Here is a 72,089-nt window from a genome sequence, read left to right on the forward strand (position 1 = left end):
ACACTATTGTGGTGAGTAACTAATGGATGATGGAAACAATTACAACAACAACAACAACAACAAAGCCTTTTCCCACTAAGTGGGGTCGGGGATGATGGAAACAATTAATTGGATTAATTATGTGTTGTGATTAATTTAGAAAAGTCTAAAGAAATCATAAAAGCGATAAAGATCGTTTTGGGCTTAAAGAAACGTTCGGGTTTAATTGGGCCCATTGGGCCTAAACCCTTTGGGCTTTTATTCAAGCATTGGATGACTTGAAATAAATGAAAGCCCAAAGCCCAAACAACACAAAGAGGGCCGGCCATATTTAGTGGGGAAGGAGAGAAAATTAGTCAAGTGTTGACTAGGTTTCTTTTGTCTATATAAGCAACTTTATAGAGATAAAGTTCATTAGGGTTTTTGTGTGTTAAAACAACAAAGAGGCAAAAGAAAAAGAGCTCTCTAAACTACACAAAGGCCGGCCACCAAAGGGGGTTTTTACTAACCTCTCTTACACCCTTTTGGTTATTCCTTCATCCTTCTCACTACACTAGTGGGTGAGGATCTTTAGAGGTTTCCTACTTTGGAAACTTGAAGAGAACCTAGGAGCACTCATTGTAACAAAGTGGAGGAGGCAAGGAGGGAAGCTAGGCTCAAGGATTTCAAGGAGCAAAGGGCTTGGAGGTGGTCCATCCTTGGTCTCAAGTCTAGATCAAGAGGTATAAGACTAACCTTCACCTTGTTCTTGATTCTTTAAAATGTTTTGATGCATTATATATAAACCTATGAACCTTGAAGGGGATTTGCATGACTATAGCTTTGATAATATGTTATAAATGCTTCCGCTGCTTTCGTATATTAAATTTGATTTGAATATGCATGATAGTCATTATGAAATCCCATTCTAGAAATCTCATAAATTTCCCTTCAAGTGGTATCAGAGCCAATGGTTTATATATAATGTGTCCTTTTGGATTTTATGCATATGGGTATTAATGTTATGCATGACATATTTATTGTTTCATTCAAAGTATGTTTGTCTTTTGTTTTTCAATGGTTGAAAAATGTTAGTCAAAAGTTGAGAAAGATATGTTTGCAAAAGTGTTTTGTATGCATGAATGAAAAATGAGTTTAAGACTAGTTTGACATATTATTTCTTCATTTAAAAGTATGTTTGTCTTTTGTTTTTCAATGGTTGAAAAATGTATATCAAGAGTTGAAAAAGATATGCATGTAAAAGTTGTTTTGTATGCATAAATGAAGAATAAGTCATGAACAAAATTTGGGGTTTTGTTCAAAAGGGTAGGCACGGTTTTGGGGGTGGTTTTGGGTTGTGTTTGTGTTTTATTGTAAACCACTCACACATCCTATTAAAGCTTAAAAGAAGTGTTCTTGTCACTTTTGTTTTTGGGTTTGAAAAATCACCAAGAATACACAAATCTTGAAAAAAGTGTTCATGGTTTTGTTCTTGGTGTTCATAATTGGGTTTTGGGTGAAAATGGTTTTATATGGTTTTCATGCATGGTTTTATGGTTTTGGGTGATGTTCTTACCATCCATAACTATATTAAAACTTATTAAAACCCTAGACTTGACTAGGAGGATTTCCATCACCCATCTCACCTAAGTTTTAATGGCAAAACCAAGTGACAAGCAAAATTTAATTTTTCTTACATAATGTGGCTTTTAATGCATGTTGTGTAAGATTGTGTAAGAGACCTCCCATCTCCATTTAGTGGCCGGCCTCCCTAGTGGATTTATCCACTTGTGGGGCTATTTTGTAATCTTTGAAAAGTTGATATTTACTTTGAAATATTTACGGTTTTACCCCTAACTTTTCATATTTACATTTAGGCCCCTACTAACTAGAAAGTTAAAATATTTGATTTTAATTTTGTTAGTTGTTTAAACTCATAATACTATTATGCCCATATGCACTAAATCTAAATGTTTATGTTGCATTCCCTAATGATTATTTAAATGTGTTTAAGTAGTTATGAAATGGATGACTTTGGACTTATGCCTTAAACGATAATTGAGCTATATGATAAGGCGCTAAAATCAAATTGTTTGAACCTTGGGAATGTGTTTTAATTACTGTTTAATTGGACCTTGTCACGTTTGACGTTAATCTTTCTCTCCCCTTTTAGTATATGTAATTTATAGGAATTTGTACAAATCGGTTTGTAATTCTTATTACTTCTTAATCTCTATTCGTTAGTGAATTCCCTCTAGTGCTAGACTAGAGTTTCTTTAACTATTGGTAAAGGAGACATAACTAAAAGAGGGTTTTGACATGAGATTAAAGATTAAAAGGGTCCAATGCCCTAATTAGCAATGAATGATTGTCTTTCATTTCTACTGGCTCGATGAAAATGGTTTTAATTGGATTGATAAGCACGTAATTAAATTGACACAACCTCCCCGAGTTTATATTCAACAATGATGGCTCGTTGTTGCAATAACCTAATAAGTCCATGGTCATCCAAGAGCCTAAGATAACTATAAAGTCCAATTTCAAAGGAATGCAAAAACCGAAGTAGTAGTAGTTACTTCCAATATTTGAAAAATTCGTTTTTGATATTGATTTGTTTTTCCTCAAAACAAATAGTGGGAGTATCATACGCTACTAAACTATAATGAATACAATTAGTAGTTATATATATCTCCAATATTTTGAAAAATGTTTTGATATTGATTTGTTTTATGAAAACGAATAGTGGGGATATTATATGCTACTAATTTCATTAACTTTGGACTAGTAGTTATAATAGGACAATTATTTGATTGTGATTAAATAAATAAAATTGATGAGACCTTAAAATCCCTCAACCAAACATATATTAAGTTGAAAGCGTAAGAGTGCTTAGAACACTTTTTCGTGGCCTTCCACCGTGGTAGGCTCCAAGCGTTTATGACTTGTACACCGCCTTCACCCTATCATGGGGAAGTGACAAAGTGCATGCTTATATTCAGGAGGAGTTTATTTAAAACATTTGATGAGGTTAAGGTAGGCAACGAGTATGGCCAACATCGTATCATCGTGAGGTCATGCTTGAACCCCTAGCTAAACCGGCATGGTGGGAAAGAACTTAACTAAGAAGCATAATGCCAACATCGTATCATCGTGAGGTATTATTTTCTAGAGGCCAAAAAGATGGGTAATCACAAGAGGTTGTTGTGAATGGGTACTTGTACCCTCTCATTATTATTGTTGCTAGCCGACATCGTATCATCGTGAGGTGGGCTTGGTAATAGTGAGCCTCCCATAACCCGCTAGGAGCTTTCTTTGAAATCTCTCGGATTCCATTATGGGGGATATGGAATTTGCCAAAAATGGTGGGTGGTGTCATTCGGTTTAAAGACCCGAATCGTTTGACTTAATCAACAATCAATCTAATTATTTTATTTGTTTATGTATATAGATATGGTTGGAAGCACACTCGCGAAAATACTCGACAAACATTGCCTAGAGGGGCACAATTTCCCATCATGGTATCGTAATGTCAAGATTCTCCTAACCTTGGAGAAGATTGTTTACGTACTAGACAAGGCTCCACCTCACATACCTCTTGGCCCTGACGCCACTGAGGATGAACGTGCTAAGTATGACAAGCACGTTGAGGATGATACACAAGCCAAGTGCTATCTGTTGGCTTCCATGAATGAGGAGCTACAGAGACAGCACGAGAGCATGGACAGTGCATCTTCCATAATACTCCATCTTACGGAGTTATATGGTGAAGGGACGCGCAACCGTCGCTTTAGCACTGTCTGTGAACTTGTGAAGACCAAGATGGTCAAGGGGGCTCCAGTGCATCAACATGTACTGAAGATGATAGGATTCATTGAACAATTGGAGAACCTTGGTACTCCACTTGACGGGGAATTGGCCCAGGACTTCATATTGGCTTCTCTTTCTGATTCATTCTCGCAGTTCGTAATGAACTACAACATGAATAAAATGGATAGCACTCTCTCCGAGTTACTAAACATGTTAGTAACCGCCGAGAAGACTATGAAGAAAGAGAACGTTGTAGGGACTGCTGCAGTAGCCTACAACAAGCCATCCTCTTCCAAGGCCAAGCCGCAAGGCAAAGGCAAAGGGAAGGAGAAGAAGTCCCCCACTCCTAAGCCGAAAGGAGGAGTGAGGAAAAAGAAGGCAATGGAGCCCAAAGGGACTTGCCACCACTGTGGAAAGGAGGGGCATTGGAAGAGGAATTGCAGGTTATACCTTGCAACTCTTAAGGACAAGCCACAAGGTATGGTTTATGTTCTTATCTTCAATTCTAAATGTTAGATCTTCTAAATATTTATATTTGATATAAAGGGCTAATCACTTGTATAATTGTATATAGGTGGAGGAGCCAAGTAGAAGAAGAACAAGCAAAGAAAATGTGGTGAAGGGTTCGGCCACTATGTTTTTGCTCACTACTTAGGAATTTTGTTAGGCATTTAAAGATTGTCTTTAAAACTTTCTTATTTTGTTAAGAACTAATTATATGGCTTCATTTGATGGAAGGCCACTATTAGTGCCTAAATGTATAAAGGCATTTATATTAGTCTCTAAATGTATAGAGCTAATACCTTTTGTATTAAACATTATGAATGTTTGAACTATCATATTAATGTAATGTGAAGTATGCCTTTTTGATATACTATTTCCTTAAAGTAGTGTTATGAATTGAAAATTGTCTTGTTGTATCCTAGATGAGATACAAGAGTTATATCACTTAATTGTAATGTGATAAACCAAACTTTAGATTTATCAATTATGGATAGATCTCACATGTAGGACATAAAAGGATACAATGAATCTTTAGATTTGGTTCCATTTGTCTACTTATGAGTTCTATATGAATTGACAAAAGTCTAGAGAATCCTTTCTTGAAGAAAAGGAAGATCACATTACAATGATATAAGTAATAAGAAAAACGTTTCTTATGTGGTTATCACTTGAAACACAATGATCAAGATCACTCTTGATTCAATTAGTAGTTTTTGAACAATTAATTGGGCATTCTTAAAATTGTTTTAAAATGTCAATGGTGTTAGTGATTAAACCAAGAAAGAAGTGTCTAAATCTATAAAAGGTTTAAAGACTTTAGTCACTTAAATAACAAGACATTAAACTTAGTGAAGAATGAAACAAATAAGCTTGAAATGTTTCAAAGCTACTACACAATGTCTTCTACCAATATAATCCACTTTTATACATTTTGAATGTATGAAATGATTTCTCATTAAAGTCATGAGAAATAGTGGGAGGTGTGAAAATGGAAATAAACTTGAATGTGATTGGTTTATAGTTGTCTAAAGAATAATAGTACTTGACTATTACTAAGAGTTTGTAATTTTAATTGTTAAAAGGACTCAAGCTCTTCAATCGTTAAAATTCTATGTTGTGTAACATTTAAAGAATAGTCTTTGAATGTTGGTTTCGTCAACCTAGCATAAAATGGTTATATGTTAGGAGTTGTCCATCATTCTCTTTTATAAGAACATGCTAATAACAAAGCATATGGACAAGTTGATGAAACAAAAGGGAATAAGTTTCAAAATGAGTCACAACATATGGTTTAACAACTAGACAATCCAAATTCAACATCTCATGTAACGATATTGCTCTATGTAGTTTTGATAGAGAATTATATTAACCACCTAGAAGGAATGGTTGAGTATCTATATCCTTAGTAGGAGCCATGCTTCCACTAAGGAATTAGATAATTCTTATATGACTACATTAAAGGTCTTAGTATGACTAAAACTTGAAGTATGGTGTATGACATCGTATAATTAAATGAATAGACTTGATAAAACAAGTCACATATTCAAAAGGAATTACTTTAGAAGGAATTCTTTTGTATGTGATTCGTTTAAATAACTTGTGTTAGCTAGGGTTGTTGATGGTCTCAAAATTGTTGAGACATCATCAATAAGCTAATGGATCTCAATGATTCACAATGGATCCAAGACAAGTTAGTGGGAGCAATATGCATTCAAATCAAGAAAATCTAATTGTTATTTTGAATGAATGCTAAGTTACAACAAGGCCAGTGGGAGTGATGTCATAATTTGAGCAACATGATGTGAATAAAGTCTATTTGATAGACTTGATGAAACATAGATGTTACTCGAAAATGACAAAACATGACACGGTCAATTTTGAAGTATAGACTTGAAATTAGACTTACTGATATAGCAAGGCTATCTCAATAATGTTATATGGGAATTAAATCTCAAATGTTGAAGATTTAAGAAAGCATTTTCCTATGTGATAAGAAATCACTTTCATAACCCTTATAATGAATGTGTCATAAAATCACAAAAGGGACACATGTGTTGACTTGTGAAGTAGATATCCAAAGGTGAAGAAACCACCGTGTTTATCACTTTAAGATATTACTATATCCCAGGATCAGAACCAATGCAACTGATAGAGTATTATTGCCTTTAAGAAAGAAACATCAGAGTGGGACTCTGGAAGCGTGCATTCACTTAGGTTGTTAACCAAAGTGAAAATAAGCCATTTTAACAAATGGAACTTCATAATGGATGAAGTACTAATCATATGAATGAATTGTTTAGTATTGTACTACAATGGTCTCAAGCTTGGAGCAAAGTTTGTATAAAGTATACAAACGAAATATATATAGATATATAGTTTTAGAAACTGCTTCAAAAGGTGTTTTGAATGAAAGGGGTTCTAGTGTGCTGATTTCTAACCCTAATCTGGTTTACCCTAGGGTTTTGTTGAGCCTATATATACATATTTTCAGCACAAATTCATCACCACCCTTCATACCACTCAGAAACACCTTTGTCGTAACCCTTACCACCATTCTACAACACAAAACACAATTCTACATCATCATACATCTGAGCCGCACCTTTTGGAGAAGAAGGATAGCCTTGCCGTGCATTCCATTGATGAAAGAGGGCCTTTTGCGCAAGCCATCTGCATCCTTGGGAGTTCTAAGAGTTCTTTCTTCCTTCGTTTCAGTTTCGATGTTTATTTCAATTTGCTTTTCAATTGCTATGAACATGTGTAACTAAATTCTTATTAGTTAGTGGTGAATTCGAAGCCATGGACATATGTTAATAAAAATTAATTCCTTTCAGTTATTGTTTCGTAAAACATGAATGCGATTTACTTATCTATTTGATTGATAACTTATTCTTATGTATTGATTAAGAAGGCCTACTTAGTTTGCATGCTTGAATCTGATGCTAAATTATAAGGGACTTTCACCTAATCGTTAGGAACTTATAATTACAAGTAGTGAAGATTGTTAGTCACAATCGTGTTAAGTAGATTCTTGGCAAGAGTATCATACAGTTCATAGTTATAATTGCCTTGTTAATGCTTATGATTTCCATGGAATTTAATGATCTTTGAATGTATCTCTATCATGTTGTTCATATAGGGAACTTGAGAAGAATAATTTGGGTTGTCGCATGCATTCATCCAATTCAATGAATTTAGGGAAATTTGAGAGTTAATTTGTGCATTCACAATTAATTTGGGGCATTGTCGTTCATGGTTTAAAGAAACAATACTGGAAATTGATTTATGTTGCATATGTTCATGTGTGGAGAAGGATCCTCTAACTAGCTTTTCACCCTTGAATTCATCTCAATTTCGTTTTAGTTTACTTTGTTTTACAATTTTTTTAGTTTTAATTCAATTTCGTCAGAAATCAAACCCCATTTTCTGTTTTGTGTTATTACGTCAGAATCTGTCCTAATTAGGTTCTTTAGAGTGTTTTGAGTCAATATAGGTTAGAATTAGTCCATAAACATTGTTTGGGTCTTAGTTTAGTCTTAAATTCGTCCAATTTAATCCCTAGAATCTGTTTTGAGTCTAATTGTTAGTATTTTGCTGTTTTGAGTCTTTTAAGTGTACTCTGAGTTAGTTAAGTTACAATATGTTTTCTTTTAATCTTTTGAGTCAAAGTAAGTTTTAATTTCATCCAAATCACTTGTTAGGTCTAGAATTGAGTCTTTTTAACTTAGTTTTGCAGATTTGAGTGTCTTAGGTCAGTTTAGAGTTGATTATTGTGTTTTTAAGTTTAGTTTAGTGTTTTAGAGTTTAATTTAAGTAGATTAGCAGCCCTAGTTAATCCCTGGTTTAGAACGATCCCTACTTATATCTTTGCTACAATTGTCATCAATAGGGTTTAATTTATGTGTCAAGTAATTTTCACATCAAATTTTGGCGCCGTTGCCGGGGATTAGCAAACTTGCTAATCCCTTGTTTGATTTCGTATATGTGTGTTTTAATTAGTGTTTTAATTTGTGTCCGTGTGTTTGTGTGTGTTTATATATTTGTGTCGTGCCTTCCATCTAATTGATGATTGTGTTTGTTTCCTTGTTTCAGGTATTAGTTTATGACTCATAGTTCTCAACACATTAGTGCAAACATCTTGGAGTTCGATAACGATTTTGAAAGAACTTTGAGACGAAAGAGAAGCAACCAGAACCTAATTCACCTAATTCAAGTTCAGAGGCCGAATCTGAATTTGAAGAAGAAGAAGAAGTCATGGCAGTGGATAATCGTACTATAAAAGAACTCTCGGCCTCAGGGTTGGCCAATACCGCATCCCTTTGCATTCAATACCCCTTAGCTGCTCAAGGCAAGACCAATGAGTTCGAATTGAAGTCAAGCTTGTTGCATCACATTCCTAAATACCATGGGCTGTCCATGGAAGATCCAAACAAGCATCTTAAGGAGTTCGAAGTTGTTGTTCGAGCATGACACCCATCAATGTCGATGGGAACATTTTGATGATGAAGGCCTTTCCCTTTTCTCTTGTGGAAAAGGCTAAAGATTGGCTTTATGAATTAGCACCTGGAACGGTCACTTCTTGGGAAAGCATGAAGAGGGCGTTTTTAGTTGCATTCAACAAAGCCAATAAGAGTCATTTCCAGCATACTATGAGCGTTTTAAGGCTCTTGTCGCCTCATGTCCTCAACACCAAATGAAAGAAGAACTTATACTTCAATACTTTTACGAATGACTTCTTCCAATTGAGCGACAAATGCTAGATGCTTCAGCGGAAAGTGCATTGGTTGACAAAACACCAATGGCTGCAAAAACCTTAATTGCCAACCGAGCGCTAAATGCACAACAATACGAAGGACTTGGACAAAGAAACCCCCCACGGCCTCAAGTTAATGAGGTAAGTTATATGTCCGACATTCAATCACAATTAACTAACCTCACTTCTATTATATCTCAGATGGCCGAAGGGATGAAGATACAAGGACCAAGTGTTTGTGGCGTGTGTTCTATGCAAGGACATCTTAATGACCAATGCCCTCAATTGATTGAGAATGGAGGGTGGGAATCTGCCAATGCCGTGGGTTTTGGGAGCCAAAATCAGCCACGAAACGATCCATACTCCAACACTTAAAATTCGGGGTGGAGATATCATCTAAATTTCAAATGGAGAAAGCCACAACAACCTACTCAACAAGGGGGATTTCAGCAAACACCACCTGGAGTGTTTCAAATGCCATATGCACCACCACAAGTCCCACCACAATCTGCCCAACAAAATTTAGGTTCGAAATTAGATAATGATAAACTTCTTCAATTACTAAGTTCACTTACACAAGGTCAACAAAATCAAGCTAAGGAGATGAGTGAAGTGAAGAAACAAATAGGGCAGATTTCTGAGTTTATGGGGCAGTTTTGTGAAAAAGGAAAACTCCCTAGTTCAACCATTGTGAATCTGAAGGGAGGCTTCGAATCCACTAAAGCTATTACATTGAGAAGCGGAAAAGAGGTGGGAATCAAGCCAAATACGTCCAAACCAAGTCAAAACAAGCATGACAAGTTGCTTATTGCATAGGAGAAATTGGACAAAGCCACGGTAAGGAAAGAAGTGAAGGAATATTTTGTGAAAACATGTTCATTTAAGCAACATCAATAAGCATGCAATTAACAATTAAAGGCGGAATCATGCTAGCATGCACTTAAAAACAAAACATTAACCATGAAATTCAAAGCCTAGTAGATTGGTGAACCATTAATCAACTCAAAACAAAGGGAGTTGAAATTTATACCTTTGTAGATTCCTCTTTGCATAAGCAAAGGCTAATCACCCAAAGAGAGGGCCTTCATTCCTTGCATATTAAATCTATGGATTTGGATGGAAGAATAGGATTCTCCAAGTTCCCAAAATAGAGAACCTCTAAGTATCTTCACCAAGGTTAGATTGGAGAAGAAATGAGTGACCTTGGAGTAGTGGGATTGCTAGATGCACCCTCCAAGGGGCCGGCCTCTTTAGAGAGAAATGGAGAGACATGTTCTCTCCAATTTTCTCCAAAACAAACCCTAAATGAATTTTGGCTATAAAGTCATATTTATACCTTTATTCATTTGAGTGGCAAACTTGTAAATAAGTCCAAGTTCACTACCCTTAACCATATGGCCGGCCTAAGGGTGTTGTTTGAGCTTTTGGGCTTTTGTGAATTAAGTTGTCATACAACTTAAGTCAATGGGCTTGACGTTCGAAGCCCATTGGGCCTAAACGTCCAAAACTATCCCGAGGTCTTTAACGAACTTATTCGTTTGATTAATTAACATATTAATTAATCCTTGCCATAAATAATTAAACCATTTAATTATTCTTACTCATCTCCATTGTTTCTTCAATCTCCACCTTACACGGTGTACGATCCATTAGGTTCCTTTTAGCGAGGCAGTGGGCGATTCAAACTCTTTCAAATCGATTGTGAATTGAAACTTACTTTCAATTCTCCCTTTAGTGATTATACACGTTTAGGGCTTCCACAAACCAAGAGTGACACCTAGCAGCATATCATGGTTACCCAAGCTAATCAGAAGAGGTGGAGAACCTATTCAGTTTAGGATTACAAATGCAATACGGTCTTTCTCTAATACAATACTCTTGACCACATTGTTTGGTTTGATAGTTTATTTATTCATGTCTACTATCCAATGTGATTCGTGTGCTTATATGATTACCTTGAATGTGATTTGGAACGCATTCCTAAATCTCATTCATACTCTGGCCAGAGATTCTAAATCATATCATAGAGTATTCTCCCTCAAACAGTTTGAAGGTTAGAGATCCCTTGTTGCGCATTCACTTGCCTCCATGGCTAAGTGGCTTAACCCCAACGATGCCGTGGACACTCCAATGGAATGACGTTTGACATAATCAAAGATCAAGGACTTAACCACAAGACAATGACGATGCCTCAGGTCAAAGGACTACTTTGCATTATCCCAACCATGAGTTCTCATGTGACATGAATATGAGAACTCTTCGTTGATCGTGTTCAGTGAACTCATTCTCTATTGAGCACCTACGTACTTGTCTTGATGTCACACACACCAATGACTCGAGACTAGTCACTCTCTCTGAGAGAAGACACAGGACGTACTGATCTTAACGGACTGTCAATGCCCAATTGGCAATCTTATGATCAGGAACGTTTAGGATGTGTCTACGAAAGAATGGTCTCATGAATCTAACTTCTTTAGATTGCATTCTCCCAATCACATATTCCTTGGACTTATCGTTTAAGCATATAACATTTATATGAGACGGCTCAAACAATAATTTTTGCCCTTGATATTAAACTAGATTAGTTTAACATGTGAAATGTCCGTAAAGTATCCTCATATGATTGGTTTTAGGGCACATTTCCAACAAGAAGTTCCATTGCCGCAGCCACCTAATGCGCCTAAACCGCCCAATTCAGGTAAGGGTGATGTAATTTTGAACCATTCTAACCCTATTCCACCCAATGCACCTTTCCCTAGCAGATTTATGCAATCAAAGAAGGAGGAGAATGAGAAGGACATTCTTGAGACGTTTAGAAAGGTGCAAGTGAATATCCCACTCCTTGATGCAATTAAACAAGTTCCAAGGTATGCGAAGTTTTTGAAGGAACTTTGTACAACAAGAAAGAGGATTTCAAACAAAGAAGTTGTAAAGGTAAGTGAGAATGTTTCAGCTGTTTTGCAAAGAAAACTACCATCAAAATGCAAAGATCCAGGTAGTTTTACAATTTCTTGTGTTATTGGAAATACCAAGTTTGAGCATGCTATGTTAGATCTAGGTGCATCCATTAACGTAATGCCATACTCTATTTATGCATCTATGAACCTAGGAGAGCTTAAAAATGATGGTGTTATCATTCAATTAGCAGATCGTTCTAATGCATACCCAAAAGGGGTTATGGAAGATGTTTTGGTACAGGTTAATGACTTAGTATTTCCAGCAGACTTCTATGTGCTTGAGATGGAAGATTTGGGCCATTCCACATCCTTGCCGATCCTCCTTAGAAGACCCTTCATGAAAACAACCCGCACCAAGATAGATGTGTTTAAAGGGACACTCACAATGGAATTTGATGGGGATGTTATTGATTTCAATATTTCTGAATCTATTAAATATCCTAAGGATGATCATTCTTATTTCTCTATTGATGTATTTGATGCTTTGGTGTAGGACTACCTTGACTCATTGGAGAGGGATCCTCTTGAAACCACCATAGTACATGGAGTGGGACTTAACAAACCAAAGACAGCAATTGAGCACACTCACGGTAAGAATGATGATGCCTATGCCTTGCCGGTGCAGAAATAAGAGAGATGGTTGCTGCCCTTGAGTCATTGCCACAACATCTTGGTAAGCCTCCTAACCCAATTCCAATTTCCGTTTCCACTAACAAGTTGTTACCTTCTGTGATTCAGACACCCGTCTTTGAGCTTAAACCATTGTCGGACCATTTAAAGTATGTATTTTTGGGAGATGACGAGACATTGCCCGTCATTGTTTCCTCATCACTCACGGCATTGGAGGATGAGAAGTTGATTCGGGTGTTGAAAGAGCACAAAACGGTAATTGGATGGACATTGGCCGACATTAAGGGAATTAGCCCTACAACTTGCATGCATCGCATACTTCTAGAGGAGGGGGCTAAACCAACTCGAGAGGCTCAATGTTGACTTAACCCTCCAATGATGGAAGTTGTGAAGAAGGAGATTATCAAGCTTCTTAATTGTGGAGTCATTTACCCCATCTCAGATAGTCGTTGGGTTTCCCCGGTTCAAGTTGTACCAAAGAAATTAGGAGTCACTGTGGTGAAAAATGAAGAGAATGAGCTTGTGCCTACACGTATCCAAACCAGTTGGAGAGTGTGCATTGATTATAGGAAGCTAAACGCCACCACAAGGAAGGACCACTTCCCTTTGCCGTTCATTGATCAAATGCTTGAAAGGTTAGCCGGTCATTCTTTTTATTGCTTTCTAAATGGTTATTCAGGATATAATCAAATTGTTATAGCTCCAGATGATCAAGAAAAGACTACTTTTACTTGTCCATTTGGCACTTTTGCTCATCGTCGAATGCCATTCGGGTTGTGTAATGCACCAGCCACATTCCAACGATGCATGGTAAGTATATTCTCAGATTTTGTGGAAAAGATTATTGAGGTTTTCATGGATGATTTTAGTGTATTTGGTGATTCGTTTGATGGTTGTTTAGATAATCTCACTTTAATCTTAAACCGGTGCATTGAAACTAACCTTGTTTTGAATTGGGAAAAATGTCACTTTATGGTTAAACAAGGCATGGTTTTAGGTCACATAGTTTCCGCAAAGGGAATAGAGGTTGATAAATCAAAAATAGATCTTGTACGCTACTTACCCTCTCCCACTTCGGTGAGAGAGGTTTGTTCTTTTCTTGGACATGCAGGATTCTATAGGCGATTCATCAAGGATTTTTCCAAGATTTCCCAACCCCTTTGCCGACTTCTTCAAAAGGATGTGACATTCAAGTTCGATGATAAGTGTGAGAAGGCATTCAATCACCTCAAGGAAAAGCTAACTTCGGCCCCCCATCATAATCCCACCAGATTGAAGCCTTTCCTTTGAGCTTATGTGCGATACCTCAGATTATGTATTAGGGGCTCTTTTGGGACAAATGAGGGACAAGAAGCCACATGTCATTTACTATGCATCCCGGACCTTGAATGATGCACAATTGAATTATTCCACCACTGAAAAAGAGCTTCTTGCTGTCATATTTGCTTTAGATAAGCTTCGTTCATATCTTCTTGGAACTAAAGTTATTATTTACACTGATCATGGAGCTTTAAAGTATTTGCTCACAAAGAAGGAAGCCAAGCCAAGGCTTATTCGTTGGATGTTACTTCTCCAAGAGTTTGACGTGGAAATCTGGGACAAGAAATGAAGTGAAAACATGGTGGCTGACCATTTGAGCCGAATGGTACATGAAGAAGATGCCAATGCTGTGCCCATCCCAGAGACATTCCCAGATGAGCAGCTGTTGTCCATTAAGGTAAGTAAGCCATGGTATGCCGATCTAGTTAATTATTTGGTCACTAAGCATGTCCCAAGCACCCTAAATAAGCACCAACGTGATAAACTCAAGAAAGATGCATGGTTGTATGTTTGGGATCACCCTTATTTGTGGAAACATTGACCTGATCAGATTCTACGTAGGTGTGCATGATTCCGAGTTTCATTCGATTTTAACTTTTTGTCACACTTATGCATGTGAGGGTCATTTTGGCACACAACGCACAACACATAAGGTTTTAGTATGTGGATTTTATTGGCCTACTATCTTTAGAGACGCTAGAACCTTTTGTATAACCTGTGATCATTGTCAAAGAATGGGTAATATAACATCAAAAGACCAAATGCCGCAACATCCTATATATTCTGTTGAGATTTTTTATGTTTGGGGTATAGATTTCATGGGTCCTTTTCCTTCCTCACATGGTTTTCTTTATATATTACTTGTTGTGGATTTGTGTCGAAATGGGTGGAAGCAAAAGCCACTCGTACTAATGATTCTAAAGTGGTTGCATATTTTATTAGAACTAACATATTTGCAAGGTTTGGAATGCCAGGAGTACTCATTAGTGATGGAGGATCCCATTTTTGTAATCGAACCATTGAGGCGTTGCTCAAAAAGTACAATGTCACGCATAAGGTTTCCACACCTTATCATCCTCAAACAAGTGGCCAAACCGAGGTTTCGAATAGGGAAATCAAGTAGATTTTGGAGAAGACAGTGAGACCAACTCGGAAAGATTGGAGCTTGCGTTTAAATGATGCATTGTGAGCATATAGAACTACCTACAAAACACCAATTGGGATGTCCCCATTTAGGCTCATCTATGGGAAACCATGTCATCTTCCGGTTGAGTTAGAGCATCGTGCACATTGGGCCGTCAAGCCATTCAATATAGACATTGATGCTACTGGGATCTATAGGAAATTACAATTGAATGAGCTTGAGGAGATTAGGAATGAAGCTTATGAGAGCGCTTTCATTTACAAGGAGAAAGCAAAAGCCACCCATGACAAGATGATTCGTGGCAAGACATTCTCTATAGGGCAGAAAGTGTTACTCTTCAATTCCCGTCTTCAGTTGTTTCCGGGTAAGTTGCGTTCTAAATGGATTGGACCTTTTGTTATTACTAATGTTTTTCCTTATGGTGCAGTCCTAATTCAAAGTTTGAAGACGGGACATGAATTCAAGGTCAATTGACACTGTTTGAAACCCTACTATGAGACATTTGAGGAGCATGCCGTGGAGGACATACCTTTCCATGCCGTGGGCCCTATTCAAGCTTAAATGGAGGTATCGTCCAGCTGGAAGACGTTAAAGCAAGCGCTTATTGGGAGGCAACCCATGTGTTCAAACGAGGGATTGAAGGAATTCGAGCTCCATAACCAGATTTGTGTTCTTAAACTCTACCATTTCTTGTTTTTACTTTGCCATGTTTGTCGTGTTTGTTAGTTGTGTTGTTTGCTTGCATATGTGTGAGTCTATGTTTGAAACATTGAAGACAATGTTTGGTTTAAGTGTGGGGGGGTAAACAAGTGTTTTTATTGCAAATTCGCATGATTTTACCACCTAGCATAACTAGAGTTGTTTTTCATTGTTTTTAAGTGTTTCTAGAGTGTTTTGGAGTGTTTTAGTGTGTCTTTAACAGAAAATATGCAAATGAAAAAAAAAAGTAGAAAACGTTTTGAATAACCCAAAAAGAGTTGTTTTTTAGTTGTTTTTGTGTGTTGTGTCTTAGGATACCTTCCAACACAATGATGAGGATTTGATTTTTAATTGCATGACTGTTAAAGAAAGTTACGAACATGGATGGAAGTTTGATATACTCTTTGGTTTATGCTTGGTTGTAGTTAACGTTTACGAATTCACATGTAGTCACAAAGGAAAAAATCAGTTTTTGTAACATGCTTGAAGGAAGGAACTCAAACTAACACTACAACCCTGAGAGACTTTAGCTTATAAACTTTATTTGGAGAGTTATTAATCTTTGATTTCTTGTTTTCTAAAGTCGTTGCATGATCTCATTATTCTTTGCTTGGTTGCTACTTAGAATGCGTTTTATCACTTTAGTTCCAAATACTAGAACTCATGCCCGTTTCATTCAAAACTTGAAATTGAGTGCATAACATATAACAAGATGAAGTTGTTAGTAGTTACCACTAGAGCCAAAAAGCCTTCATTCCATGCATTTGTTTTTGTAGGTTTAACCCCTTTGAGCCTTAATTAGCCTATTTTCTTTGTTAGCCACATTATCCTTACCTAGCCTAGAATAGGACTATCCACACCCTTGTTCTTAAAGTATAGTGGAGCAAGACTTAGAGGGAATTCCTTTTGATCAACATTGTTGCAGAAAACAAGTGTGGGGAAAGAAATGAGGCACGGGTAGAAAAGAAAAAGAAAAGAAAAAATTCGTGGAAAATAGAAAGAAAAAAAAAAGAAAAGTTGTGAAAAGAATAAAGAAGAGCTGAAAAATATGTGAAAAGAGCTCTAAAGTGTTGGTTGTTGAAGAAAGGGTCCAAAAAGTTAAATTTGGCCCTAAGTGTGCATGAATCTTCCCTTGTGTTTAAAAGTTGATTTCTGCATTCTAAAGTGAATTCTAAGTTGATTTCATTATTTTGCTTACTCTTGCTTAAAGAACATTTGTTTTCCTTACCTTTCTTTGTTAGCCAATACCCTTAGCCCCATTATAACCCTTAGACTTTAATCTTGGTTGTTGTGTGTTTCAAATGTGGAGTTTGGGATTGGTATGAGCATATGGTATCCCTGGTTCTCGCGTCTAAGTAGTGGCATTCCATTCATGAGATCATATACATGTTTATGTTAATAACTCCAGAAATTGCTTTCTTTGATGATAACATATGTGAGTGTTAGTTCTCATGTTTACATTAATCTTCTCACATATACCTAGTATAAGGAGTGTAGTCAAAAAGTCTGAGTGAAAATAGAGTGTATATCCTGTGAGGAATTGAGGGAATTCTCTAAGGCATGTTACTATATTCAAAATGTTGTTTTAATTGATTACATGCAAGCTAGTGAGTGGTGACTGTGATTAAGTATGCGCTTGAGGGTAGGGATAACTAAAATCTATGTGAGTAGTGATTTTTAATGTATCATGTTTCATTGGAAATCCCTGAGGCAAATGTTAGAAGGTTTAGGTTATGTTTTCTTTGTTTTGTTTCCTTTGTTTTGCTCGAGGACTAGCAAAAGCTAAGTGTGGGGGAATTTGATAGAAGCATATTTATGCGACTTAGTTAGCTTGTTTTCTTGCACTTTTATAGTTAGTTTGTGGTTATTATAGTGTTTTAAGCTATTTTCGTGTGTTTGTAGGTCCAAATGACAAAGTTGGCAAGAAAGTGCATTTTGGAGCATTTTGGAGCAGTTTTGGGCACTAAATGGATAGCACATGTATGGGCCAAGATGGATGGACGAATTTGGAGTTCAAAAGGCTAGGAATCTGTTAAGGAGATGAAGAAATTAAATTCAAGACAAAGAAGATAAGGAATAAGCTCAAAAGAGGAAACATTATCCACAACCTTATCCAACCTTATCCAACCTTATCTTATCCAAACATACCTTATCTTATCTTATCCTATCCTAATCTTATCATGTCTTAATCCTAGCTGCAAGGGGACCTAAATATATATTTCTAGAACCTATTTCTAGAAGAATTCCCTTCTAGAAGTCCCAAATCAGCCACAAAACACATTGTTTCTAGAAACCCTACAAAAATGGCACCTATTTCCCTTCTACAAGGCTTTTTCCTTGCCTTACTGATAGGAGCATATTTATGTGACTGAGTTAGCTTGTTCTCATGCATTTATGTTGTTATTCCTTAGTAGTTTTAGTGTTTAAAGTCATTTTTGTGCAATTTCAGGTTCTAAGGACAAAGTATGCAAAAATGTGCATTTTTGAGCCTTTTGGAGCAATTTTGGGCTTGGAATAAATATCACATGCTTGGAAATAAAGGAATGGACGAAATTGAAGACCTAAAGATGAGGATTCCTACTTGAAGTAGGAAAGTTAAGCCAAGGTTTCCTATTTTGGTTAGATCTTTCCTAAATCCTATATGTCCCTAAGTTCCAGCAACATTGAAGGTTTCCTATGCATTTTAGGACACAAATTAAGGGTTCCTTGTACCATAACAAACCTTTGCCGTGCACTCCATCCATGTTTAATTCTTGCATTAATCATCACTTCACTTTCACCTTTGAATCATTTCAACACCACTCCATTTTACCCTTGCTTTGCATCATTACTTTGAATCATTTCAACACCACTCCATTTTACCCATGCTTTGCCTTGCACTTCCTCTATAAAAGGAAGTGTGTGTAACATAAATTGAGTTCATACTTTGTTAGATCATTCACTCCCATTTCAACACAACCTTCATCCAAACACATCCATTCATCTTCACATCCATTCCTCCATACAAACAAACCTTCAAACACTCACCAACACCTTGTGCCGTAGCAAAGGAAGGGAATGAAAGTGCTTAGACGTGCTTGCTATCCAACTTGGATCGTTGGAGCATTTAGGTGTTTTCTTTCTTTTGTTTCTAATGTTTAAATTCATTTCCTTTCGTTTTTTTGTAAATATGAGTGGCTAAACCCCTCATGGCTAGGGGTGATTTCTAAGCCATGATTATGTGTGCAATATAATTTGATAAATTCCAGTTATGAACTCTTGAATCGTGAATGCAATTGGCTTAACTATTTGATTGATAACTTATTTGTATTTGTTAATTAAGGGTCGACACTTAATTGGCATGCATAAATCCGTTGCTAGAATATAAGGAAGTTTCACATAATCGTTACAAACTTATACTCATATGTAGTGAAGGTTGCTTATAAACGATCGCGTTAAGTTCAATTCCTAGCATGAGTGACATGATGTCATAGTTGCAAGTGCTTTGTCAATGCTTATGATTTTCATTAAACGTAATAATCTTTGATTGTATCTCTATTATGATGTCATGTAGGGAACTTTAGAAGAATGTTTTGGGTTGTCGAATGATGTCATCCAATCCAATAAAACAAGAAAAATCTGAGAGTTAATTAGTGATGTCACGGTTAATTTGGAGCATTGTCGTTCATAATTCAATGAAGTAGTAACTGGAAATCGAGTTGTTTGCATACATATCATGTGTGGAGAAAAAGCCTCTAGCTATCCCATCCATCATCTTATTTCTCAAATTTGTTTTACAATCTGTCTAGTTTTTCATACTTGTTTGTTTGTTTCAACCTCGTCCAAAACTCAATCCCCCTTTACTTGAGTGTGTCTAATTAGTTAGAATCTGTTTTAATTTGTGTTTTTAAATGTTTTGATTCAGTAAAAGTCAATCTTCGTCCAAAGTCATTCCTAGTGTCTAGTTTAAGTTTATTTAGTTGTTTTAAGCTGTTTTGAGTATTTTAAGTTTGCTTTGAGTCTTGTGAGTCTTGTTAAGTGTTTTGAAATTTAGTTTTATGTTTTTGAGTCAGTTTAGAGGTTATTAACAAGCCCTCTTAATCCCCGGTCCAGAACAATTCCTACTTATACTTGTACTACAATTGTCAAAAGAGGGTTAAATTTATGTGTTAAGATAATTTTCGCATCAAGTTTTTGGCGCCGTTGCCGGGGATTAGCAACTTTGCTAATCCCTTATTATTTCTTTTTGTTTATTTTCATGTATTTTTGTTCCTAGTTGCTGATTTTACTTGTGTTCTTGTTTTAGGTGGTTTATGACTCGAAGTTCTCAACCTGTTCATAAGCACGTCTTTGAATTTGACGACGATTTTGAACAAACTTTGAGACGAGCAAGGAATCAACAAAATCACCAACCATCTCAACCTGCACCAGATATTGAAGAAGACAAAGTAGAAGAGCAAGAGGAGGCCACAGCAAGGACTTTTGAAGAAGTCCAAGATATGGCAGTAGACAATCGAACAATCAAGGAGCTTTCCGCTTCGGGATTGGACAATGCTCTGCCTTTATGCATTCAATATCCAAGGGCGGCCCAAAACAAGACCAACGAGTTTGAATTAAAGTCCATTTTATTGCATCATATTCCTAAGTTTCATGGGTTGTCCATGGAAGATCCTAATAAACATTTGAAGGAGTTCGAGGTTGTTTGTTCGAGCATGACCCCTGTGAATGTTGATGGGAGCATTCTGAAAATGAAGGCTTTTCCCTTTTCTCTCTTGGAAAAGGCTAAAGATTGGTTGTATGAGCTAGCCCCCAGAACTGTCACATCATGGGAGAATATAGAACGGGTATTTTTGGATAAGCTTTTCCCAACTTCTCAAGTCATTCTACTACGCAAAAGGATTAGTGGCATTCAGCAAAACCTAGGTGAATCCTTTCCCACTTACTATGAGCGTTTTAAAACCCTTGTTGCTTCATGTCCACAGCACCAGATGGAGGATGAGCTTCTTCTTCAATATTTCTACGAAGGGCTTCTACCAATTGAATGCCAAATGTTAGACGCCTCAGCGGGAGGAGCTTTGGTGGACAAAACAACCATGACTGCCAAGACCTTAATTGCTAATCGAGCATTGAATGCTCAACAATATGAAGGCGTTGGTCAAAGAGACAGCCCACGGCAGCAACAAGTTAATGAGGTAAGTGCTATTTCCGAACTTCAAAATCAAATGGCTAATCTTACTACTCTTCTTTCACAGGTGGTTGAAAAACCAAAAGAACAAAGTGTAACTGCTTGTGGCGTGTGCTCAATGAATGGACATCTCACGGATAAGTGCCCTCAATTGATCAAGAACAGAGGGTGGGAATCTGCTAACGTCGTGGGTTTTGGGAGTCAAAACCAACTAAGGAATGATCCGTTTTCGAATACATACAATCCAGGTTGGAGAGATCATCCAAATTTCAAATGGAGGGAGCCCCAACAAACCCAACAACAAAGTGCATTCAGACAACAACCTCTGGGATTCTATCAAATGCCGTATGCACCCTCACAACCCCAAACACAACCTGCCCAAAATAACTCAGGTTCGTCTTTTGATAATGCTCAAGTTATTCAGTTACTAATTACGTTGGCGAAGGGTCGGGAAAATCAAGCCAAAGATATGCACAATTACGCCAAGGAAGTGCAAAATCAAGCTCGAGAGGTGACTGAATTGAAGAGACAGATGGGACAAATGGCTGAGTTCATGGGGCAATTTAGTAGAAAGCCAGGTAAGTTACCTAGTTCAACGGATGTGAATCCAAAGGGAGGCTTCGAATCTGCCAAAGCCATCACCTTGCGAAGTGGACAAGAAGTTGGATCTGATCCCAGCCCATCTAAATCCAATCAAAATGAGGATTTAAAGATGCAATCTGAATAGAAAGAACAAGGTCTGCCCTCGGCAAGGATTGAGCAATCGTTGCCGCAGCCACCTATACACCCTAATTCGACCACCAAAGGTAAGTTGGGTTCAAATTCCATGACTTCTAGTTCCATTACAACCAATGCACCCTTTCCTCGCAGGTTTATGCAATCAAAGAAGGATGAGAGTGATAAAGACATCCTTGACACATTTAGAAAGGTGCAAGTCAACATTCCACTTCTAGATGCAATTAAACAAGTCCCCAAGTATGCTAAGTTCCTGAAGAAGCTGTGCACTACATGGAAGAGGGCTTCAAACAAATAGGTGGTAAGGGTAAGTGAGAATGTCTCACCTGTGTTGCAATGAAAGCTACCTCCTAAGTGCAAAGATCCAGGCAGTTTTACAATTCCTTGTGTTATAGGAAATACTCGCTTTGAATCTGCCATGTTGGATCTAGGTGCATTAATAAATGTCATGTCTCATTCAATATATGCATCTATGAACTTGGGAGAATTAAAAAATGATGGAGTGATCATTCAACTGGCCGATAGATCTAATGCGTATCCAAAAGGTGTTTTGAATGATGTTTTAGTGCAGGTGAATCACCTAGTCTTCTACCAATATAATCCACTTTTATACATTTTGAATGTATGAAATGATTTCTCATTAAAGTCATGAGAAATAGTGGGAGGTGTGAAAATGGATATAAACTTGAATATGATTGGTTTATAGTTGTCTAAAGGATAATAGTATTTGACTATTATAAAAAGTTTGTAATTTTAATTGTTAAAAGACTCAAGCTCTTCAAACGTTAAAATTCTATGTTGTGTGACATTCTAAAGAATAGTCTTTGAATGTTGGTTTCGTCAACCTAGCATAAAATGGTTATATGTTGGGAGTTGTCCATCATTCTCTTTTAAGAGAACAAGCTAAATAACTAAGCATATGGACAAGTTGATGAAACAAAAGGGAATAGTTTCAAAATGAGTCACAACATATGGTTTAACAACAAGACAATCCAAATTCAACATCTCATGTAACAATATTGCTCTATGTAGTTTTGATAAAGAATTATATCAACCACCTAGAAGGAATGGTTGAGTTTTTATATCCTTAGTGGGAGCCATGCTTCACTAAAGACTTGGATAATTCTTATATGACTACATTAAAGGTCTTAGTATGACTAAAACTTGAAGTATGGTGTATGACACCATATAATTTAAATGAATAGACTTAATGAAACAAGTCACACATATCAAATGGAATTACTTGAGAAGTAATTCTTTTGCGTATGATTCATTTAAAGTTAATGGGAGCAATATGCATTCAAATCAAGAAAAATATAATTGTTATTTTTGAATGAATGCCAAGTTACAACAAAGGCAGTAGGAGTGATGTTATAATTTGAGCAACATGATGTGAATAAAGTCTATTTGATAGACTTAATAAAACATAAATGTTACTCGAAAAATGACAAAACATGACATGGTCAATTTTGAAGTATAGACTTGAAATTGGACTTATTGATATAGCAAGGCTATCTCAATAATGTTATATGGGAATTAAATCTCAAATGTTGTAGATTTAAGAAAGCGTTTTCCTATGTGATAGGAAATCACTTTCATAACCCTTATAATGAATGTATCATAAAATCACAAAAAGGGACACATGTATTGACTTGTGAAGTAGATATCCAAAGGTGAAGAAACCACTGAGTTTGTCACTTTAAGATATTACTATATCCCAGGATCAGAACCAAAGCAACTGATAGAGTATTATTGCCTTTAAGAAAGAAACATCAGAGTGGGACTCTGGAAGCGTGCATTCACTTAGGTTGTTAACCAAAGTGAAAAATAAGCCATTTTAACAAATGGAACTTCATAATGGATGAAGTATTAATCATATGAATGAATTGTTAGTATTGTACTACAATGGTCTCAAGCTTGGAGCAAAGTTTGTATAAAGTATACAAACGAAATATATATATTGATATATAGTTTTAGAAACTGCTCCAAAAAGGTGTTTTGAATGGAAGGGGTTCTTTTAGAACCAATGATTGAATCCAAACCATAAGGTCGTTAGTAGGATACTACGACGTAATGGAGCGATAGCTCAAGCCATGGAATCAAGGTCTCATCAAAGTATTCGAACACAATAAAGAGACATCATCAAATGTTTTGGAAACATTTGATAAGTAAATCCCTTTTGATTGATAAAAGGGATTAATACATAACCAAGTTAACCTACGAGCATAAACTCTCTCAACAAGATGTATAAGATACACTAGTGATTGACTTTAGTGCAAGTGGGAGATTGTTGGAAATATGCCCTGAAAGTCAATCTTTGGAAGAAACCTTTCAGGACAATTGAATTGATGTATGGATGACTCTTATACATCAAATGGCAAAGATACTAATTAGGACTATCTCAATAAACGATATATGTCCTAAATAGTGTATCCATGGACAATGGATCGATTGAAGAAGTAATCTAATTATGTTAGACTACAGAGACCTTTTTCACATAACCAAATGTCCAAAAAGGTTCCTGGTCATTGGATTGTCGGAGGGATACTGGCAATGCTTAGACCGGTACATACTGTGTCTGCTTCAAATGGAAGGATGGAAAGTCTCATCCCATTCGTGTTGTGACACTAAGACAAGTATATAGGTGCTCATTAAGGGAATGAGTTCACTGAACACAATCGAACGAGAGTACTTGCATGGAGGTCTACTCACATGTCAAGCAAGTAACTCTAATGGTTGGAATAATGTAAGTAGTCCTTTGACCTGAGGCATCGTCGCTGTCTTGTGGTTAAGTACTTGATCTTTGATTATGTCAAAAGTCACTCTATCAGAATGTCAACGGCATAGTTGGGGTTAAGCCACTTAGTCATGAAGGCAAGTGTATGCGCAACAAGGAATCTCTAATCCTCGATAAGAGAGGAAGAATACTCTAAGATATGATTCGGGAATCTTCGGCCGAAGTATCGAGCGTAATATAGGAAAGCGTTCCTATACGACTCAATTGAATCATATAAGAAGGAATAATCACATTAGGGGTTTGACATAATATATCCATACCCTAATAATGTGATTGAGAGTATTGTTTTAGAGAAGGATCGAATTACATTGTAATTCCAACTGAATAGGTTCTCCGAATAAACTTCTACATTAGCTTGGGTAGCTATGACATATGGTTAGATGTCACTCATAGCTTGTGAGTTCTTCTAGATGATTAAATGTAGTCGTCAAAGAAGAAAGGTGAATTAAAATGAAGTTTTAATTCACTAAGTGATTGAATTAAATATAATCAATTGGATTGATGCCAATCACCTCACTGCCTTGCTAATTAGAACCTAAAAGATTGTTCACCAATACACTATTGTAGTGAGTAACTAATGGATGAAGGAAATAATTAATTGGATTAATTAAGTGTTGTGATTAATTTAGAAAGTCTAAAGAAATCATAAAAGCGATAAAGATCGTTTTTGGCTTAAAGAAACGTTCGGGTTTAATTGGGCCCATTGGGCCTAAACCCATTGGGCTTTTATTCAAGCATTGGATGACTTGAAATAATAAAAGCCCAAAGCCCAAACAAACAACAAAGAGGCCGGCCATTTTAGGTGTGGAAAGGGTGAGATATTTAGTCAAGTTGTTGGGTAGGTTTCTTTGTCTATATAAGGAACTTTATAGTGATATTTTCCTTAGGGTTTTTGTGTGGTTAAAACAACAAAGAGGCAAAAGAATATCTCTCTAAGAACTACACAAAGGCCGGCCACCTTGGGGTGATTTTACTAACATATCTTTCACCCTTTGGTTATTCCTTCATCCTTCTCACTACACTAGTGGGTGAGGATCTTTAGAGGTTTCCTACTTTGGAAACTTGAAGAGAACCTAGGAGCACTCATTCTATCAAAGTGGAGGAGGCAAGGAGGGAAGCTAGGCTCAAGGAGTTCAAGGAACAAAGGGCTTGGAGGTGGTCCATCCTTGGTCTCAAGTCTAGATCAAGAGGTATAAGACTAAACCTTCACTTTGTTCTTTTCTCTAAATTTTATTTGATGCATTATATATAAACCTATGAACCTTGAAGGGGATTTGCATGACTATAGCTTTGATAATTTGTTATAAATGCTTCCGCTGCTTTCGTATATTAAATTTGTTTTGTATATGCATGATAGTCATTTTGAAATCCCATCCATGAATCTCATAGATTTCCCTTCAATTGACTCTTGGGCGCAGGAATTCCTTGATGATTTGAATGAGGATGTACTTGAAAAGACTCTCACACAAAGCATTGGACTCAAAAACGAAGGGTTAGCACTTAGGCATGCACACGGCAACAACAAGGAACATCTTGCCGTGCCTATTCAAGAAGAATTGGTGGAGATGGTTGCTGCCTTAGAGTCAAATCCAAGGCATATTGGTAAGTCTCCTAACCTAATTTCAATTCCCATTTCGACTAACAAGTTGCTTCCTTCTGTAATCCAGCCCCCTTCCCTAGAGCTTAAACAATTGCCTAACCATTTGAAATATGTGTTCTTGGGAGAGCAAGAGACGATGCCCGTCATCATCTCTTCTTCACTCATTGCACAAAAGGAAGACAAGTTGGTGAGGGTGCTTCGGGAATACAGAACTTCCATTGGGTGGACATTGGCCGATATCAAGGGAATTAGCCCTACCACTTGTATGCATCGAATACTCTTGGAAGAATGAGCCAAACCATCTAGAGAAGCACAACGCCGGCTCAATCCACCCATGATGGACGTTGTGAAGAAGGAAATCATCAAGCTACTAGATTGTGGAGTGATTTACCCAATTTCTAATAGCCATTGGGTCTCGCCGGTCCAAGTTGTTCCTAAGAAGTCCGGAGTCACTGTGGTAAAAAATGAAGATAATGAGCTTGTGCCCACCCGAATCCAAACCAGATGGAGAGTTTGTATTGACTATCGGAAGCTCAACGCTACGACAAGAAAAGATCATTTCCCACTGCCCTTTATTGATCAAATGCTGAAAAGGTTAGCCGGTCATTCATTTTATTATTTTTTTTATGGCTATTTGGGTTGTAATCAGATTGTGATAGCTCCCAATGACCAAGAAAAGACTACCTTCACATGTCCCTTGGTACCTTTGCTTATCGACGCATGCCATTTGGGCTATGCAACGCACCAGCCACATTCCAAAAGTGTATGGTAAGTATTTTCTCATAATTTGTGGAAAAGATCATTTAAGTGTTTATGGATGACTTTAGTGTCTTTGGTGACTCATTTGATGCATGCTTGAATAATCTTACTCTGATCTTACAACGATGCATCGAAACTAATCTTGTCTTGAATTGGGAAAAGTGCCATTTTATGGTAAAACAAGGTATAGTTTTGGGGCATATCATATCAGAAAAAGGGATTGAAGTTGATAAATCTAAAATAGATCTTGTACGCCACTTACCCTCTCCCACTTCGGTGAGGAAGGTTCGTTCTTTTCTTGGCCATGCAGGATTTTATAGGAGATTTATCAAGGATTTCTCAAAAATCGCCCAACCCCGTTGCCGTTTACTCCAAAAGGAAGTAGCCTTCGAGTTCAACAAAGAGTGTGAGACCGCCTTCAAAACCCTCAAGGACATGTTGACGTCGGCCCCCATCATCATGCCACCAAATTGGAGCCTTCCATTTGAGCTAATGTGTGATGCATGTGATTATGCCATTGGTGCTGTTTTAGGCCAAATAAGGAACAAACAGCCCCACATCATCCATTACACTTCTCGGACACTAAATGATGCTTAATTGAATTATTCTACCACTGAGAAAGAACTTCTTGCAGTTGTATTTGCTTTAGATAAATTTCGTTCATACTTACTTGGCATTAAAGTGATTGTATATTCTGACCATGCAGCGTTGAAATACCTCCTCACCAAGAATGAGGCCAAACCAAGGTTGATTCGTTGGATGCTCCTACTTCAAAAGTTCAACATTGAAATAAGAGAAAAAAAAAAGAGTGAAAACATGGTGGCTGACTGATCGGATCATATTTATATATATTTTTACTTCAAATTCACTCGTCTTTTCTTAGTTAGTTCCTCATATTTTTGAGCTATTTACGTTATTTTTGTGTTTATAGGATTTGTTATGCAAAGAAAATAAAAATAGCACAAATGGGTTTTAAATAATAAACAGAAAATTGTGGAACACGGGTGGACCACGAGAAAAATAATGGAGAGCATAAAATATATATATATATATATATAATATATACATATATAATATATATATAATATATACATATATAATATATAGATATATATATAAATATATATATATATATATAATATATATATATTTATATTTATAATGGGTTGTTGAAATGGAATAGGGTTGGTGAGCACCGACGGAAAAGAAGAAAGAAAGGTGCAGAGTCCACGCGGAGGAAATAAAGAAAAGGAAAAGCCAGGCAGGAGGGCCTGGCGGAAAGAAAAAAAGGATATATACGAGACGTGCAGTGAGAGCCGGGGGGAGGGTTCTGCTGCCTTAGCAGCAACTCGGAAAGAATAAGGGAGACAGGCGCTGCCTTTGCAGCGTGGGGAGGTAGAGACACGGGGTGCTGCCATTTGGCAGCTTGAGAAGTAAGCTGGAAGGTCAGCACGGGTCAGTAAGCCTGGCAGCTGGCGCACAGGAGCAGCTTGAGCACGGGATTGGGCGAGGGAGTCAGCAGGGGCCAGGTGGCAGCATAGAGGGAGCACGAGGAGAAACAGGACTGACGCAAGGAGACACGGAGACAGGCGCTGCCAATTGGGCAGCTCGTGGTGATCAGCTCGTGGGAAAGTCAGACAGGCGGAAAGGCAACGTGAGGGCAGCTGGTGGGAGAGTGAGGACCGTGAGAACAGGAAGGCAGTACGGGAATACAAGCTGCCTTTGGCAGCTGGCAGTTGACGCGCGGAAAGGAAAGTCAGCACGCTGCCTTGGCAGCGTGAAAAACCAGGAAGGCAGGCCAGCGAGGCGCAGTTCACACGGGCGCGAAAGCAGCAGATCACCTTCTTTCGGTTTACTCTCTCTAAACTTTTATTTTATTTCTGTTTTAATAATGTGTAACTAATTTTATTTTAGCTAGAGGTTAATTCGAAACCATGAATATATTTGTAATATGAATTGATTACCTTCAGTTGTGATTTCTGAGTTGTGATTTAATTTGCTTAACTGCTTGATTGATAACTTATTTTTGTATGTCGATTAAGAATGCATACTTAATTTACATGCATGAATTTGATGCTAGAATATAAGTGAATTTCACCTAATCGTTATGAACTTATATTCACAAGTAGTAAAGGTTGCTAGTCACAATCACGTTAAGTAAATTCTTGGCATGAGTTTCATGCAAATCATAGTAACAAGTGCCTCGTCAATGCTTATGTTTTTCATAGAACTTAATGATTCTTGCTTGTATCTCTATTATGCAATTCATGTAGGGAACTTGTAGGGAATGTTTTGGGTTGTTGTATGCAATCATCCAACCCAATAACTTGTGGAAAAACTGAGAGTTAATTAGTGCAATTCACGGTTAATTTGGGGCGTTGAGATTTACAATTTATTGAAAGAACAACTGAAAATCAATTTAGGTTGCATATGTGTCATGTGTGGAGAAGAACCCTCTAGCTAGTCTGTCACCTATCATTTCACCTTAATTTCATGTTTTTGTAAATTCTGTAATTTATTTAAGTTTAATTTACTTTTCATCAAAAACCAAACCCCCCATTATTAAATTATATTATTTAGTTAGTTTTCATTGTTTTTAGTCTTTTAATTCAATTTCCGTCCATTTCAATTCCTAGTGTCTATTTTGATTGTTTTTATTATTTTGAGTCATTTTAAGTGTGTTTCGAATTATTAGAGTTTTTAGCCTAGTTTTGTGTCCTTGAGTCTTGTTTAATATTTTTAACTTTGTTTTTTATGTTTTTAAGAGGTTTTAGCAAGCCCTCCTAATCCCCGGCCTAGAACGATACCCTACTTATACTTATACTACAATTGACAAAAAGAGGGTTTAATTTGTGTGCTTATATATTTCGCATCAAATTTTGGCGCCGTTGCCGGGGATTAGCAACTTTGCTAATCCCTTTATTTTTGTTTTTGTTTATGTTTATATTGGTGTTTGTGTATTTTACTTTTGATATTTGATTTATTTTTCTTTCTTTGATTTTAGGTACAAATGGAGCGAGACATGGCACTTGCGACCATTCAAGCTCAATTGGCACAGCTCACTGCTCAATTGACTCATAATGCCGAACGGACCACAATGCCAAGTGTCCCTACACTTGATGTGCCCTATGGGCAAGGTTATCAAAGTCCTCAATTTTATGCAAATGAAGATGTTTGGGGATATCAAGGCCATAACCAATCAAGGGGCAACATATTTTCCAACGCTTACAATTTAGATTGGAGAGGTAATTCAGATTATATGTGGGATGAACCTCAACAATTTCAACAAGGTGGATATTGGCAGCAAGACGAGTTCTATTCAAGACCTATGCAGCCATCACAGCATTCCCCACAACAATTCCAATCAAATCAAAGTATGCCCATGAATTATAATGAAATTCTTAAAGGACTAATTTCTGTGGCGCAGGGTTTACGAAAAGAAGAACAATTGCCGCCATCAGAAGAGTTCTATCAGTGGCCATATGAACCGTCACAGCCACCACAACAATCAACCCAATTCAATTCAGGTACATCCTTGGATAATGATACACTTAATAAGTTACTCACCTCTTTGAATCAGGGAGTAGAAAATCAAAACCAGGAGATGCAAGATCGAGTCAAAAGAGTGGACGAATTGGAGATGCAAGTTGGGCAGATTGTGGAATTCATGGCACAGATTCGAGATCAAAGTGAACTTTCCAACTCAAACATTGCAAATTCAAAAGCAGAAAGTGAACTCGATGAAGCCATCACCTTGGAAGGTGACATGAAGGATGAAGCTGTCCCAGAACCATCCAAACACAGCCCGAACATGGATGAATTGCTGCTGCAAGCAGAAGAGGAGGAGGACGACTTGGGCAGTTTAGAAGAATTCTTGCTGCAAGCTCCTCAAATCCCTATGTCATCCAACTCAGGTGAGGGAGTTCTAAATTCACTTCATTCTAATGATATTCCTCCCAATGTCCTTTTTCCTAGCAGGTTTTTGATTCCCAAGCAAGAAGAGAGTGAAAAAGACATTGTGGAAGCTCTTCCAAAGGTACAAAAGGATATTCCAATTCTTGGTGCAACAAAGCAAGTTCTAGATCGTGTTGAATATTTCAAAGGCCTTTGTTTCCCAAGAAGAACGATTCAAGAGAATGAAGTGGTTGAAGCAGATCAAGAATTCATCCAAGGGGCTGTGCATGAGACAATCAAGCCCAAAGCAGTTGAGTTTGATGACCCGGGACAAGCCACAACTATCACAGTAAACCTGGCCAAGTTCAAAGTCCCGGAAATGTTCAAAAATGTGGTGTTTGTCATTGAGTTTGTGCCAGAAAAAGAAAGTAAGCCATCTTCTCCAATTTTAATTTTTATTTATACTAACATTTTTCTGATTTTGATGATTCAGGCACCCACTCGTGAATTCAAACCATTGCCGAATCATTTCAAGTATCACCTCCCATTAAAAGATAAATTCCATGCTTTGGAGCCGAGGGGAGTTTAAAGGAAAGATTCGTCTGGCTAAAGACGTTAAATCAAGCGCTTCTTGGGAGGCAACCCAAGCATTCAACGAAGGGAGACTTTGAAATTGCTCAACAAATCTTTTTCCGATCAGATTTGCATTCCTAAACCCTTCTCTTTACTGCATTTATTTTACCTTGTTTAAGTTCATTAACTGTTAGTTTACTTGCGTGTGAATCTTGTTTAGGGTAGATAAAGTCTCTTTACATTAATTTACATATATAAAAAAAAAAAAAAAAAAGATAAAATTTAAAATTAATGATAAAAAAAAAATTGCATAAAAAAAAAATATTTAAAAAAAATAAAAAATAAAAAAAAATAAAATAAAAAAGTACAAATATTTTACAATGATGTAAACTAATAGTATTCATTAGTCAGGTGGTGCTTCAGTAGTCGGCGGAGCTTCGGCAGTCGGCGGGGCCACAGAAGGAGGAGGCAGCAGAGGTTGATCAGTTGGAGCTTCACTACGTGGTGCCGCTCCAGAAGACGAAGGCAGATGTTGTTGGAACAATCCCACAAACCTCCGATGATCAAGTAAAATTTGACCATCGGTGTCCTGCATCTGGTCAATCTTCCTCTTCATGCTGGTGGCATAGTTGTGTGCAAGCTTATGCAATTGTTTATTTTCATGCTTGAGTCCTCTAATCTCTTCTTTGAGACTCTGTATTTCAGCCACCAACGATTCAACATGACGGGTTCGGGCAAATAGGCGTTGGGCCATGTTGGATACGGAACCCGCACACTGCACACTGAGAGCCAGAGACTCCTTAACCGCCAATTCATCGGACCGTCTAGCGAGCAGTCTGTTATCTCTGGGAGTGACAAGGTTTTCCGCAGCGGTCATGTCATTTTTTATCACCGAATCCCCCACGGTAAGAGGACCGGTAGGGGATATGAAGGTTGGCCGCCATATGTTGTCTGGTGAAGGCGGAGCTGCCTCTTCACCACGGTTCAAGTCAAAACGGCGATCGGAAGGGCCAGACATTTTCTGAAAGTGTTGAGAAAGAAGAGATCAGACAGATTAAGATTTCGGAAGTGCAAGAAGGGAGTGTTTACAAGAGGGAGCTCAAGTGTGTTGTGGAACAAAATTAACGCCTCTATAAAAAGAAGAATTCAAAGAGGCGCTCCTCAGAAATTGAAGAGGCGTCCTCTCGCAAATCGAAGAGTCGGGCACCTTTCTCAAAAGCCGGATTCTTTTCTCAAAAGAGGAGTTTCCGTTCTCAAAAAACCGGATTCTTTTCTCAAAAGAGGCGTTCATTTCTTAAAAGTTGGGCTTGCTCAGAAACCACGAGCCGAACCCCGGATTTCGCAAGATCAATTCGTCCAGACGTGTTGTCACCCGTCACACGCAAACTCAGTTCTGCGAAAATCACAGGCAGTCTGTCGAAGTGCCGATTCCAACCATCTGTCTCTCTCAGCCTAGTCAGCATTTGTCACATGCAACTGGCAGCTTTGCGGAAATTACGGGCAGCTTTGTCAGAAAGCGCGTAATTTGTATTCTTCACCCATCCACCGGCTGCCGACACTAAGTGAGAGAACAGTTCCGGTTGTGAAGACAAGTCCTATAAGTTTCTACCTTCGCCTTCCACAGCAAAAGCACACTCTCTCAGCACACCCTCTCAACACCTCTTCATCTCCGAAAATGCATTCCCAAAGAATCCTCTCGAGTCACTCTGTGTTCCTCATTCCTTGGGATACTCCTGCGAACAACCCATTCAAAGCAAAAGTATTTCATATCATAAAGGTTGAAAGCAAGAGTATCTCATATCATGCTTTCTCCATGTCCTTCTCCTTGTCTTTGTTTTCCGACAAGGAGAAAGAGAGCAATCAGCCAGCATTTGGTATCAATCTTCCGATCTGGAGCCAACTGCCTGGAACCCCTTCCTGATTGCTTACCTAGCCTTGCTCTCGAGTACTCATCTTCATCATTTTATGCTTTCTCTTCGTCTACCACATCTGCCTGGGGGACAGTAAGGGAAGTGAAAATGATACCTCGAAGCATGTGGAGACAATTCAGCTAGGGACAAGGAGAAAGAAAGCAAGAGGTGGGCACTTGGAAAGATTGAAGAAAGAAATAAGGACCAACACCTTTCCCTCGTGCCTGCCCGCCGTGCTGAAGAAACAAGCAGAGAAGAATGCAGCTCGTACAATCAACCCAGCACAAGGAGTCCGAACTGAAGAACTAGAGAGGCTGCCACATCTGCTTGGAGAACAAATAAGGAACTGCAACATAACCAAAGAGCAAAGCTTCGCCGTACAATATCATAAAATCATCACTTGCAAGTGAAAAGCTAAGTGTCACCCTGTTCAAGAGGAAAGCTGTGGAAAGTCAACAAGCACGACCAATGATTACTTATTAGTTTTATTCATTATCTTTTATCGTAATTTTCAATTTTTCGTTTGCAATTTTTTTTAATTAATTTTCTTGCGTACTTAACTGAATTTTTCCTTTTCTTTGCAGGAACTTTTGGTTATTTCCACCCTTGAAGTTGATTGCAGAATTTTAGCTTGGGGGTCATCGCTTGATTTTACTGCAAATTAGGGAAGTTTTCAGTCCAATTGCGTTATTTTGTTTCTTATTATTTATTTATTTTATTTTATTTTTTTTATTTGCATTATAGTGTTTTCTGACATTGGGGACAATGTCAAGTTTAAGTGTGGGGGTAGAAATCTCTAGAATTTCATTTGTTTCTGTGTTGTTAGTTTTTGTTTTCTTAAAAAAATAAAATAAAATAAAAATAAAAAATAAAAAATAAAAAAAAATAAAAAAAATCGGAAAATTTAAAAATCCAAAAATATTGTCTTGTTTCTCTTATTGTTCTGAATCAGATTTTTGTTAGTTTCCCGACCCAATGATATAATTGGATCAAAAATTTGAACCATGATCATCAAGAACTTAGTTAACATGTGTTTGGTGAAATTCCTAATTCTCTTGTTAGTTTTGTACATGTTTGACCATCTTTGAAAAACCAAATGCACATAGCCTTGTTAATGTGAAACTAAAGTATGACTTAAAGCTTCATATGTGAATTTAGTGACCATATACATCCTATGTGAGTTTTTGAGCCTATTGAAAGTGTGTGCATTTTTCATACACTCCTATTTTTTTATGTGTGATGAACTTATGTGAGATACATCTCTAGAACTTGCGTAACGATCTTTCGAAATGTTTGTCATTGATTGCATGAACTTGGAAATGATAGAGGCATTAGGTTTACCACCATGGCCCAAATAACCATGTTTCCCAAAGAAAAATGATATCATTAGATTGCCAATTTGAGCCGTATATGTTGAACCTTTTGTTTCTTATCACCAGATATGTCTACCCTTATACCTGAAACATTTTTCCTTACCCTTTTCCAAGCGAGCAATGCGAGATTGTCTTATGAGAAACGTTTGTTAAGTACTGTGAAGGTGTTTGGCAAAAGAATAAGTGTGGGGGTATTTCATGTTTGTATTAAAAAAAAAAAAAAAAAAAAAAAAAAAAAAAGAAAAAGAAAAAGAAAAAGAAAGATTGTATACAAAGAAAATAAAAGTTTTTAAAGTTTCAGTTTAAGGTTGTGGTTGGAGATTTCAGAAGAATCGTTGGAGAGCTTGAGTTCTTATAAATCTAGACAAAAGAATTGCTTGCAATGTAGCTTGAAACTTGTGTTTTCCTATTCTTTCGTTTCAATAACCCTATCCCTAAGCCTCATTACATCCAATAAAAGTCCTCTTGATTTAAGTTTTGCAATTATGACTGTGGAGAAGTGATCTTTATGCAAGCTTATGGTAGAACTTTCACATTTTATTCTTTGAGCGAAACACATTAAAACTAAACACATGTGTGATTGAGTGCATATCCAGTGAGAAGGTCGCTAGTTTGCATATGATGATTTTAAAAATAAAAACTTGAAATTGCATTAGCATGGCTATCTCACACACTACACTTCAAGGATGATTTAAAGATTACTGCTAATATTTGAATTAGGAAGATGAACTTGGATTATTTTGTTTGGTGCTAGCCATGGTTCTTGATGATTTATGTTCTCAAATGAAATTCTATGAGGGTCACATCGGGGGAAACTAATGTTTTTCATGTTAGTACTTTTTCATGTTTTCTTTGTTTTGCTCGAGGACTAGCAAAAGCTAAGTATGGGGGTATTTGATCGGATCATATTTATATATATTTTTACTTCAAATTCACTCGTCTTTTCTTAGTTAGTTCCTCATATTTTTGAGCTATTTACGTTATTTTTGTGTTTATAGGATTTGTTATGCAAAGAAAATAAAAATAGCACAAATGGGTTTTAAATAATAAACAGAAAATTGTGGAACACGGGTGGACCACGAGAAAAATAATGGAGAGCATAAAATATATATATATATATATATAATATATACATATATAATATATATATAATATATACATATATAATATATAGATATATATATAAATATATATATATATAATATATATATATTTATATTTATAATGGGTTGTTGAAATGGAATAGGGTTGGTGAGCACCGACGGAAAAGAAGAAAGAAAGGTGCAGAGTCCACGCGGAGGAAATAAAGAAAAGGAAAAGCCAGGCAGGAGGGCCTGGCGGAAAGAAAAAAAGGATATATACGAGACGTGCAGAGAGAGCCGGGGGGAGGGTTCTGCTGCCTTAGCAGCAACTCGGAAAGAATAAGGGAGACAGGCGCTGCCTTTGCAGCGTGGGGAGGTAGAGACACGGGGTGCTGCCATTTGGCAGCTTGAGAAGTAAGCTGGAAGGTCAGCACGGGTCAGTAAGCCTGGCAGCTGGCGCACAGGAGCAGCTTGAGCACGGGATTGGGCGAGGGAGTCAGCAGGGGCCAGGTGGCAGCATAGAGGGAGCACGAGGAGAAACAGGACTGACGCAAGGAGACACGGAGACAGGCGCTGCCAATTGGGCAGCTCGTGGTGATCAGCTCGTGGGAAAGTCAGACAGGCGGAAAGGCAACGTGAGGGCAGCTGGTGGGAGAGTGAGGACCGTGAGAACAGGAAGGCAGTACGGGAATACAAGCTGCCTTTGGCAGCTGGCAGTTGACGCGCGGAAAGGAAAGTCAGCACGCTGCCTTGGCAGCGTGAAAAACCAGGAAGGCAGGCCAGCGAGGCGCAGTTCACACGGGCGCGAAAGCAGCAGATCACCTTCTTTCGGTTTACTCTCTCTAAACTTTTATTTTATTTCTGTTTTAATAATGTGTAACTAATTTTATTTTAGCTAGAGGTTAATTCGAAACCATGAATATATTTGTAATATGAATTGATTACCTTCAGTTGTGATTTCTGAGTTGTGATTTAATTTGCTTAACTGCTTGATTGATAACTTATTTTTGTATGTCGATTAAGAATGCATACTTAATTTACATGCATGAATTTGATGCTAGAATATAAGTGAATTTCACCTAATCGTTATGAACTTATATTCACAAGTAGTAAAGGTTGCTAGTCACAATCACGTTAAGTAAATTCTTGGCATGAGTTTCATGCAAATCATAGTAACAAGTGCCTCGTCAATGCTTATGTTTTTCATAGAACTTAATGATTCTTGCTTGTATCTCTATTATGCAATTCATGTAGGGAACTTGTAGGGAATGTTTTGGGTTGTTGTATGCAATCATCCAACCCAATAACTTGTGGAAAAACTGAGAGTTAATTAGTGCAATTCACGGTTAATTTGGGGCGTTGAGATTTACAATTTATTGAAAGAACAACTGAAAATCAATTTAGGTTGCATATGTGTCATGTGTGGAGAAGAACCCTCTAGCTAGTCTGTCACCTATCATTTCACCTTAATTTCATGTTTTTGTAAATTCTGTAATTTATTTAAGTTTAATTTACTTTTCATCAAAAACCAAACCCCCCATTATTAAATTATATTATTTAGTTAGTTTTCATTGTTTTTAGTCTTTTAATTCAATTTCCGTCCATTTCAATTCCTAGTGTCTATTTTGATTGTTTTTATTATTTTGAGTCATTTTAAGTGTGTTTCGAATTATTAGAGTTTTTAGCCTAGTTTTGTGTCCTTGAGTCTTGTTTAATATTTTTAACTTTGTTTTTTATGTTTTTAAGAGGTTTTAGCAAGCCCTCCTAATCCCCGGCCTAGAACGATACCCTACTTATACTTATACTACAATTGACAAAAAGAGGGTTTAATTTGTGTGCTTATATATTTCGCATCACTGACCACCTCAGCCGTTTGGTGCACGAGGATGACTCCTTACCCATTCTAGAGACCTTCCCTAACGAGCAATTGCTGTCCCTAGAGGTAAGTGAGCCCTGGTATGCTGATTTGGTCAATTATTTGGTCACAAAACAAGTTCCTAGCACTCTAGATAAATACAAGCGTGATAAACTCAGAAATGATGCACGATTTTTTGTGTGGGATGATCCATATTTGTGGAAGTATTGTCCTGACCAGATTATTTGTAGATGTGTGCACAATTCTGAGTTTAATTCAATTCTTGCATTTTGCCATAGTTATGCATGTGGGGGTCATTTTGGCACCCAAAGGACAACCCTTAAGGTTTTAGAGAGTGGTTTCTATTGGCCTACATTGTTTAAGGATGTTAGAACATTTTGTATAACTTGTGATAGACGCCAAAGAACAGGTACAATCGGTGCCAAAGGCCAAATGCCGCAAACCTCCATCTTTAATGTGGAGATCTTTGATGTATGGGGTATGGATTTCATGGGACCCTTTCCGCCCTCATATGGTTTTACTTATATTTTAATGGCCATTGATTATGTGTTAAAATGGGTGGAAGCCAAAGCCACCCATACTAACGATTCTAGAGTGGTGGCAGATTTTATCAAGCCTAACATCTTTTCCAGATTTGGCATGCCGAGGGTGTTCATAAGCTATGAAGGCTCCCACGTTTGCAATCGCACCATTGAGGCGCTATTTAAAAATTACAATGTGAAGCATCGGGTTTCCACGCCATACCACCCTCAAACAAGTGGCCAAGCCGAAGTCTCGAATAGAGAAATCAAGAAAATCTTGGAGAAGACTGTTGGGCCAAACCGGAAGGATTAGAGCTTGCGTTTAGATGATGCACTGTGGGCATATTGCACTGCCTACAAAACACCTCTAGGGATGTCTCCATTTCGACTAATCTACGGCAAGCAGTGTCACCTACCTGTGGAACTGGAGCACAAAGCGCACTGGGCTGTGAAAACATTCAATTTGGACTTAAATGCTGCTGGAATAAATAGAAAGCTCCAACTGAATGAACTTGAGGAGATACGGAACGAAGCCTATGAGAATGCACGAATTTACAAGGAGAAAACAAAGGCGTTTCATGACAAAATGATTCAGGGAAAAACACTCTCAATTGGACAGAAAGTGCTACTATTCAATTCCCGTCTACGATTGTTCCCTGGTAAGTTACGGTCTAAGTGGATTGGGCCATTTGTTGTCACTAATGTTTTTCCCCATGGTGCAGTCCAAGTTAAAAGCTTAAGGAACGGTGACGAATTCAAAATGAACGGGCATCGCCTGAAGCTATACTATGAGAGTGATGTGGGGCAGATTATGGAAGAAATCCCACTCAGTGTCGTGGGCCCTATCCAAGCTTAGAAGGAAGTTTCATCTGGCTACAAGACATTAAAGCAAGCGCTTGTTGGGAGGCAACCCATGTTTTGCGTTCCTAAAAACCTTCCCTTTTCTGCAATTTTATTTTGCCATGATTGTCATTTTTATTTGTTGCTTGTTTAATTGTTTTTGTTGTGGGTTTATTTTTGAAACATCGACAGATATGCAAGGTATTTTACATTAAAATTCGTTGAAAATGAACAGGAGGCAGAAAAATACTATAGGGAGCCTTCACAAAGGCTGCTTAGGAGAAGTCTCAGTAATCGACGGAGCATTAGCAGTCGGCGGAGCCACAGAAGGAGGAGGTATCGGAGGTTGATCATTTGGAGCTTCACTACACGGTACAGCCTCAGAAGACGAAGGCAAATGCTATTGGAACAAACCCACAAACCTCTGATGATCAAGTAAAATATGACCATCAGATTGCTGCATCTGGTCAATCTTCCTCTTCATGTTTGTAGCATAGTTATGTGCAAGCTTATGCAACTGTTTATTCTCATGCTAGCGCCCTCTAATCTCCTATTTAAGACTCATCACTTTAGCCGCCAATGATTCAACTTGATGGGTTCGAGCAAATAGACGTTGGGCCATATTAGACACAGAACCCGCACACTGCACACTGAGAGCCAGAGAATCCTTAACAGCCAACTCATCAGACCGTTTGGAAAGTAATCTGTTATCTTTGGAAGTGACAAGGTTCTAGGCCACCACCGCAGCAGTCATATCATTCTTCATCATCGAATCCCCAACGGTAAGAGGACCAGTAGGGGATATGAAGGATGGGCGCCATATGTTGTCTGGAGAAGGCATGGATGCCTCTTCACCAAGGTTCAAGTCAAAATGACGGTCGGAGGGGCCGTACATCTTCAAAGGTGTTGAAGAAAAAAGAGGTCGGACAAATCGAGATCTTAGAAGTGCAATGAAGGGAGTTTCTATGGGCAGAAATTCAAGTGTGCTTAGAAACGAACTGTTTATCCTCTATAAAAATCAGCACTTAATAGGATTTCAGAAATCGAAGAGGCCAATTCAAAAATCGAAGAGGCGCTAGCTTTCTCAAAAGCTGAGCTTGCTCAGAAACCACGGGTCATCCTCTATTCCAGATTTGTCTACACTTGTCACATGCAACCTCTGCACTCAACGGAGCTTAGAAATCGAAGAGGCAAGCTTAGAAATCGGAGAGGCATTTGCCTTTCCAGACGTGTCAGCATCTGTCATATGCACACTCAGCTTGCGAAAATCACAGGCAATTTGTCGAAGCGCCGATTTCAGATATTGAAGAGGCATTTGCTTTTCCAAATATGTCAGCATCTGTCACATGCACACTCAGCCTTGCAGAAATTACGGGCAATCTGTCAAAGATTTCTGGTGACGTAGAAAGCACGTGAAGATTACTATTCAATAATCCAACAGTTGCCGACAAGATTGAAAGAATAGTACCGGTTATTAATTCATATAAATGTCGACCTTCACCCCCCATTGCAAGGCAAACATACATAACCCTTCTTCATCTCCGAGAATGCCTTCCTAACAAAGCCTCTCGAGTCACTCAGTGTTCCTTATTCCCTAGGATACCTCTGCAAATAACCCATCAAAAGCAAAAGTATTTCATATCATGAAGGTTGAAAGCAAGAGTATCTCATATCATGCTTTCTCCCTGTCCTTCTCCTTGTCATTGTTTTCATCTGCGGGACAAGGAGAAAGAGAGTAATCAGCAAGCACTTCGTATCAATCTTCTGATCTGGAACCGACTGCCTAGAACCTCTTCCTGATTACTTACCTAGCCTTGCTCTCGAGTACTCATCTTCAACATCTTATGCTTCCTCTTCGTCTACCACTTCTGCCTGGGGAACAGATAAGGGAAGTGAAAATGATACCTCGAAGCATGTGGAGACAATGTGCTAATTCATCCTCAGCTAGGGACAAGGAGAAAGAAAGCAAATGGTCGGCACTTGGAAAAGATTAAAGAAAGAAACAGACCATCACCTCTACCTCGTGTCTGCCTGCCGTGCAGAAGAAACAAGTAGAGAAGAATGCAGACTGCACAACCAAGGAACTCTGATATTCCTCACTCAGAATTCCAAACCAGTTCGAGATCAAAGCTGTGGAAAGTCAACAAGATCATCTATCTCCAAAACCAGATTTGCGTTCTTAAACTCTACTCTGTCTGGTTTTTACTTTGCTATACTTGTCATGTTTATTCGTTGTTTGTTTGTTTGCTTGTTTTTGTGTAAGTTTATGCTTGAAACATTGAGGACAATGTTTGATTTAAGTGTGGGGGAGTAACCAAGTTGTTTTGCATGAAATTCGTAGGAGTTTATCACCCATTACTTCTAGTGTTGTTCCTTGCTGTTTTTAAGTGTTTGTAAGCTGTTTTGGAGTGTTTTAGTGTGTTTTGACATAAAAATCCGAAAATCTCATAAAAATTTGAAAAGTTGTTTTGAAAAACCCAAAAAGAGAGTTGTTTTTATGTGTTTGTTTGTGTCTTAGGGTACCTTCCAACACAATGATGAGGATTTGGTTTTTAATTACATGACTGTTAAAGAGAGTTATAAACATGGATGAAAATTTGATTTACTCTTTGGTGTATGCTTGGTTGTGGTTATAATTTATGAATTCACATGCAATCATAAAGGAAAAATCAGTTTTTGTAAGATGCTTGAAGGAAGGAACTCAAATGAACGCTACAACCTTGTGACACTTGAGCCTAAACGTTTATTTGGAGAGTTAATAATCTGTGCATCATTGTTTTCTAAAGTCGTTGCATGATCTCATTATTCTTTGCTTGATTGCTACTTAGAAGGCATTTCATCATTTAGTTCTCAATGCTAGAACTCATGCCTATTTCATTCAAAGCATACTATTGATTTGCATAACACATATTCAAGATGAAGTTGTGTAGTGACCACCAAAGCCAAATTGTCGTGCCCCTATTTTATTATGTGTTTAAGTTTAACCCCGTTGAGCCTTGTTAAGCCTATGTTCTTTGTTAATCCACACTATCCTTACCTAGCCTAGTTTTAGGACCATCCATACCCTTGTTCTTGAAGCATAGTAAAGCATGACTTAAAATGAACTTTTTTTTTTATAAATGTATTGCAGAAAGCAAGTGTGGGGGACGTGATTCTTGTGTGTGTGTATGTGCCAAAGTCCTTAATAAGGTACGGGTAGAAAAAAAATAAAAAATAAAAAATAAAAAGAGTGAAAAGAAAAACGTTTGTTAAAAAAGGGTCCAAAACATTGAATTCGGCCCTAAGTGTTGCTTGAATCTTCCCTTTGTGTTTAAAAGTTCATTTCTGCATTATTAAGTGAATCTCAAGTGTCTATTTCATTCCTTTGCTTGCTATCGCTTTAAGAACATTTGCTATCCCTATCCTTTCTTTGTTAACCATTACCCCCAAGCCCCGTTACAACCCTTGACTTCAATCTTGAGTGTTGTGTGTTTCAATTCGTGGAGTTTGAAATTGGTATGAGCATATGGTATCACTGGTTCTCGCATCTAAGTAGTAGCATTCCATTCATGAGATCATATCTAAACATGCTTATTAACTCCAGAAATTGCTTTCTTTGTAATAACATATGTGAGTACTAGTCTTCCATGTTTACATCAATCTGCTCACATATAACTAGTGTAGGGTGTGTAGTCAGAAAATGTGTATGAAAATAGAGAGTATCTTGTAAAGAATTGAGCAAATTCTCTAAGGCATGTTACTACATTCAAAATATCGTTTTAATTGGTTAATTGCGAACTAGTAAGTGGTGACTGTAATTAAGTATGTGCTCAAGTGTGCAGATGACTAAAAGCTGTGGGAATGATGATTTTTAACATGTCATGTGCATTGAAAATCCTTAATGCAAATGTTGGAAGGTTAAGTTGTGTTCTGTTTGTTTTGATTCGTTTGTTTCTTTTGTTTTGCTCGAGGACTAGCAAAAGCTAAGTGTGGGGGAATTTGATAGGAGCATATTTATGCGACTAAGTTAGCTTATTCTCATGCATTTATGTTGTTATTCCTTAGTAGTTTTAGTGTTTAAAGTCATTTTTGTGCAATTTCAGGTTCTAAGGACAAAGTATGCAAAAATGTGCATTTTGGAGCCTTTTGGAGCAATTTTGGGCTTGGAATAAATATCACATGCTTGGAACTAAAGGAATGGACGAAATTGAAGACCTAAAGATGAGGATTCCTACTTGAAGTAGGAAAGTTAAGCCAAGGTTTCCTATTTTGGTTAGATCTTTCCTAAATCCCAAATGTCCCTAAGTTCCAGCAACATTGAAGGTTTCCTATGCATTTTAGGACACAAATTAAGGATTCCTTGTACCATAACAAACCTTTGCCGTGCACTCCATCCATGTTTAATTCTTGCATCAATCATCACTTCACTTTCACCTTTGAATCATTTCAACACCACTCCATTTTACCCATGCTTTGCCGTGCACTTCCTCTATAAAAGGAAGTGTGTGTAACATAAATTGAGTTTATACTTTGTTAGATCATTCACTCCCATTTCAACACAACCTTCATCCAAACACATCCATTCATCTTCACATCCATTCCTCCATACAAACAAACCTTTAAACACTCACCAACACCTTGTGCCGTAGCAAAGGAAGGGAAGGAAAGTGCTTGGACGTGCTTGCTGTCCAACTTGGATCGTTGGAGCGTTTAGGTGTTTTCTTTCTTTTGTTTAAATTCATTTCCTTTCATTTTGTTGTAAATATGAGTGGCTAAACCCCTCTTGGCTAGGGGTGATTTCAAAGCCATGATTATGTGTGCAATATAATTTGATAAATTCCAGTTATGAACTCTTGAATCGTGAATGCAATTGGCTTAACTATTTGATTGATAACTTATTTGTATTTGTTAATTAAGGGTCGACACTTAATTGGCATGCATAAATCCCTTGCTAGAATATAAGGAAGTTTCACATAATCGTTACAAACTTGTACTCACATGTAGTGAAGGTCGCTTATAAATGATCACGTTAAATTCAATTCCTAGCATGAGTGACATGATGTCATAGTTGCAAGTGCTTTGTCAATGCTTATGATTTTCATTAAACGTAATGATCTTTGATTGTATCTCTATTATGATGTCATGTAGGGAACTTTAGAAGAATGTTTTGGGTTGTCGAATGATATCATCCAATCCAATAAAACAAGGAAAATCTGAGAGTTAATTAGTGATGTCACGGTTAATTTGGAGCATTGTCGTTCATAATTCAATGAAGTAGTAACTAGAAATTGAGTTGTTTGCATACATATCATGTGTGGAGAAAAAACCTCTAGCTATCCCATCCATCATCTTATTTCTCAAATTTGTTTTACAATCTGTCTAGTTTTTCATACTTATTTGTTTGTTTCAACTTCGTCCAAAACTCAATCCCCCTTTACTTGAGTGTGTCTAATTAGTTAGAATCTGTTTTAATTTGTGTTTTTAAATGTTTTGATTCAAGTAAAAGTCAATTTTCATCCAAAGTCATTCGTAGTGTCTAGTTTAAGTTTATTTAGTTGTTTTAAGTTGTTTTGAGTATTTTAATTTTGCTTTGAGTCTTGTGAGTCTTGTTAAGTGTTTTTAAATTTAGTTTTATGTTTTTGAGTCAGTTTAGAGGTTATTAGAAAGCCCTCATAATCCCCGGTCCAGAACGATCCCTACTTATACTTGTACTACAATTGTCAAAAGAGGGTTAAATTTGTGTGTTAAAATAATTTTTGCATCACTTGCAAGCTATTCTCTTTTCCCTCCAATGTGTGCCGCACCCCTCTATCCCTTTTCCTTTGTGGATTCTGATCTATTAGGCCTTATTCCTTGTGGATTTGGGTTATACAAATCCTTTTCTGAAATTAATTGGGCTAAACTTTTTCCTTAGTGGATTTAAATCCTTGTGCAAAACCCTAGGGCCCTAATTCTCCTAGTGTGCTGATTTCTAACCTTAATCTGATTTACCCTAGGGTTTTGTTAAGCCTATATACCACTCAAAAACACCTTTGCCGCAACCCTAACCACCATTCTACATCATAAACCACCATTCTACACCATCATACATCTGAGCCGCACCTTTTGGAGAAGAAAAAGAGCCTTGCCGTGCATTCCATTGATGAAGGAGGGCCTTGTGCGCAAGCCATCTGCATCCTTGGGAGTTCTAATAGTTCTTTCTTCACTCGTTTCAATTTTGATGTTTATTTAAATTTGCTTTTCAATTGCTATGAACATGTGTAACTAAATTCTTATTAGTTAGTGGTGAATTCGAAGCCATGGACATATGTTAATAAGAATTGATTCCTTTTAGTTATTGTTTCATAATACATGAATGCAATTTACTTATCTATTTGATTGATAACTTATTCTTGTGTGTTGATTAAGGAGGCCTACTTAGTTTGCATGCTTGAATCTGATGCTAAATTATAAGGGACTTTTACCTAATTGTTAGGAACTTATGATTACAAGTAGTGAAGATTGTTAGTGACAATCGTGTTAAGTAGATTATTAGCAAGAGTATCATACAGTTCATAGTTATAATTGTCTTGTCAATGCTTATGATTTCCATGGAATTTAATGATCTTTGAATGTATCTCTATCATGTTGTTCATATAGGGAACTTGAGAAGAATAATTTGGGTTGTCACATGCATTCATCCAATTCAATGAATTTAGGAAAATCTGAGAGTTAATTTGTGCATTCACGATTAATTTGGGGCATTGTCGTTCATGGTTTAAAGAAACAATACTGGAAATTGATTTATGTTGCATACGTTCATGTGTGGAGAAGGATCCTCTAACTAGCTTTTCACCCTTGAATTCATCTCAATTTCGTTTTAGTTTACTTTGTTTTGCAATTTGTTTAGTTTTAATTCAATTTCGTCAGAAATCAAACCCCTTTTTCTGTTTTGTGCTATTAGGTCAGAATCTGTCCTAATTAGGTTCTTTAGAGTGTTTTGAGTCAATATAGGTTAGAATTGGCCCATAAACATTGTTTGGGTCTTAGTTTAGTCTTAAATTCGTCCAATTTAATCCCTAGAATCTGTTTTGAGTCTAATTGTTAGTATTGTGTTGTTTTGAGTCTTTTAAGTGTATTCTGAGTTAGTTAAGTTACAATCTATTTTCTTTTAATCTTTTGAGTCAAAGTAAGTTTTAATTTCGTCCAAATCACTTGTTAGGTCTAGAATTGAGTCTTTTTAACTTAGTTTTGCAAATTTGAGTGTCTTAGGTCAGTTTAGAGTCGATTCTTGTGTTTTTAAGTTTAGTTTAGTGTTTTAGAGTTTAATTTGGGTAGATTAGCAGCGCTAGTTAATCCCCGGTTTAGAATGAGAAACACACTAAAAACACTTAAAACAATGAGAAACAACTTTAGAGGTGCTAGGTGATAAAATCCCACGAAAATCAATGCAAAACAATTTGTTTACCCCCCCCCCACACTTAAACCAAACATTGTCCTCAATGTTTCAAACATAGACTTACACAAAAGCAAGCAAATGACACAACAAACAAGCATGACAAACATGGCAAAGTAAAAGCAAGAAAGAGTAGAGTTTAAGAACGCAAATCTAGTTATGATGTCGGGGCTTCCTAGTTCTTCTTTATTCGCATGGGTTGCCTCCCAAGAAGCGCTTGCTTAAACGTCTTCCAGCGGACGGTACCTCCATTCAAACTCCCCTAGGTCCCACGACATGGAATTGATCTTTGAATGGGAGGTGATACTTGAAATGATCCACGAATGGTTTAAATTCTAAAGTTGGTGCCTGAATCATTAACAATATATTAGTATAAAACAAAATTGAAATTCGGGGCGGTGGCTTACCTGTGTGCTCTAACATGAACTCAAGAATAAACACCCCTTCGAAAGTTGTAGGACTAGAAAATTCAACCAGATTTGGTGTTGTGAGAGTTATGACTTGTCCCGTGTCATAAAATCCTACTTCTTTGGGAATTATCGTCTCAAGTACATCCCCTTTGATGAATTCTTGATACTCCCCAGCCACTTCTTTCTCTTTAATCATTCTTCTCGTTGTACAAAGTTCTTTGAACAATTCAATACATTCTGGAACTTGATTTGTTGTACCAAGAATTTGGATATTACTTTGCACCTTTAGAATGGCTTCCAAGATGTCTTTTTCACTTTCTTCTTCCTTAGAAATCATGAACCTGCAAGGGATAGGGACATTTGGTGGAATAGGGTTACAAAGAATTGAATTTGGAACAACCTTACCTAAATTGGATGGTGTATGAGCCTTAGAAGGTTACGGCAAGGGATGTTCTTCCCTTGTCGTGGCCTTGTCCACCTCTTCTTCTTCTTGCAGCAGCTGTTCATCCACATTATGGCTGTGTTTGGACATTTTTGGGTCAGCTCCAACCTCTATACTACTTCCCAAGGTGATAGCTTCAGTGATTTCAAAGTCTCTCGTTAGATTGAAAATGGTTGAGTTGGAGAGTTCACTTTGTTCTTGAATTTGCCCCATGAATTCTGCAATCTCTCCAAGTTGATTTTTCAATTCGCTCATCTCCTTAGCTTGGTTTTGTAAGCCCTGTGTCAAAGAAGTTAGAACATCAAGAATTTTATCATTATCTATGGACATACTTGAATTCGATTGGAATTGTTGTGGGAGAGGCTGTGGTGGCTGCATAGTTCTTGAATAGAACTCCTCATATTGCAGCCAATATCCATCTTGTTGAAATTGTTGAGGTTCCCTCCACATAAAATTTGAATAATCTCTCCAATCTGAATTGTAAGTGTTGAAAACTGGTTGTTTCTTGATTGATTATGGCTTTGATAACCCCAGGCACCTTCATTCTCAGTTAATTGAGGATGTTGATAAGTTTGATACCTTTGCCTATAGGACACACCAAATGTGGGGACACTTTTCATTGTGGTCCTTTTGATATACTGCAACAACTAAGAAGTAAGATTCTCCATTTAAGCTTGAAGATTAGCAATTGCCATGTCTTGCTTCTCTAGTACCTAAAATCAAAGAAAGAAAACTAAATCAAATATCAAAAGTAAAATAAACAAAACAAGGTGATTAGCAATTTTGCTAAACCCTGGCAACGGCGCCAAAATTTGATGTGAAAATTAACTTGACACACAAATTAAACCCTATTAAACATGTAATTGTAGTATTAAGCAAGTAGGGATCTTTCTAGATCAGGGATTAACTAGGGCTGCTAATCAACACAAATAAGACTCAAAAACACTAAACTAGACTCAAAACTGACTCAAAACAGCAACAATAAAAAATACTCAATTCTAGACCTAACAAGTGGTTTTGACGAAAATAAGACTTAACTTGACTCAAAAGACTAAAAGAAAACAGATTATGACTCAACTAACAAGACTTAATGAAAGGGGGATTGTTTTTGACGAATTTAAAACTTAAAACAGAAACTTTGCATAAAACACTTTAAGAAAACGAATTTGGTGAATTAAAAAGGGTGAAAAGCTAGTTAGAGGGTCATTCTCCACACATGACATGTGCATATAAACTAATTTCCAGTATTGTTCCCTTAGACCATGAATGACGACACCCCAAGTTAACCGTGACAGCACAAATTAACCATCAGATTTTCCTTAACTTATTGAATTAAACGAGATACGCATCACAACCAAATTATCCTTATCAAATTCCATAACTATGAAAAGCATGATAGAAAGACATATCAAAGGTCATTAAGTTCTTTGAAAACCATAAGCATTGACAAGGTATTCATAACTATGAAAAGCATGATACTCTTGCCTAGGATTTACTTAACACAATCATGACTAGTGACTTTTACTACTTGTGAATATAAGTTCATAATGATTAGGTGAAACTCCCTTATACTCTAGCATCAAATTCATTCATAAACAACTCAGATAAGCAAATCACATTCAAGACTCAAGAAACAATAACTGGATGTAATCAATTCATAAAAAGCAAATAATCATGGTTTCGAATTCACCTCTAACTATAAAGAAATAAGTTCCTCATGTTCGCAATTAAACAAAGACAATTAAATTTAAACATTGAAAACAAAGATAGAATACACCTAGAAACGCTCCAACATTCCAACTTCTTGAATGGTAAGCACGGCTCCAGGTGGCTTCTTCTTCTCCTTCCTTGCACAGCTGCAGCACAATGGGGATTTTCTGAATTTATGGCTCTTAGGTGTGGTGGATGTTGTGGTGATTTGATGGTAGATGGTGGTGGTTCTGATTTGTGGCAGAAAATATGTATTTATAGGCTAGGGTTTTGTGCAAAGTAGTGGAGGAGAATGATTACAAAATCCTAGAGGAATAGGACTAGGAAATTCAGCACAAAACTTCTAGAAAGGGATCAAATTCGTCAAATTTCTAGTGGGAAAAAGGATCAGGTTATTTGCATTGTTTCAGGGCTTCTAGAATCAGATATTAGGTATTCTAATGTGATAAGGAGTTCCCCTTACAGCTGGAATTAAGGTAAGATAGGATTAGGATATGATAAAGATAAGATAAGGTTAGTTTGGATAAGATAAGGTTGGATAAGGTTTTGGGTAAGATAAGGCAGTTTGGATAATATCTCCTTCTTTTGAGTTGATTCCTTATCTTCAATGTCTTGAATTAATTTTCTCAACTCTTTAGTACATTCCTAGCCTTTCTTGAACTTCAAATTCGTCCATTTCTTGTGCTCCATATGTAAGCTATCCATTCCAGCCCAAAACTGCTCTAAAATGCTCCAAAATGCACTTTCTTGCCAATTTTGTCATTTGGACCTACAAACATACGAAAATAGCTTAAAACACTATAATAAGTATAAACTAGCTATGAAAATGCAAGAAAACAAACTAACTAAGTCGCATAAATATGCTCCTATCACATACCCTATTGCACTGCCAAGCATTTCTGACAAAATCTTTAAACTCATGATGGAGAAACTGTTGGAAATATGCCCTGAAAGTCAATCTTTGGAAGAAACCTTTCAGGACAAATGAATCGATGTATGGATGACTCTTATACATCAAATGGCAAAGACACGAATTAGGACTATCTCAATAAACTATATATGTCCTAAATAGTGTATCCATGGACAATGGATCGATTGAAGAAGTAATCTAATGATGTTAGACTACAGAGACCTTCTTCACATAACCATTGTGTCCAAAAGGTTCCTAGTCATTGGATTGTCAGAGGGAAACTGACAATGCTTAGACCGGTACATACTGTGTCCGCTTCAAATGGAAGGATGGAAAGTCTCATCCCATTCGTGTTGTGACACTAAGACAAGTATGTAGGTGCTCATTAAGAGAATGAGTTCACTGAACGCAATCGAACGAGAGTACTTGCATGGAGGTCTACTCACATGTCAAGCAAGTAACTCTAATGGTTGGAATAATGTAAGTAGTCCTTTGACCTGAGGCATCGTCGTTGTCTTGTGGCTAAGTACTTAATCTTTGATTATGTCAAAGTCACCCCATTCGTGGATGTCCACGGCATAATTGGGGTTAAGCCACTTAGTCATGAAGGCAAGTGAATGCGCAACAAGGAATCTCTAATCCTCGATTAGAGAGGAAGAATACTCTAAGATATGATTCGGGAATCTTCGGCCGAAGTATCGAGCGTAATAAAGGAAAGCGTTCCTATACGACTCAATTGAATCATATAAGAAGGAATAATCACATTAGGGGTTTGACATAATATATCCATACCCTAGTAATGTGATTGAGAGTATTGTTTTAGAGAAGGATCGAATTACATTGTAATTCCAACTGAATAGGTTCTCCGAACAACTTCTACATTAGCTTGGATAGCTATGACATATGGTTAGATGTCACTCATAGCTTGTGAGTTCTTCTAGATGATTAAATGTAGTCATCAAAGAAGAAAGGTGAATTAAAATGAAGTTTTAATTCACTAAGTGATTGGATTAAATATAATCAATTGGATTGATGTCAATCACCCCACTGCCTTGCTAATTAGAACCTAAAATGATTGTACACCGATACACTCTTGTAGTGAGTAATTAAAGGATGATGGAAATAATTAATTGGATTAATTAAGTGTTCTGATTAATTTAGAAAGTCTAAAGAAATCATAAAAGCGATAAAGGATCGTTTTGGGCTTAAAGAAACGTTCGGGTTTAATTGGGCCCATTGGGCCTAAACCCATTGGGCTTTTATTCAAGCATAGGATGACTTGAAATAATAAAAGCCCAAAGCCCAAACCAAACACTATAGGGCCGGCCACTTAAAGGTTTTGGGAGAGACATTTAGTCAAGTTGTTGACTAGGTTTCTTTTGTCTATATAAGGAACTTTATAGCACTAAGTTCATTAGGGTTTTTGTGTGTTTAAAACAACAAAGAGGCAAAAGAAATATCTCTCTAAAACACTACAAAGGCCGGCCACCTTGGGGGTGTTTTTACTAACACATCTTTCACCCTTTTGGTTATTCCTCCATCCATCTCACTACACTAGTGGGTGTGGATCTTTAGAGGTCTTCTCCTTTGGAGACTTAAGGAGAACCTTGGAGCACTCTTACTAACAAAGTGGAGGAGGCAAGGAGGGAGGCTAGGCTCAAGGACTTCAAGGAGCAAAGGGCTTGGAGGTGGTCCATCATTGGTCTAAAATCAAGATCAAGAGGTATAGATCTATTCCTTGACTTTGTTCTTAAGTTAAATGTTTTGATGCATTATATATAAACCTATGAACCTTGAAGGGGATTTGCATGACTATTGCTTTGATATTATTTGATAAATTGCTTCCGTTGCTCATGTATATAAATTTTGAATTGTATATGCATGCTAGTCATTTAGAAATCCCATGTGTTAAGCTCATAATTTTCCCTTCAAGTGGTATCAGAGCCAAAGGTTTATGTATAATGTGTCCTTATGGATTTTATGCATATGGGTATTAATATTATGTATGACATAATTATTGGTTCATTCAAAATAAGTTTATCTTTTGTTTTTCAATAGTTGAAAAATGTTAGTCAATAGTTGAGAAAGGTATGTATGCAAAAAGATGTTTTGTATGCATGAATGAAAATTGAGTTTTGAACTAGTTTCATATATTATTTCTTCATTTAAAGTATGTTTATCTTTTGTTTTTCAATGGTTGAAAATATAAATCAAGAGTTGAAAAGATATGCATGTAAAAGTTGTTTTGTATGCATGAATGAAGAATAAGTCATGAACAAAATTTTGGGGTTTTGTTCTTTATGGTTGGCACGGTTTTGGGGTGGTTTTTGGGTTGTGTTTGTGTTTTATTGTAAACCACTCACACATCCTTTTAAAGCTAGAAAGTAGAAACCTTGTCACTTTTGTTTTTTGGGTTTGAAAAATCACCAAGAATACACAAATCTTGAAAATATGTTCATGGTTTTGTTCTTGGTGTTCATGGTTGGTTTTTGGTGAAAATGGTTTTATTTGGTTTTCATGCATAGTTTTATGGTTTTGGATGATGTTCTTACCATCCATAACCATATTAAAACTTATTAAACCCTAGACTTGTCTAGGAGATTTCCATCACCTTTTTCATTAAAATCATTTAAACCAAAACCAAGTGACAAGTAAATTTGGATTTTTCTACCTTGCATTGAATTAAAGCAAGATGGGTGAGACTTCCCATCTCCCCTTAATGTGGCCAGCCACCCTAGTGGATTTATCCACTTGGGGGGTCTTTTGTAATTTGGAAAAAGATATTTTATACTTTTGAGTATTTACGGTTTGACCCCTAACTTTTTCTTATTTGCATTTAGGCCCCTACTAACTAGAAAGTTAAAATAATTGATTTTAATTTTGTTAGTTGTTTAAACTCATAATTCTATTATGCCCATATGCACTAAATCTAAATGTTCATGTTGCATTCCATTTTGATTATTTAATGTGATTAAGTAGTTAGAAAAGGGTGACTATGGACTTATGCCTTAAACGATAATTGAGCTATGAGATAAGGCGCTAAAATCAAATTGTTTGAACCCTGGGAATGTGTTTTAATTACTGTTTTTAATGGACCTTGTCACATTTGACATTAATCTATCTCTCCCTCTTAGTATGTGTAATTTGTAGGAATTTGTACAAATCGGTTTGTAATTCTTATTATTTCTTAATCTCTTTTAGTTAGTTAATTCCCTCTAGTGCTAGACTAGAGTTTCTTTAAGTATTGGTAAGGAGACATAACTAAAAGAGGGTTTTGACATGAGATTAAAGATTAAATGGGTCCAATGCCCTAATTAGCAATGAATGATTGTCTTTCATTTCTAATGGCTCAATGAAAATGTTTTAATTGGATTGAAAAGCACATAATTAAATTGACACAACCTCCCCGAGTTTATATTCAACAATGTTGGCTCGTTGTTGCAATAACCTAATAAGTCCATGGTCATCCAAGAGCCTAAGATAACTATAAAGTCCAATTTAAAAGGAATGCAAAAACCTTAGTAGTAGTAGTTACTTCCAATATTTGAAAAATTCGTTTTTGATATTGATTTGTTTTTCTTAAAACAAATAGTGGGAGTATCATACGCTACTAAACTATAATGAAAACAATTAGTAGTTATATATATCTCCAATATTTTGAAAAATGTTTTGATATTGATTTGTTTTATGAAAACGAATAGTGGGGATATCATATGCTACTAATTTCATTAACTTTGGACTAGTAGTTGTAATAGGACATTATTTATTTGAATATGATTAAATAAATAAAATTGATGAGACCTTAAAATCCCTCAACCAACATACAATATTAAGTTGAAAGCGTAAGAGTGCTTTGAACACTTTTTCGTGGCCTTCCACCGTGGTAGGCTCCAATCGTTTATGACTTGTACATCGCCTTCACCTTATCATGGGGGAGTGCAAAGTGCATGCTTATACTCAGGGGGAGTTTATTTAAAACATTTGATGAGGTTAAGGTAGGCAACGAGTGTGGCCAACATCGTATCATCGTGAGGTCATGCTTGAACCCCTATCTAAACCGGCATGGTGGGAAAGAACTTAACTAAGAGAAATAATGCCAACATCGTATCATCGTGAGGCATTACTCTCTAGAGGCCAAAAAGATGGGTAATCACAAAAATTGTTGTGAATGGGTAATTGTACCCTCTCATTATTATTTTTGCTAGCCAACATCGTATCATCGTGAGGTGGGCTTGGTAATAGTGAGATGTCTTATGTTCGATTCTCATCAAAGGCGAATTTGAACCACATTATTGCTAGCCCATTGTCAGGCATAGCCCAGCTCCTCTCCCCCTTAGCATCTCCAATGGAGTCCCTACCATTATCTACCACCATATGTACTTAAATTTATGGACTTTATAACTTCCAATGGGCCGGAGCTACAGTCACTATAGTAGAGCCCTTATAATTTTCCTCACATTTGAGGATCAAGTAGGTATTGTACTTACTCAATTTTTTATTTACAAATCTGTACTTACTCAATTTTTTATTCACAAATCTGACTTTTACAATGTGAAACCTGCCTCATATTTGAAATAAGGGACCCACAAATTTGTTGATTTGCACAATTGATTTGACCATTGTTTTTGTTTGTTGATTTTGACTTTTACCATTTGCTGATTTGCACAATTATTTTTCACATGTGAATCTACCTTCCCTCAAATTTTTTTATTTACACAATTATTTTGCACAATTATTTAGCACATTTGACTGTTGTTTTGCACATTTGCTCATTAGTATTGAATCAATGATTTTTTTTTAAGGAAAAACTAATGATAATGGCTTCAAATCTTTGCATTTTAATTAAAAAAAATCATCTACTAACTTTATTTAATGATAAGAACAAAAGAATAAAAATAAAAACATAAAAACTACAACTCGCGCATACCCCTCCCCTTTTTGCCACACATTTTTTTTTCTCCCGTTGTAAGCTATCATTAAGAATTTTTTCTTTTTTTTGCTTATAATAAGAATAAAGCTTCAAATCGAATTACATTTTTCAGTTTTATTTTTTGTGGTGTTGTGTATCAACCCACCCCTAATTTTACGATTTTATTAATTTTAAAAGAGTGAATTGACAAAAATGCCCCTAGAGACGAGATTGTTGGCTTTCGTTGACTATCATTTCGTGATGCGTATGAACTATTATTTTACCGTATTCTCCAAGTCCTTGACGGTACGTATGTATAGGCATAAGCGGAATCGAAATCAGTTACGATGGAGGTTTTACAGAACTACAAATTCAAAAATACTTTTATAAAAAATTACTATTTTATATTATATATATATTTTTATAATTATTATATAATTATTTTAATATTTTCTAATTGGATATTTTAAATATTTTAATTTTTGGCCCGTGGAGCCTACACCCATACAAGCTCTCCACTATCTTGTTGCCACATTTCCTTTCTCCCAACACTCCCTGATCTCTTTCTCTCTTCACTCACCCTCTCTCCTGCTGCCAGCTCACCTCTTCTCCCTCTTATCTCTTTCGGCTCTCTTTCTCTACTGATAATGGCGCCAAGACCCAGCATACCCTCGTCATTATGGTGAGCTCTACCACCACCAACGACCACCACCTCATCGTGCACCTTCCCCTTTCCTCCTCGTCTCAAACTTGGACACTCTTTCTCTATGCTCGCTGCACAAGGATGCCAACGAGAATCCAATAATCCCCTTCACTTCTCGACCTCGGTAAAGACTCGCACCACTCCATGTTCTTTTAGTTTTCGATTTTGAGCTTACATGCAACTTTTGGGTAGGTTTTGCATAGAAAACAACTCGGGGGAAACACTCCCCAATTTTCTACGAAGGACCCACAAGTCGCAGCCTTTTTTCGGTCACTTTCTGGCCACAGCTAAGCTTCGTGTTGGTAAAACCTTGTTCACCTTTCCTTTAGCTTCAATTTCATATTTAGATTAGTGAAAATAGTGGAGATTCAAGCTCGATCAAAGCTCGAGAAAATTTTCCCAGTTTCCGGCCAAGCCGACCCTAAATATAAAAAAATAAAAATAAAAAAATAAAAAAAAAGAAAGCCCTAAGCCCAAACCCGAATCCAAGCATAGATCCATACCGGCTCGGACCCATTTAGGAATTTGGAGGGAATATTCTGTTAACTTTCCACAAAACTTTAATGGAATATTTTGTCTAAGGATGGAATATTCCGTTAAAGTTAACTATTGATCATTAGTTGACTTTTGTTGATTTTTTCAAAATTATCTTGGAATCCCTCCTAGGCTAATTTCGACGTTCCAAGTCCCTTTTTGGCATCTATTTAGTGAAATCCCAAAGTTTTGACGTAGTTGACCGTTGGGGCGGCTCAAATGACTTTTTAGGGTTAACCGTTGACTTTTTACAAAATTTGCCCAGGACCCTTCTTATCGTATTTCAACGCCTTAATTCCAAATCCGCACTCTGTTTCCCAAATTTAATTGTTGTAGTTGAGTTTTACTAACGGGTCCTAATATTATGCTTAGGTGCGATTCCTATTGAAGACTCCGGCTTTCCTAGTTCAAAAAACTGCGACCTAGCAAGTATCTATGATTGGATCTTTTCTTTTATATAGTATATATATTATTTGAGTTTCCATACATATATTACTAATGCATCATTTTCTAAGTGATGCCATAATTAAGTTGACGTTATAAGAATTGTCGCAATGATGAAAATTATGAGATCATTGTGAATCTTAGGGGTTGCACAGGTATGCATATTATTACGGGATGCCTTAATTATATTTGCGGTAGTGAATAGTATTATGTCGACGGAAGTTATCGATTTACCGTTGTATGAGTTTATTTACATTATCTTCTCATCGTGTGCTACATTGGTGTTAGTACTCGCCCAGGCCAGTGCTAGGCTTCACGTGTATGTTCACATCGCACCACACACTCACTTTGGATCCATTGTAGGTTTCAATCATGTCCTAGATTGCTATAGGCAATTAGGACTCGTATATGATGCGCATAGTGCCAGTCTTCACGTCATTGTAGTACTAGAGCGTAAATCATTATTACACCCAATCTTGTTCATGTCAGAATATCTCTGCATGAACTCATGTGTCAACATATATCGATGAGCACTCAATATGATATGTTTGTTTATGCGAGATTATGTGATTATGGACGTCATATGTTTATTTACGAAAGTTTGTGACGTATTGCATTCTTGAGATATTGTTGGCTATGGTAAGTACTTTCATACTATACGTAGTATGTTATATTTGGAAACTATACTTGTTTTACGGTAAGGGGTTATACATTTTCAAAATGGTGTTTACAAAGCTTTATTTTTAGGCTCACTCACCCTTGTTTTTTTTCGCCCCTCCAAATTTTAGTTGCTAAGCTGTCGTGTCGACGAGTGTTCTTAGCAAATGTAGGAATAGAAGATTACCTTCGATGGTATAATTCTCATTGTACTTTTACTGTACTTTACTTATGCTCTGACATCACGTGTGAAAGAGGTTCATTCCCGCTCACATACACATTCTTCCATTTAGGCACTTTTAGGTTTAAATTTACTCACACTTTCCACATCACTACATTTTATGGCTTCGTCACCTTCCTGGTGTTGGCCAACACAGCTCAATTTGAAGTCTAGGTAGACATTCTAGGTCGGGGTATGTCATGTTGTTTCCCAATAGTAGTCAAGATGACAAAAAAAATTTCAAAGTGCCTGAAACATGGGGTGGTACACTGCATGTCTCTATACAAGTTGTGAGATTCTTGTTTTAAAAAATTTAATAACATAAAAAATAAAATTTTCAACGACTTACATAATAACACATAATGTACCACTCGTGTTACGGGCACAAGGAAAAAATTTTCCAAGATGAAATTGGATGTAGAGCTACATTTAATTATTGTAGGTATTTAAAAAAAAAATGTGAGGGAATTTTAATTTGGTAATTGAAAATAGCTTTTTAGATATAATTACTGAAAACATAATCTTCTCAATGTTTTCATCTAAAGTATCACTTCTAGGTTCATCATTTTCAGCACAATAGGTGTTTTTACAAGACCAAAAATGGTCTAAGTTTCAAACCTTATGAAACTAAACTAAAAATTAGACATTTTATAAAACTTGACCAATAGGTAGACACTATTTATAAAACTGTACCAATAAGTAGACACTATTTATGAAACGAAACCAAGAATTAGGCATTATTTCTAAAACTAAACCAATAGGTGAAAACTATTTATGAAACTGGACTATACACTATATATAAAACTTGACCAAGAACTACACACTATTTATGAAACATAACCAAGAACTATGCACTATTTATGAAAGTGGACCAATAACTAAGCACTATTTATGAAACTGTACCAAGTACTATACATTATTTATGAAAATGAACCCTATAAATAGGCACTATTTATGATACATGATCAAGAACTAGGCACTATTTATGACACTGGACCAAGAACTACACATTATTTATGAAACATGATCAAGAACTAGACACTATTTATAAAAATGGACCAATAACTAAGTACTATTTATGAAATTGAACCAAGAAAGAGACATTATTTATGAAATTGTACTAATTACTATACACTATTTATAAAACTATACACTATTTATGAAATATGACCAAAAACTAGGCACTATTTATAAGACTGGACCAATAAATAGTGTAGTACTTCAATTTTTCATAAATAGTATTCAATTTCATAAACAGTGTATGTGATGGATGCACGTGTCCTGTGCGTCAGGTCTTTTTTTTTTTTTAATTTTTTTATATTAAAATTGTATCATTTTCATTAAACTTTATGTTCTTTTGTCATTTTTGTTAAAATTTAAGGGTTTTTCATTAATATTTAATTCTTTTTTATTAAATAAAGTTATAACATGGTTTTTTTTATTAAAATAAACTTAGCCTAAACTGTCCCATCCCATACCGGCTCCGCGGTAGCACGATATTGTCCGCTCTTAGCTTATCATTCCCTCACGGATTTGTTTTTGGGAACTCGGACGATAACTTTCCAGTGGGTCACCCATCCTAGGATTGCTCTCGCCCGAACTCGCTTAACTTCCGAGTTCCGATGGAATTCGAAGCCAGTGAGTTTCCAAAAAACCTCGTGCTAAAGGGAAGGGAGCATGTACATATAAGACACATTACCCCCTCTTCGTTGGTCGATATGGGATCTTACATAAACCATTTTTATGAAAGCTCTATTTTTTTAACTAATAGTAAGCTAACGTACTTACTTTAACTATTCAATATTGTATTTTTTTAAATTAATTTAATACTTAAATTTGTATGCACTTATGTTTTCGGGAAGAATAAAAATTTGGTGTCAGAATTTGAATATTTTTTTGTTAAAATGTTCACAAAAAATAATTTACGTTAAATTAATTTTTGCACTTAACCAAATTTCACATAAAATTGTAAAATATCTCAAATTTAGATATTATACTACAATTCTAATAGTGTAAATAATATTGTTTGTTAAAAAAATGTAAATAATTTGATTTCTTAGGGCCTCATCTAGCCTGGTCTAAAAAAGTTTGATCTTAAGAGATTGGCCCATCCCACATCTACACTTTTGGCCCAACACAAACAATTGAAATAAAATAAAAAAGAAAAGAAAGGAACACTGAAGGAAGAGCTGGAGTGACGCCGAAGAAATCAATCGACCTATAATTTATTCTTGTGTAGAAAGCATTCGCACGAACGAAACGATCTATCTCTCTCAGTCGTCAGTGAAAGCAATTGGATTTCGATTCGGTTTATTGAAAGACCCTAATTCTCCGATGTCGGTAAGTTGAAGAAGCAAGCTTGATTCGTTACTCGTACAGAGGCTGATTAGGGTTTTGTGTAAATACCCAATTCCAATTGGGGATTTTTATTTTTGTTTTTGAAAATTTGGGTTTGCAGATCACCGAGTACAATGGGAGTGCACTGGTCGCAATGGTGGGGAAGAACTGCTTCGCCATAGCCAGCGATCGCCGCCTCGGTGTTCAGCTCCAGACCGTGGCCACCGACTTCAAGAGGATTAGCCAAGTCCACGATAGGCTCTTCATCGGCCTCTCCGGCCTTGCCACCGACGCTCAGACTCTGTACCTCTCTCTCTCGCTCTATGTCTCTCTGTCTCTCGCTTTTTTGCGTTCTTTTGTGTGATTTTTGGGGATTTTTGGTTTGAACTTGAAGGTATCAGAGGCTCATGTTTCGGCACAAGCTGTACCAGCTTCGGGAGGAGAGGGATATGAAGCCGGAGACTTTTGCCAGCCTTGTTTCCGCTATTCTGTATGAGAAAAGGTTTGGAATTTGCTCATATTTGACCCCTTTTCTTGTATATGCTTGGGAGATTTAATGGGTATTGATTATTTTAGCTTAATGTGATGAGGAACTCTAAGGGTTGACTTCTTTTTTGTGATTTAGGTTTGGTCCCTACTTCACTCAGCCTGTAATTGCTGGGTTAAGTGATGAAGACAGACCATTCATATGCACTACGGATTCAATTGGAGCCAAGTAAGTTACTTTTCTTCTCTCATTCGTGTTCTTTTCCGACTTTCTCTCAATTTTTTAGCTGCCCAGATGCTAAGGACTCTGAAATTGTTTCTTCATCTTCCTATAGGATAAATATTCATGCTTGCTCACTCCTATTATGTTTATGTGTTTACACATGTGTCTTTGTGGTTTTACTTCTTGTAGTGATGTTTTTTGTGTTCTATATATGCAGGGAACTGGCAAAAGACTTCGTTGTTGCTGGTACTGCATCGGAGTCCCTTTATGGTGCTTGTGAGGCAATGTTCAAGCCTGATATGGTTAGTTTCTCTATTCAATTTGCACTAGCTTTTCAATGGGCCTGTCAATATTATTTTATTTGATCTGCTTATATGCTTATTCAGATATGGGATATTCAGTTTTAGGTGCTATAGATATTCTGTTGAATCATGTCTCCCTTATGTAGTGAACATTCAAGCACGTAACTGCTACAAACTGTCTCAGGCCATTGTGATTCATATTTAATTGTAGAGATGTGTTGTTGCTTAGACAATGTGGCTATTGAAATCAAGAAAAAAACAAGCTGAGAGATCTCCAATTAGTTGCACCTTTCTTTACGTGTGTGTTGCTACTACTGAAAGGAGTAGGGGGAAGGGGCAATATAATTCAAGGGAAACTGAGAGATATACTATGTATTAATTGTACTTATTTTTCTCTTTATCATGTCGGCAGCCAACTGCTACTTAAACAAAAGCATACATAGAGATAAACAGTAGGCTCCATTGCCAACTGAACTTCAATAATCGTTTACAGGATTCTGTGGGGCTGAAAATTTATTGCTGTCTGATAAGTTAGATCATTGTGATAATATTTACTCCCTCGTATCGCTAAAATGGCCAGTTCCTTTATTATATTTTTTACTAATGAGAACAGCTCTAACAGCTGTGCGTCTACTAATTGTCACTCAGGAACCAGAGGAATTGTTTGAGACTGTCTCTCAAGCATTACTTTCATCAGTAGATCGAGACTGTCTGAGTGGTTGGGGAGGCCATGTCTTTGTCGTGTAAGCCTTTTGTTCTCTTTACTTACTCAGATATTCTTATTACGCAATTTCTATACAGACGGTGTTATAAATGGAGATGCATGTACATAGAGAGAGAGAGAGAGAGAAATGTATCTTGAAGCAATATAAGATTCTATTGTTCCTTTTTTCATTCGTACTTGATAGTTAATAAACTGATATAGGATTCCAAATTCATTTCCTCCATCTTGTTGGCTGCCAAATAAAGCAAGTAGATATACTTTAGCCGAACATGATATCAGGGAAATAAGTGTGAAATACTGTAACATTGTGCTTTACATAATATGATTCATGGTATGAGTAAATCCAGGAATGTTGTTTGTCCTGAAGGCTAAAGCTGCATTTTCACGACGAGTGTCTGCTCTTACCATAACATTTCAATTAGTTATCATATTGGTGATGAAATGGAGTTTACATTAAACCTAATTCCGTAACTGGGAATCTCAGGCATCAATTTCTTTGGTGGTCTGAATTCTCAATTCCTTGTGGTTGATTTTTCCGTCATCTTCTTCATTAGATACTTATTCTCCCTATGTTATGACTTCACGGTACTAAGATTTCTGAGGGTCATTTAATTCCCTCCATTTATGTGAGAAGTAACACTACCTGTTTCAACACGTATATCTGCAGAACACCAACTGAAGTGCAGGAGAAGATCTTGAAGGGAAGAATGGACTGACCTTGCAGCATGCCTTTTTATGAGTCTTCCTACGTTTTGTCAAGGCTGCATCTTTTCCTCGGGTGTTTATGTAGCTTTGACGTGAATTAGCAGACATTAGCTTTCTTGGCGATCATAGGCCCCTTGTTATGTTTAGATTTAATGTAATTTGGATTATATACAGTGGGATCATTTGATTTAAATTAGGTCACTTTGAGAAAATGTTGGGAATTCAAATATGCTTTTAAGGTCAGTTGGTATGCTCATGAATGTTTCTAAACAGGTTTTGAGTTTATCCTGATGTATTTGCTGTTTCTAAACATTATCTTGAATTTATTCACGTTGCGCATTTGGAAACATTTGATGCTATTCTCGTGTACAGTTGTTTCGTGCTCTTAAAAAGTCTTTCGCTTGTGAATAATGGACATCTAGATGTGGTGTTATGGTGAGAGACATGCTATTAACCAAATTCTTGCGTTTTGACAAAGAGTTGGAGCACCCCACTGATGTGCTTAAGGTTACCGGATAAGCTCGATATTTTTTTTTCTTTTTGCATATAAACGAGACATTGGGAGAGTTGGGGAGGGAATCGAACTTGGAACTTGGGTGCTGAGGGTGAAAGCTCTTGACCGATCGAGCTACAAGGCTCTTGAAAGTCTTGAAAGTGATATTTGGGAATAAGCTCGATCTTTTTGTGAAATAAGAATGTGACGAATGGGTTGAATTTTACACGAAAATTATTACTGCTATACAGACCCATATGGGTTTGGTTGAATTCCTTTGACATTTTGTTTTCGTTCAATTCTTTTGACATGTTTACTTACAAGGAATATCGTAACAACTTGATTCCTTACTTTCTTACTATTATTACTAACACATGTATTGAATTTTTTTTTTTTTTTATTTTAAAAAAGGTATGTGGATCTCATGTTACATTATGTACAATACCTGAACATTTTTTAATTAGATTGATTTCTCTCCTCTATTTCCGAGTTCCTCCCGTTTCACATAAGTAGACGTGGAGAAACCTTGAATCATCCATGAAACTAAGAACACAAGGGTATTCCCACGGAATTTCTTAAGCGAAAACAAAAGATGACACCGAAAAAGCAGTTTTCGGTCTTATCGCTTATTCTTCCACTATGGAAGTCGTGTTAGTCTTTAGAAACAGAAAATCTCTTTATGATTAAAAACGTTCAGCTAATCATCTGCTCTCTGCAGCCAACCTCATACCAATTATTCTGGGGGCCCTGGATGTTTTTATGAACAAGCTGAGAGGATTGTCTTTGCATAGGACACAAGTCACAATCTAGGAGCCCAAAATTTTGGAATAAGAGGTTGTAACTTATGGGACATCATTTTCTTTAGCACACGTCTTTGAACTAGGAATCTGGAATGCTTAAATCCATGAGGAATAGGTTTCCCATTGCTTTCAACGAAAGTTGCCTTTTCTCGCAACAAACCTCACAAAAACAGTCCAATTATTTTCCCTCAATTATCTCGAATGAATCCGGTTTTGACACTGCTTCTGGAAGAGATTGATCGTAGCTTTCGATGGACGGAGAAGAAGATCAAGCCAAACAATCTTCCGGGAGGATCCCTTTCACCCAACTCATCCAAGTGAGCGCTGATTTCATTCTTGCCCTGGCTATGCAAGAGCAAGAGCAGGCCTACACCATGCTCGAAACCATAGAAAGCGATAGTGAAGAAGACGACACTGAAATTGACTATGCTTCTTCGTCCTCTAGTGAAAACTATGACCCAGACGTTGCTGCTTTCCTTGAAAGCCGAGAATTTGATGCTGATGATTTCAGGTTTCTTGAGGACGAAGAAATTGGCAGCAGCAGTAGCAGCAGTGATCAAGAAACGGATGGTTTGGACGTGGATGAACTAACTTATGAGGAATTTTTAGCACTTGGAGAATTCATAGGGGAAGAAAAAAGAGGACTTCCCAGGAGTGAGATTTCTGCATGTTTGCATCCCTACACGTGCGAATTAGCGGTCGGTCAGAGCAAGACTAGGATCGATCGATGCGTGGTTTGTCAGCTCGAGTATGACGATGGTGAATCACTAGCTGCATTGTCCTGTGAACACCCTTATCATTGGGAGTGTATAAGCCAGTGGCTTCAGATTAAAAAGAGTTGCCCTATTTGCAGCACACAAGTTTCATCACCATCCTCATCGTCCAAGACCATGATTTTATAATTAATTAAGGTTTCTGCATTTCATTTATTTACTGGGTTTGATTGTGAAGTGTAATTGTACAAGATTTATGTTCTCAGTTTTATGTAATTAGTTGGAATTTGGTAATGAATGAAGAAATAAAAGATCATAGCATTTACTTTATTTATTCATTTTTTTTTTTTTTTTGTCTAAACTGAAATAGTTTTGTAAAAACTTTGCATATCGTATGGGGAAGGTTACGATCTATTGAGGCTGCAAGTTGCAAATAGATGACCAATTTAAGACCGCTCGACATTAGATGAGACTTGTAAGACACAATATATTGGATTTTGTTTTTAATATCTTGAGTTCTAGATTTATAAGTTCATCAAACAATGATCAGATATTAGTCCAATTTACAAGGGCATGTGATGGTGGCTCATATATGTGGCTCTCTCCTGGTGCGGCCCACTACTACAAAAGGGCCTTATTATGTCAGTAGGTGGTGTCGCTTTTATACAACATAGTAGTGGATAAGACATTCCGACACCCACTTAATATGGTGTTAGAGTTACTGTCGGTTATAACCAACATAAACTGTTAATGTCGCTTATAACCGACATTAATTTTAATATTTTTAATAGTAGTGTTGCATTAAAAAAAAACTGTGTCGCTTTTAACTAACATAATGTTAGCGTCGGTTAAAAGACATTTTCGGTTGTAGCCGCCATAGGTTTTAATTTTTATTAAAAATTTTAAAACTCGATGTCGGTTGTAACCGACATAATGTTATCGTCGATTTAAAGAAATATTTTCAAAGTCGGTGTCGGTTGTAGCCGACATAGGTTTTAATTTTTTAAAATATTTTAAAAACAGTGTCGATTTTAGGCGACAAGTGGTGGATACCCTCCCCGTGTTTTCTCTTCCTCATTTGAGGCATCTGTTTATTTGACACAATCTTGATGTTACGCATATCAAGAAGAATATATGTGACAATGAGGTGGGAACATTGTTAGATATAGAAAAGTCTACAAATGGATTAGCTGCACTAGGCCTGGTAATTTCTGACACGACCCGATAATCCTTACACAATATGACACGAAATTAACAGGTGTTCGAGTCCACATGATAACGAATCGGGTCGTTATCAGGTAACCCAATAAGCACCTGTTAAGATAACGGGTTGGTTCAAGTATACACGTGGGTAACACAATACACGATAAGCAAAATATTAATTTTATAATTTTATAACCCTAAAAAAATACTATAATAATTATATATATTAATTTAACAATTTTATACCCCTAAAAATTATAATTATATATATATATATCATTATAGCTACACTCTTTGACCCTATATGAATACAATGAACGAATTCGATCTTCAATTTAAAATATTTACACTAGTGGATACCACAAAATTTTATGTTATACTTAATGAAAGTATAAATAAACTTTAAGTGTTAATGAATCTATCGTTTTGACGGGATACGCATCCTACGAAACTAATTTCAACGATACAACCATCCAACTTGTTTGTATATGCTTCGAGATCGTATACGCCAAAAATTGCAAAAAACAAACATTCAGAGATCAAGTAATAGGACAAAACTTTTTTACGGTTATAAACGAAAAACCACGATTTAACGGTTATTTTAACTCCGATTTTGATGATTTTTTACACCTACACTCCTTGACCCTATATGAATATAATGAATGAATTTGATCTTCAATTTAAAATATTTACATACTTAATGAAAGTATAAATAAACTCTAAATGTTAATAAATCTATCATTTTGATGGGATACGCATTCTACGAAATTAATTTCAACGATCTAACCGTCAAACTTGTTTGTATATGCTTCAAGATCGCATACATCAAAAATTGAAAAAAATAAACATTCAAAGATCAAGTAACGGGACAAAACGTTTCAACGGTTGATGGGATACGCATTCAATGAAACTAGTTTCAACGATCCAACCGTCAAACATGTTTGTATATAGTTCAAGATTGCATACGCCAAAAATTGCAAAAAAAAAAAAAACATTCAAAGATCAGGTAACAGGACAAAACTTTTTTAAGGTTATAAACGAAAAATCACGATTTAACGGTTATTTTAACTCCGATTTTGATGAATTTTTATAGGTACACTCCTTGACCCTATATGAATACAATGAATGAACTTGATCTTCAATTTAAAATATTTACACTAGTGGATATCACACAATCTTATGTTATACTTAATGAAACTATGAATAAACTCTTATGTGTTAGTGAATCTATTGTTTTGATAGGATACGCATTCTACGAAACTAATTTCAACAATCCAATCGTCAAATATGTTTGTATATACTTCGAGATCACATACACCAAAAATTGCAAAAAACAAAGATTCAGAGATCAAGTAATGGGACAAAGCTTTTCGACAGTTATAAACGAAAAATCACGATTGAACAATTATTTTAACTCTGATTTTGATTTTTTTTATAGCTATACTCCTTGACCCTATATGAATACAATGAATGAATTTGATCTTCAATTTAAAATATTTACACTAGTGGATACTACAAAATCTTATATTATACTTAATGAAAGTATAAATAAACTCTTAAGTGTTAGTGAATCTATTGTTTTGATGGGATACACATTCTACAAAACTAGTTTCAACGATCCAACCGCCAAACATGTTTGTATATACTTCGAGATCGCATACGCCAAAAATTGAAAAAAAAAAAACATTTAGAGATAAAGTAACGGGACAAAACTTTTCGACAGTTATAAAACGAAAAATCACGATTTAACGGTTATTTTAACTCCGATTTTGATGATTTTTTGCAGCTACACTCCTTGACCCTATATGAATACAATGAATGAATTTGATCTTCAATTTAAAATATTTACACTAGTGGATACCACAAAATCTTATGTTATACTTAATGAAAATATAAATAAACTCTTAAATGTTTGTGAATATGTTGTTTTGATGGGATATGCATTCTACGAAACTAGTTTCAACTATCTAACCGTCAAATATGTTTGTATATACTTCGAGATCGCATACACAAAAAATTGCAAAAAACAAACATTCAGAGATCAAGTAACGGGACAAAACTTTTCGACGGTTATAAAACGAAAAATCACAATTTAACTGTTATCTTAACTCCGATTTTGATTATTTTTTATAGCTACACTCCTTGACCCTATATGAATACAATGAACAAATTCGATCTTCAATTTAAAATATTTACACTAGTGGATACCATAAAATCTTATGTTATACTTAATGAAAGTATAAATAAACTTTAAGTGTTAGTGAATCTATCGTTTTGATGGGATATGCATCCTACGAAATTAATTTCAACGATCCAACCGTCAAATTTGTTTGTATATGCTTCAAGATCGCTACACTAGTGGATACCACAAAATCGATATTTTATAATAAAATTATATTTATGAATGAATCCGATCTTCAATTTAAAACCGATATTAATTATTTTATATATTTTAAGTATTAATTAGAGTATGTTTCAATTAGTATGTGATGATATTTTATAATAAAATTATATTTATGTTTTTTATTACGTATTTTATTCAAGTTAAATTTTATTTATTAAAATCTTAAAATGTTATATGACATAATTTGAAATGGATGGATAAACATTAGGCGGGAAATGGATGGATAATTTGAAATATGAGGTGGGAAATTTCCCGCTTGTTTTGCAGAGGAAATGTATTCTCAGACTTAGTGTCGGTTTTAACCGACGTTATCGTCTTTTAATTCAACACAAGTTTCATTAAACCGACGCTACATGAATTTCAAAAAGTGTGTCAGAAGTTGGTGTCGGTTAGAACAGACACCAACATTAATTTAAACCGATGCCGTATTTTCAATAAAGAGTGTCAGAAAGTTGATTGGTTCAGTTAACTTGACGTGAATATTAGTAAAGTGTGTCAAGATGACATCAATTAAAACCGACGCCATTTACATTTAATTCGACGTTAGTGAATCAATGTCGGTTTAAACCAACGCCAACTAAGTACCCATATTTAAACCCCTCTCTTTCCCATTTCATCCATGCTTTCATTTCTCCCCCAATTTCAGTCTTTCTTCTTCTCCTCCCCCATTTCATTTCCCCATTTCATATGTGCGTCCCTTTCTTCCTCCTTTTCTGTTTTTCCTCTTCTCCTTTGCGATTTTCTATAGATCACCATTTTGAAGATCAACATTTTGAGGAACTCCAATTCGAAGAGGAAGAGCTCAAAGGTGGTTCATTTTATGATTATTAATTTTAGTTTCTGTTTTGTATTCTAAGTTTTATGCTTAAATTGAAATTTTATTTTTGTTTCTTGGTTTTTAATTGTTTTTTTTTTTGTATTTATAAGGATCAACTCAACGGAGATGCGGACCCTCAATTCCGAATTGGAAGGAACATGTATTAGTGATAATTCTAGTGCGTTAGTGATAATTCTAGTGATAATGCATTAGTGATAATTCTAGTTCGTTTGATTCGTTTGGAAAATGCATTAGTGATAATTCTAGTGCGTTTTCGAAACATGTAGCGGCAAAGGTTAGAGATTACAGAAATATTCCGATGGTGGCATACTGGAATAAAGAAAAAACAAAGGTAAACGTTTCATGATTTATTTTATTATACCTTGAAATTTGTCTAATAAATTCTTTTATTTTTCAGGAGATTGCTGAAAAAAATAAGCATAATTGGCAATTGAAAACTATGAACCACTCAACTAGTTCAAAATCTAGTGCAAGAGTTCAGGAAGAATTTGTATATTTTAAATTTAATATATAGTTGGTAGAAATGTATTTTTAATATGAAGTTTGCTTAAAATTGTTTGTTTTTTCATTGACATATGGTGGGATTTATTTTTATATAATTTTTTTAATTATTATTAATTAAAACCAGAAATTTTTTTTTTTATTATTACTATATTTGGTGTTGCTTATGAACGACAGCATAATAATTATTTTATGTATCCATATGTTATGTAATGTCGATTAAAACCGACAGTAGTTTGAGTATTTTATTTGTTTAACTGTTACGTGATGTCAGTTATGACCGACAATATATTTGATATTTTAATTCTTTAATTGTTGCTTGACGTCACTTAGAACCGCCATCATGTCAGAACTTAACGTCGTTTCTAACCGACGTAATGTTGGACGTCGCTTTTAAGCGACGCTGTTGTTCTTTTTTATTTTATATTACTTTGCTTCTTGGTGGCGGATTAAAGAGACTAACCGACGTCAATACCCTTTTGGTGACGGTAGCAATGGTGTCGCTTCACCTATCCAACATTGCACGACTTTATGTTCGATTTTTACCAAAAATCCGACAGTAATTGGGTTTTATTGTCAGTTTTTACACCGTCAGTGATAGCCTCTTTTGTAGTAGTGATCGTTTCTGTTGGAAATGTGCCCTAAAACCAATCATATGATGATACTTTACGGACATTTCAAATGTTAAACTAATCTAGTTTAACATATAAAGGGCAAAGATTATTGTTTGAGCCGTCTCATATAAATGTTATATGCTTAAACGATAAAGTCCAAGGAATATGTGATTGGGAGAATGCAATCTAATGAAGTTAGATTAATGAGACCATTCTTTCGTAGACACATCCTAAATGTTCCTGATCATAGGATTACCAATTGGGCATTGACAGTCCGTTAAGATCAGTACGTACTGTGTCTTCTCTCAGGGAGAGTGACTAGTCTCGAGTCATTGGTGTGTGTGACATCAAGACAAGTACGTAGGTGCTCAATAAGAGAATGAGTTCACTGAACGTGATCAACGAAGAGTTCTTATATTCCATGTCACATGAGAACTCATGGTTGGGATAATGCAAAGTAGTCCTTTGACCTGAGGCATCACAGTTGTCTTGTGGTTAAGTCCTTGATCTTTGATTATGTCAAAGTCACCCCCTCGGGGTGTCCACGGCATCGTTGGGGTTAAGCCACTTAGCTATGGAGACAAGTGAATGCGCAACAAGGGATCTCTAACCTTCAAACAGTTGAGGGAGAATACTCTATGATATGATTTAGAATCTCTGGCCAGAGTATGAATGAGATTAGGGAATGCGTTCCAAATCACATTCAAGTAAATCATATAAGCACAAGATTCATATTGGATAGTAGACATGAACAAATAAACTATCAAACCAAACAATGTGGTCAAGAGTATTAGATTAGAGAAAGACCGTATTGCATTTGTAATCCCGAACTGAATAGGTTCTCTAACCTCTTCTGATTAGCTTGGGTAACCATGACATGCTGCTAGGCGTCAACCATGGTTTGTGGAAGCCCTAAACGTGTGTAATCACTAAAGGGAGAATTGAAAATAGTTTCAATTCACAATCGATGTAAAATGGTTTTAATCGCCCACTACCTCGCTAAAAGGAACCTAATGGATCGCACACCATAAAAGGTAGAGATTGGAGATTAAACGGAAATGAGTAAGAATGATTAAATGGTTTAATCATTTATTTATGGCAAGGATTAATTAATATGTTAATTAATCAAACGAATAAGTTCGTTAAAGACTTCAGGATAGTTTTGGACCTTAAGGCCCAATGGGCTTCGAACGTCAAGCCCATTAACTTAAGTTGTATGACAATTTAATGAATAAAGATTCATTAAAGCCCAAAAGCCCAAAATCCCCTAAATGGCCGGCCATGATGAAATGAATTAGGGTTTTGGTTGTTTAGGTCACTTAAAGAAGTGACTATATAAATGACTTTATAGCCAAATATTCATTAAGGATTAAAAGGGTTTATTTTTGGGAAAATTGGTGAGAATTGTCTCTCCATTTTTCTCTCTAAAGAGGCCAACACCTTGGAGGGTACATCTAGCAATCCTACTACTCCAAGGTCACTCATTTCTTCTACAATCAAACCTTGGTGAAGAGACTTAGAGGTTCCCTATTTTGGGAACTTGGAGAAACCTATTTTCTATCCAAATCCATGGATCTAAGAAGCAAGGAATGAAGGCCCTATCTCTTTGGGTGATTAGCCTTTGCTTATGCAAAGAGGAATCTACAAAGGTAATAATTTCAACTCACTTTGTTTTGAGTTGATTATTGGTTCACCAATCTACTAGGCTTTGAATTTCATGGTAATGTTTTGTTTTTTAGTGCATGCAAGCATGATTCGGCCTTTAATTGTTAATTGCATGCTATATGATGTTGCTTGAATGAACATGTTTTTCAAAATAATCCCTTCAGTTTCAACAGCGAAATTTGGTTGATAATTGCAGCGATACATTCGTTGTATCCAACATGGAGTTCGATTTTTTTTAAGGCAACTACCCTTGTGGCTGCTGGCAAGGTGGTAATGATGGCAACAGCTGTAGTTGCTTTCTGGGTTTGCATTCTGCAGGGTAGAGGTTAGGGTTTTTATTTTATTTTATATTTTTTCAATGGGTTTTGGGCTATGCTCAGTTTTTATAGGGCTTGTTTGTTGTAACTTGTATTGGGCTTTTTCTCATTCAACCAAATCTTATGTTTTTTGGACCAAAAGAAAAATTATAAAATACTCATATAGCACAAGACAATGTTAGGAAAACTAAATTTTTAATTAGACCATCTTTTGTAGTCTACATGATGTGGCGGTTGATGGTTGGACTCTTTTTTTACGATTTAAGAAGGAATCTAATCATCAACTGTCAACAAAAGTTTTTTTTGTTCAAAATATGATTAATAAAAGATGGTTTAAAAATTTATTCTCTCTGGCATCACCTTTTAGCATAAAGCTTTATGAGGAACTAGAGAAAGTGAGGGTGGGAATAACATGATCCGGTTGTTTCAATGTTTTTTTTTTTTTTGAGTGTTTGCCCCCTACTTGGAACTAGCTTTGATGGTCCCTGTCCCTCGTAACTTATTAACACGTGGTC

The 72,089-nt window shown here is 36.4% G+C and overlaps 3 protein-coding genes across 3 annotated transcripts; all 3 read left to right on the plus strand.

Moving 5' to 3' along the window:
• Positions 1 to 14,227: 14,227 nt before the first annotated feature.
• LOC139198072 (uncharacterized) lies at positions 14,228 to 38,912 on the plus strand. The gene is made up of 10 exons (XM_070826329.1): positions 14,228 to 14,326; positions 25,887 to 26,036; positions 26,136 to 26,331; positions 27,534 to 27,573; positions 28,253 to 28,582; positions 30,806 to 31,070; positions 31,215 to 31,255; positions 36,066 to 36,395; positions 37,931 to 38,264; positions 38,463 to 38,912. The coding sequence occupies exons 1-10, from the start codon at positions 14,228 to 14,230 to the stop codon at positions 38,910 to 38,912; spliced, it is 2,235 nt and encodes a 744-aa protein (XP_070682430.1).
• Positions 38,913 to 59,371: 20,459 nt separating this feature from the next.
• Positions 59,372 to 62,375, plus strand: LOC103410873 (proteasome subunit beta type-3-A-like). The gene is made up of 7 exons (XM_008349522.4): positions 59,372 to 59,589; positions 59,708 to 59,889; positions 59,981 to 60,088; positions 60,212 to 60,301; positions 60,513 to 60,597; positions 61,246 to 61,340; positions 61,989 to 62,375. Exons 1-7 carry the CDS (start codon positions 59,584 to 59,586, stop codon positions 62,035 to 62,037), a joined length of 615 nt encoding a protein of 204 aa, XP_008347744.1. The 5' UTR covers positions 59,372 to 59,583; the 3' UTR covers positions 62,038 to 62,375.
• Positions 62,376 to 63,332: 957 nt separating this feature from the next.
• Positions 63,333 to 64,362, plus strand: LOC114823013 (E3 ubiquitin ligase BIG BROTHER-related-like). Its single transcript, XM_029098285.2, has one exon. The coding sequence runs from the start codon at positions 63,571 to 63,573 to the stop codon at positions 64,219 to 64,221; it is 651 nt and encodes a 216-aa protein (XP_028954118.2). The 5' UTR covers positions 63,333 to 63,570; the 3' UTR covers positions 64,222 to 64,362.
• Positions 64,363 to 72,089: the final 7,727 nt, after the last annotated feature.

Source organism: Malus domestica, chromosome 08 (assembly GCF_042453785.1).
Source record: "Malus domestica chromosome 08, GDT2T_hap1".
In the NCBI taxonomy this organism is placed as follows: domain Eukaryota; kingdom Viridiplantae; phylum Streptophyta; class Magnoliopsida; order Rosales; family Rosaceae; genus Malus; species Malus domestica.

What these genes read in the sequence shown, in the direction of transcription:
- LOC139198072 (XM_070826329.1), top strand. Translation starts at nt 14,228, where the DNA reads ATGGTGGCTGACCATTTGAGCCGAATGGTACATGAAGAAGATGCCAAT. An exon ending in GGGAATTAGCCCTACCACTT is followed by an intron (nt 26,332 to 27,533) that starts GTATGCATCGAA and finishes CTGACCATGCAG; the next exon opens with CGTTGAAATACCTCCTCACC. An exon ending in GTTGACGCGCGGAAAGGAAA is followed by an intron (nt 28,583 to 30,805) that starts GTCAGCACGCTG and finishes TTTTCCTAGCAG; the next exon opens with GTTTTTGATTCCCAAGCAAG.
- LOC103410873 (XM_008349522.4), top strand. An exon ending in CAATGTTCAAGCCTGATATG is followed by an intron (nt 60,598 to 61,245) that starts GTTAGTTTCTCT and finishes ATTGTCACTCAG; the next exon opens with GAACCAGAGGAATTGTTTGA. An exon ending in GGAGGCCATGTCTTTGTCGT is followed by an intron (nt 61,341 to 61,988) that starts GTAAGCCTTTTG and finishes GTATATCTGCAG; the next exon opens with AACACCAACTGAAGTGCAGG.
- LOC114823013 (XM_029098285.2), top strand. Translation starts at nt 63,571, where the DNA reads ATGGACGGAGAAGAAGATCAAGCCAAACAATCTTCCGGGAGGATCCCT.